Source organism: Cupressus sempervirens, chromosome 10 (assembly GCF_028749045.1).
Source record: "Cupressus sempervirens isolate cs-2001-9-10 chromosome 10, ASM2874904v1, whole genome shotgun sequence".
Taxonomy (NCBI): domain Eukaryota; kingdom Viridiplantae; phylum Streptophyta; class Pinopsida; order Cupressales; family Cupressaceae; genus Cupressus; species Cupressus sempervirens.
In genome coordinates, this window is record NC_143127.1 from 147,260,830 (window position 1) to 147,332,918 (window position 72,089).

Sequence of the window (72,089 nt, forward strand, 5' to 3'; positions counted from 1 at the left end):
GGTTCTTGTTTTATTGCAAGTTTAAGTCCTCTACAAAGGCACACTTTTAGTAGGGTGTTGAAATCCTTTAACAAGTTAAGATTTATTAGTCTTTATAACCTTAATTGGATACACTTTAATACTATAGTAGTGAAGATTTGGGGGTGTCATCCCCACCCCAATTTTACCTTCTCATTGGAGGGTTTCTGGGTAACAAACTTATTGTGTTATGTGTTATTTATTTCATGCTATGGATGAACATGTTTAGCTAGCTATTTTAGTTTACATACTAAATTATGAGATGGATGTGTGGTGAATATTTTGGGGTTAAATTTTTGAAGTACTGATTCACTCCCCACCCTTAGATTTTACTTTCCCATTGTTAATTCTAACACTTTGTTCCTTGGCATACTTAACATAGGACAAAATTAACTCTTTCCCTCTTAGGGTTAACATCTAGAATTTCATTCCTAATTAGTCAAGTAATTATTTTGTGAACAAAATAATTCCTTAACTCAAAATTAGCCATTTTCATGTCATGCTATACTGTTTGTATATTGCTATAGCTAGTAAAACTATTATATCTTCTTCTATACTAACTCACACACTTGACTACATCATCCTAACACTATTTTCTATTTGTACCTGAGTGAGCATGTACCAATAAATCCTTTGGAAACTGTGTATACCAAAACTATATCTGCTCTATTGAATAAACTAACTAATACTTAAACAATTTTCTAAGTATCTAGTCGATGTAAAAGAATGTATGTGTTGGAAATATAGGATAGGTTTGGTTACTAACAGGGGAAGGGTGAATCAAGAACCAATAAAACTTATTTTTATTTCACCAATTAATCCTTCATATATATTTTGATCTAATTACATACATGAAAAACTAAAAGTATCAAAACATTCATAACACTTTGACACAAGATATGGTGACCTAGAAACCTTCCAAATAGAAAGTAAAATTGGGGTGGGGATGATACCCACAAGCTTTAGTACTATAGTATAAATTTGACTGGTTAAGGCTTACAATTGATCACTTTTGATGATCTGCCCTGTTAGGAGCAATAAGGACTACTAGGTCCATCTTGCTAAAGGTTTACAAAATATACAATGAAGTATGCCCTCGGTAAAGAGATTTACAAAAGACTATTAAGTCTACCTTGTGAAAGGATTTAACTATTCCACTTGTTGGGATGAAGTAGTGGCTGATCTCTGATCTGAAACTCTAATTTTCTAGTTGAGATTTGTTTGGAGTGTAATTATCACCTTGCTATAATAGATAAATCTTTGGTGCTCCTTATACTTCTTGTAGCCTTCTTAATTTGCACTATGTGTTCTTCTATTTCTTACACATTTCATTCATCATATTTTGTATGTGATACAATACATTACATATATACCAATCCTAATTAAAATTCATCAAAGTCAGCTGCAAGACAAGTTTCACCAAAATACACAAAGCTGGCTCAATTGCTGGTACTCAGGTTTCAAAGACAAACTTGGTGAGGTTTTGATTCTCAGCAACCATTGTCAACACTTGACATTTCCATGCTCTCGATAGACATAGAATCTTGGTTCATAATAATCACTTCCAAGTAGTCTAAACTCAGTCAACACTGGTGACTTGATGAACACTGCAAAACTTGACATACAAATCGAATCACTTGGTTGACGCTACAAGACTCGGTCAACACTAGCACTGTGAGCTTGGTATAAACTGAATCACTTGGTTGACACTTCCTAGCTTAATCAACACTTGATTCACATCGCTGATGCTGCAAACTTGACAAACACTAGAGACCACGGTTTGCACTGTTCAACTTGGTAAATGCTATGAATCTAAATTTGCAATGATACATATCAACTTGGTAGATACTACTCGATCTGAACTGAATATTAATTCTAGAACTTAGTGGCAACTGTAGAACTTGGTGGAACTTGAATTACTTGATTAACACTATAAACTACAAGATACACTTAGTAGTTGCTAACCATTTGACTAAGTGTGAGTCACTAATAAATAAAATTGACCATAATGTCAATAATATGTTAACATAAATAATAACAACTCAACTACTTAGCCAAATTTCCATCAATATTTCCTTATATTTAGAAGATTTAAATACTCCTAAAATAACAACTAAAAATACATTGAGATTTAAAATTTTCATATGTCATGTTTTAATTTCTTTCAAAACATGCAACGAGTTCAAAGTTTCCACCTTGAGGATGAGTTATTTTAACCAAATAGATCTCTAATTAACTTTAATTTTAACATATATGCAATCATTCTAAAAATTACCACCTTGTAGACTTAGAAGATGAAAAAGATATCCAAGTTTTGAACTCAAGATATGCAATTAATGAAAAAATCACTACCATTAAACATTTATGGTTTCTCTCATGTACATTACAAGTAACCATTTAAAAGATAACACATGTCAAAATATAAAAATTCACTATTACATGAAAAAATCATTTAAAGCTTCATATATTTAATGTAAATAGACAAATATGGGGTTCTATTTTTATTTTACATATAAATATTCCCAAAGTGTTATGCAATTGTCAACAAAAAGTCTACTTCATGGAGATTTTTAATTAAAGAAAAATGATATGTAGTCTAGCTGAAAAATCCCATTGTTTAATTCTTAATTCTTTGATAAATTTTTATAGAAAACTTCAATTAAGGTGTAATATAAATCAAAACAAGTGTATTTTAAAATACTATAATCTTGGGATGACAATAAAACTAAAATTGAAGCACATGACTAAGGGAAAAGTAAACATAATCCAAAGGTTACTAAAACTCAAGTTCATGTAATACCTAGACTTAGAGAAAAACACTTACAAATTCATGAAAAAATTGTGTAGGGTTCCCTAAATTTTGTGAAGTTGAAATTGAAGATAAAAAATGACTCTAATTGGGGAATGTACCTAATTTTTTCTTATAAAAAATGAGGAATGTAAAATATATACCTCTAAGTTGCTTCATCTACTCCATTGGGATATAGAGTTAGGTGACCAAAACAAAAAAAAGACTTAAAACCTAAAAATCTAAAAGAGACTTAGATTTTATGTATAGGGGTACTTAACTATAGCTTATTTGGAATAATGCTTCAAATGTTGCACATTATATGGAAGTATGAAAGGAGCTCCATCATATTATTCCAATAGGAAACTATCTCCTCCTCCTACTCGATGGATTGTGAAAGGACCTCACCAGAGAGAATCAAAATTTCCATGCATTCCTTTTGGTTGTCACCGTGTATCCCATAATAGGACATGATAGTCAAATTGAAACTCTTTCTTCTTAGATTTATTGTCAAAGAGAATCTTGACTTATTGTTAATGTATTATATATGTATCCACTACTTGTGTTCTCTGTTCCTTAAATTGGTGAAGGAGTGTAGTGCTTTTATCCAAGTAAATTTGAAATTTTCCTTCTTCAACAATCTTTGCTAACTTAAGAGCAAGAAGCTCTAGAGCTATTATACTTTTCACATTAAAACATAACTAAATAAAATGGTGAAAGTCAATATCCTTTTTGATGTGATTATTTCTTCCCATAAGCTTCAAATAGTGATTTATGCCAAGATGTTGGATTATCATATATCATCTTTCAAATGATAGTAACTAGATCCTTATTACTTTATTTAGCCTAAATGTTACCTTGAGAATAATAATTAGATTAATGAGAAAGGGTAATACCAAGCTCAAAATAAAACTACATAATCTCAAATGATAAGAACAATATAGTGCCAGTAAAAATATTGTTTGATACATTAAAGAAAGAAACTATGTTCTCCTTTAAAAATGAAGACACCACTAATGATGTCACACTTGTTGTACATGAATTTCTTCCATCCACTTGGTGAAATAATTTGTTGCAGTCATAACATATGTATGCCCTGCATTAGATGGATTGATAGTACTAATAATTTAAGACCCAATGGTTTCATGATCACCACTAGCTTTAATGGCAATACTACAACATTTTGGTTTGCAATAAATAGTTGGCAATGGTCATACCTTCATACCCAATTGTAAACATCTTGAAAAAATTTGGTCAATAATGGTGTGCTCGAAAGTTTTTATGAGTAGTAAATGGTGCCAAGAAGTGACCACCACATTCTAAATAATGGAATGACCCCAAAAACCTAGTTTATTTTTCTTTATCAACACCAAATAGAAATGTCACATCAATGTCATATTTGTGCAAATTTCCATCCCAAAGTATGAAGTGTACATCTTTAAGCTTAAGATTTTTCCTTTGTTAGTATTTTGAGTGTGTCATGCATTTTCCATACATGAGAAAGTATACAATGTCAAAGTACCATTCAATAATTATAATGTTAAATAAGAATTTGGGTAAATCTTCAGGAATTTATTCCTTAGGTTCATTTTCAACCATGAACTAACATGATCATTTACCATGAACCAATTTAGTAGGTTTTATCTTAATTACAACCAATTTAGTAGGTTTTATCTTAATTTTGGCAACCTAGTTACCTCTTCTTCTTTTTTTCCCAAACTCCTAGTACATCAAGACATACTTACTAGTTGTATATGGGACAAGAGTTTTCACATATGAATTTAGGATGTAAAATCCAAAGTATTTGACCACCTTTACAATTGCATAGGCATTTTTCTCCATTTACAAGTACTTTATCTCATATCATTTGAGTGGAAAACTCATGAATATAATATGATATTATATTTCTTTGACATTCTTCTGCATAAGGATAGATGATGTAGTCTATTGAAAAGAATAAATATACATAATAAATTCTTTCATGTAATTTGGGAAGACTAACATAGGTAATTGGACTATTAATTCTATGATATCATTAAAATTCACCTTCCCCTCAATAGTTCATAAAAAAATGTTGCTCCTTTCATCATCTTTGAGATATGAAGAGTCTTTTATGTGAAGTTTAGAACAAATATTTGTAGAAAATTAAACCTTTCAAAGAAAAGAGTGAACATAAATCTTAGTTTTTTTCAATGAAAGACTTTGGGTTAACTTGATCCATTCAGGTTCAATCTTTATCCATTTTTTTGACACAATATACCTGAGAAGTTTACCCTTTGTAACTCCAAAAATTGATGTTTTAGGATTGATGGAAATTTCATGTTAGGGACATCTTTCCAATTCTTGACATAGATGATACACACAATCTTGTCTTTATTTGGAGAAAAAAGTGAGATCATCAAAGATAAATTATAATGAATTCATCATTGATGTCATAAAATGCCATGTCCATTTCTTGCTAAAAAGTGGCACTTATTTTTATCAATCCAAAGGATATTCTATTGTAAGAAAATGTACTCACAAAGTTGTAAATGTCATCTTGTATTGGTCATTATCTTTGAACTCAATCTAATTGTAGCTAGAAAATTCATCAACAATGGACAAAATTTGGGAACCAGTCACTGTCTATAGAACATGACCATAATTGGTAGAGAATAGTTATCCTTTAGGAACACTTGATTTAAACTAAAAAAATACACACAAATTAAAAAAATTCATTCTTTTTTCACAATGAAACAATGCTATCGACCTACATATAATATTAAATTAGGAATATTATCCTAACATCTAACATCTTATGGATTTTAGACAAAATGGTTCTAGGAATCTTTGGGTTGTATTATCTCTTATTTTTATTACATGGAGACATGTATTTATTGAGAAGAATGTTTTATTGTAACACCTTATAAAAAAATACTTTAGGCATCATAGGAATATGCTAAAATATCCATGTATTCATGGAAAATATCATTGAATAGATCTATTTCTTCTGGTGTACAAAACTTGCCAATATTGATGAAATTTGGATCAATATCTGAACCCTCTGTTGGAAATGTAAGAGAAGTAACTAAGAGGGGAGGGGTGAATTAGTTACCACAAAAAAAAATCCTTGCCCCTTGGATTTTAATACAAAAAATTTTTGATCATGGAAAACTGAATAGCTCAGTTAACACTAGAATATAACTGATACTCGATTAACAAAGCAATCTTAAGATTTGTTAAACTATGTTATCCTTTAATAACTTAGTTGTAGAAAGCACAAGTTAATATCATAAGCACATATGATGCCAAGATTTAATGTGGAAATCCAATTTGGGAAAAACCACCTTGTAACTAGTCACAATAGTTTTCACTCTTTTGAAGTGGGTCATGTCAGGAGCCAACCATGTTAAAGGTTACAAAACATACTGTTACGTATGATCCTGTTAGAGGATATAGTTGACCCTATCAGGAGTAGCCTTGTTAGAGATCTTCAAATACTTCACTCTTGAAATTTCACCTTGTTAGAGGATTTACAAAATAAATGTTAAGACAACTTTATTAAGATATTTCTTTACTACTACAATGGTAAAAAGAAACATCAATTTGACTTGATTTATGTAGCAACTTTTCTTTGCATATTCAAATCTCTATTGTGGCTTAACCTCTAGACCTTTCTTGATTAGATGTTTCTTTGTAGCTTATCTTCCACACTTTCTTACTCTACTTTTCACCTTCACTCACATTTCCATCATTTTCATGTTCTCCTTTTTCCACACTTTATCCTCACAACTTGACTTTATATATATATATATATATATATATATATATATATATATATATATATATATATATATATATATATATATCATAAGCTAGGAAAATTTGGCTTGAATACCCTTTCAAAACATTAATAAACATTCAAATAGTTGGCCTCAATAAATAAAATATTTTTTAATTTCATTATGCTGTCATTCTGTCAATACTAGGACTGAATGCTTGGTTAACACTGTGAATTCTTCATTGCCTAATCACTTGGTCAATACTGAACTTCTTTGATGCCTGACCACTTTGTCAATACTACAAGTAGGAATCCTTTCATTAATAAACTCCTTGACTAATGTTGGAAAGTCTTCATTACTTGACTGCTTGTTTAATACTGAGATATACAAGGTTAATATTGCAAAATCTATATTTCTCAGTTAATACTAACATTTGTGTAGACATAAATTACAATATACAATTAGATTTTTTTTTCCAACAATCTCTTGTTAATTCTTGACATAGTGGTCATTCTTGTCAAAAAAATTCTCCAAAAAGACCAAACCACATAAAAATTTATTGACCTTGAGCTAAATGAACTATTTTCATGTCTTTGAGCTCTTTTAAAAAATGATCTCTTAAGGAGGTGAGATACTTCCTTCAAATTATAATTCATCAAAATTATCCCATGTCTCTATAAAATCTATAATTTGATTGTAATCATTGAAACATTTCTAGTGGTTAGAGTTATCGAGGAGACTTGGATGATATACCATTAGAATGGTATACTTATATTTCTCAAAACTCTTATGAGGAATTAAGAGCATAGCTAAGCTAGAAATAGAGTCCATTTTATCACTGAATTGTCTTGAGACCATAGAAATACTAAATGCATCAAAATCTTCAACATAGTTCCATACCAATTTTTTGTAATGCTTAAGCCTCTCATTATTTATTTGATACTCATTCAAGACATGATACACCAATACCCCAACATTTCCTTAAGCATGAGGATTCCTCTATTTTGTGAAGCATTAGTACCTAGTGCCATAGCTATGAGCCCTTACTGATAATGTTGATAATGTATGTAAAATAGTCACATAAATGGTTATGTCATTATTAATGTCAAGTTCTATTTGGCTAGACATTGTGCTAGTTTAGTAGAGTTCCATATCATTTGATTGATGATGAGGATTTGAAGAAAGTATTTTGATGAGTCAAAGTATTGATAAGTATGGTATTCAATGTGGACTTGAATGAGTTTTACTATGATAATTTAATTTTGGTTTGATTTTTTTACAATCATGTAATATAATGATGAAGTGTATGTACTCACCAATGATACATCAACTTCCAGGGATCATTACATTTTCTCTCAAATTTTTATAGAGGTTTCATTAGGAGGAGTTTGTTGATGTTGTGCCTAATGAATTACCTGATGGTCTTACACCAAAAGGGATATTCAACATCATATTGATCTTATTCTTGGAGGAACTCTACCTAATCAAGTAGCCTACCAGTTGAATCCAACACAACATGCAAAGATGAATAAAAAAGTAACATAACTGATGCAAAAAGGTTTGGTTAGAGAAAAAATGAGTCCATGTTCAATACTTACATTGTTTACTCCAAAGAAGGATGACACGTGGAGGATGTGTTGGAAACATGGCTAAGTACTAAGCCTAAGGGTTGTCATTTATGGAAACATATATCTTTGAAGAGATGATAGATTGTACAATGAAACATTCCATGATCAGAGACAAAATTATAAGTGTTAGAGAATTTTTTTATTGCAAAATCTATAATAACAACTAGCATGTGCACACTTAAGGGCATGTAGAATAGAGTGTCATAATGATGTACCTAAGTGCACAAATTAGTATGGTCAGTATGAGTGAAGTCACATGTTAAACACTAGTAAAGGTAGCAAACATAGCACGATAAAAACATAGGAATAAATGGTTAAGGACTTATTTTTTTTATGAAATAATTACTTAAATAATTAGAGATGACATCTTGGATGTTAACTTTAAGTGGGCAAGTGTTAATATTGGATTTTTTCAAATGTGTGGAAACATCAAGGGCCAATAATTTTGTCAAAGTTAAGATATAAGTAAGGATTCATAACTTGCAAAGTTATGTGGTGATTGAGATGACATGAAATCGATATGCAAGATTGTGCAAGGATTATATGTATAATATGTGAGCCTTATATGATGCAAAGTTTGATATATGATCAAAAGGAATGTGAAGCACACAATAAGAGGTTTTTGTATCTAACTCTATTTTGACATATAAAGGAACTACATTGTATAATTGCACATTAGGGCAGTGAGCTCTTCTTGCATATAGTTGTAATTTTACAACCAATTCCTAATAGGGTTGAGGCTTTTAATAGGCTTAGTCCCCTAACAAAGACTGAGACACTATATGTAATTCATAGACTCCTAACAAGGTCAATATCCTTAACTAAATTCTTTTGTTTAGTAGATCATTTTGTGGGTACCATCCCTACCGAGGTTTTCCCTTGGCCAAGGTTTCCCTAGTTAACAAAATATGGTGTTATGAGTTGTCTTTGTATTTGAATTTATTTACTATTCAACATTGTTGGTTTACTTTCATATGCATATTACAAAGTAATTGATAATATCCAGTTGTGGGAAAATGTTTGTAGAATACTAATTCAGCCCGCTCTCAGTATTATCTATTTCTAACAATTAGTATTAGAGCTTGGTTACTCAAAAGAGGCTTAACTTAAGTAAGATCCCTATGGAAATGAAATAGTTGAAGAGGAATCTCAAAGAAGCTCTTGAGAAAATTGATCTTCTTACAAAAGAAAGAGATAACTTGAAAGAAAGGTATGAAGATGAAAAATATTACATTGGTAAATTAAAAGATAAGATTGATTATCTAAAATCTAGAAAGGATCCTAAAGAGAAGACTGGTGATAATGATGAGGTAGAAACCTTAAGAAATAAAATGAGATTTTGAAACATGAGTTGAAAATTGCTGAGCTAAAGTTGAATTTGAAGAAAGATGATAGCAAGTTTGATTTAGATATGAAATCTGAAAATGTATATTTGAGAGCTCTTCTAAAAAAAGTGACATTTGAACTAGATTTTATCAAAATAGAGCATGCAAAACTAGAAAAGTACAATATCATTGTGAAAGAAGAATTAACCTAGACTAAGCAACAATAAGAGAAGCTTTAATCTAGTTGTGAGAAAATCGATGAACAACTATTCTATCAAAGTTCATCTTATGATAAGACATGTCTTGGATATCTTATTGGAGAAAAATTAGCCAAGAAAACTAAAGTTCAAAAGGAACTAGATCTAGTTGTTGAAACTCCTAAACCTAAAGAAAATGACCAAACTAGGATTGAATCAAGAAAGTCTACAGAAGTATCTAAAGAAGTTGAGCAAGTAAATCAACCTAAGAAATGTGATGAACCAAAAAAAATTGAGTAAGTTGAACCACCTAAAGAGGCTAGACATGAATTCAGAGCTAGATGTTTTATACACAATGAAGTTGGTCATATGAAGAGAGCTTGCATAGGTAAGTCTTTCAAATCTATTACTGATTTCTATTGTTATAATTTTCATGGTTTTGGACACAAAGCAATAGATTATAAGAAGCATAAGTTTGATAGTAATAGTGGAAATAGTAGGATATTTAGGGATACTAACCCTATAGGTAATGAAAGAAGGAGATCACAAAGTGGATCCAATGATGGAGAAAGACCTAATGGAGCAAAGAACTAGATTGTATGTTACAAGTGTAACAATGTTGGATACATTGCAAGGAACTATAAAGTACTAGATAATTAGAATAGGCCTAATTAGAGAAGGAATACACCTATACATTAGTTATGCAATAACTTTGAATACATAGCAAGATTTTGGAAGAATGGACAAAAAAAAAAATATCAAGAGGAATCCAAACCATAGAAGGAATAATAACATAATTAAAAGAAGAAATTATAACAATATCAATACCAACCATAAGGAAACACTTAAAGAGAATGTTGAAAAATTTAAGGAAGTATTTGTGAAGGGAAATGAACCATCAAGTTCACATGTGGTTCTAGAATTTTTTTTTTTGATGCACTTGAAGAAAGAATGAAATTAGCCATAGTGTGTGATTCATCTTATTTGAACTAAGAATTTTTTTTATAAAAAATAGAGCATCAAAAATATGGAACAAAAGTTAGAGGTCAAGTTAAGAGTTGTGAAGTTAATACGAGTTAATAAAGATTATAAGGAATCTCTAGTTAAGAGCACATGTCAATTGATGATCACATGAAGGAGATCAAAATCAATCAAGTTTACTAGATAACAAGAACAACTTTTATGAATTTTGGTAGATGCATAGTTAATGCAAAGTTCATTTCAAAAGATTTAAGGGATGTAGACAAGATTTTGAGTACCATTCAGCCATGTGAAGAATTAAGGAGCAATTAAGGAGCAATTCAGAGTGATTTGAAAACAAAGTAAAGGATATTTCAAGCATTTGCAAGTGCAAAGTTTAGAAAACCCTAATTACACATTCTAATGGGGTATTTTGTTTTTAAAACTCAAAATTATAAACAAGAAATCAATTATAAGAATGGATAGATCATTAATTCATAATGTGGAAGATACTAAAAGACCTAAGAGGAAGATTAATCTTGTTAGAGACTACAATGATAACCCTAGTTACATGTTATCAAGAACATCTAGACATTTTCTACATCTGGAAGATGTTAACAATTATCTAAGAAGGAAGTTTGAAAATGTGGGAGAAGAACTTATTTCTAAAGAGTTTGACAATATTTATAACCATGACAGGAGCTAAAAACTAGAGTTTGAATATTTAAAGGATAATGACCTAATTAAGTTTATGTTTGATTATGAATTTGATAATGAAGAATGGGCAAGCATTATTCTAAGTAGAGTTCATGGTGGAAAGTTCTGGCTAGGAGACAATGAAGTAGAAATATCTACTAATTTGAGCCATTAATTGACATGATTATGCAACAAGGGAAACATCCCTAATAGTGAAAAGAATGTCAACAAACTGGTTATTGAAAACACCAAGTTAGCATATAATGGAAGATGTATTTGCATTAGAAAGATTAGATAGTATGATGTTAGATTCTTGAGTAGAACCATTGCTATGAGAATTTGTCATAGTTCTAGAGAGGATGAAATGGTGGCTAGCTTTGTACAAGTAGCTCACAAAATTTGCACGAATATAGAAAAGGTCAATTTGTGTGAGATTCTGAGAACAAAGTTGATTGAGAATCTAGAAAAGACTAGAAAAGTGAAGAATTGTCAGTTCAAATTTCAATCCTTAATTACCTACATGTTTTTCCACCTCATTAAGAGATTTTATTTTGCAATAGTCATCAACCTTGATGTGCAGTGATACTTGTACTATGAAGAAGTTATTTGGAATCTACAACAAACATTCCCTTGATAAGGAAAATGACAATGTAGACCTAATAGTAAAAACTTATTAGTCAGAGATAACACAAAGATTTAGAGTGCCACCCTTAATGGTAGAGAAGTTTAAGGAAAAAATACTTTATGGTTGATATTGACTTGACTTACATTGAAGTAGTAGAACCTAGAATCCTCTATATGGATCCCTTAGGGTATGAATTATCAGAGGTAGAGATAGAAGGATATGTTCAAATTATCTTGAAGGTAGAAAAGGATGAGGAATTTCATAGATTTTGAACTTATGAGGAGCTAATGCAATTAGATATTCAAATATGGATAAAGAAAGCTCCTAAAAATAAAGTTAAGGAAGTAATGAAAAAGTCACTTGAACATGTTGGGATGACCGCAAAAGAGGCAAGCACAGTGAGACAGAGTCTCACTGGGATGCAAGAGATTGGTCAACAAGGAATGATGTATGTTCTACCCTTGGCTTCAGCTAGACCATCTAAGACTGTGATAATGGCCAAACCTTCTATAATGACCCCTATTACTCCCTATGAAACATTGTCACATCAGCAAGCCATCACTCCTATTATTCCACTCTCCAATGAGTTTGAGGAAAAAGAAGTTGAGGTTTTATAAGTCAAGAGAAAGTCAATTAGACTTGTAGAGGTGAAACAAGAATCACCTAACTCCCCTAGGAAGAAGAGAGTGAAGGCTATGGTCTCAAGTTAGGGAAAGAGAAAGAAGGAAATAAGCCCTGCCATTCCAACCAAGGAAATGTGAAGTAAAATAGAGGCTTGAGAGTCCTCAAAAAAGGAGAAATTAAGTGTGTAACAAAAAAGGAAGGCTTGGAAGCCCAAAATTGACAAGATAAAGAACACAATCATCAATGAAGGAAGTTTTTTTCAATTGATTAAGTGTTACTGTTTGTACTACTATAGACAAATTATAGTAAGAAAGTATTGTTATTAGACATATCATATTATCTAATAAGAAATTTGAAGAGGTTAAGCATGATATTCCCAAGGATCTCCATGAGATATTAACTAATAGAAGGAAGAGTCACAGAAGAAGACACGAACATCATATATAATCTTGTTAACAAAGTATGTTAGATAGATAATGATGAGAACTTGGAAAGACTAATGAAAGGTTTAGAACCTTATCTTATGAATAATTAGTGACCCATATTGATAATGGGAGGAAATTATCAAGAGGTCAATGAAGAAATATAAAGAGTCATTGTACAAATGATGAAGGATCAAAACACAACAACAACAATAGCACCATAGATAACTATTGGAAAAGACACGTTGCAAGTTGGAGGTAAAAAGGTGATAGTAAATGTCATAGAAGATCCTTTTAAGGATCTTGGGCCAAGGATTGTTGGAAATATCACTAATTACTTTGGCACTAATGAAGAAGAGAAGGAAATAAAAAATTAAGCAGAAGAGAAGAGGAAATAAGAAGAAAGAAGGGAGAGAAAAAGAAGAATAAAAGAAGCATGAGGAGGAGAAAAAGAGGTATAAAAGAAAAAGTTAGAAGATGAAGAGAAAAAGAGGAAAGAAGAGATAGAGAGAAAAAGGAAGGAAGATGAGGAGAAGGAAAAGAAAGAAGAGGAAGAAAATAAGAGGAGAGAAGAGGAAGAGAAAAAGAAGAAATAAGAGGAAGAAGAGAAGTTAGAAGACGAGAAGAAGGTAAAAGAAGAGGAACAAAAAAATAAGATAGAAGCAAGTTCACCTAACACTTCTCTTACCCTTGCAACATTCACAGGCTCAGATGATTATGATCAATCAGAATTCATATCATCACTTAGCAAAATTATCAACAAGAACAAACAGGTAAGGAGTTTGAAAACAAATCTCATGGAAGTAAGTGTGAAGATACATAGATCTTTGACTATGAAGTCACTTGATCCTAACCCTAATGATAGAGCCAAAGCTATGATTCAATCTTTTGATGTTAAATTCACAAGTTTGTCAAAAATTGTAGTAGCACAAGCTTAGGCCAAGCATGATGCGTAGATGTTGATACAGTCTGTCAGAACATCAAAAATTATTTATTGACTGCTAATACTTGTATCAAGTCATTAAGGAAATGAAAGCTTGAAGGAAAAAGCTTTTATGCAAAGTGTGCAATGTCTTTCACTTTCACAAAAGACATTGACAATGAACTCAATTAGAAGAAGAATGTAGAAGTAAAAGGATTGCCAGATTGGGTATATCAACCTAGTGTAATGATTGAAATAATTGAAGCACAAGTTAGCAAGGCATATTATGAAATAAGTCTATTTGAAGATAGGAAGACAAGGATCACAAAGAGGTTCTGACTTCTAAGAGAACACCTATTTGTGAATTTGAGCATAATTGATCATTAGTTGGAGGAATATTTGTCAACAAAGATATCCTTTGACAATTTTATTTACTTAGACTTGAATGTGGTGGAGATTGCATCTTATGGATTGTGCACTCTCCTCACCATATCAAAAGGAGTAAAAATTCATGGGAGAAGAACAAGAAGAGTCTAACAATCATCTTTGGAGACTATATTTCTCACCTATTAGCCTAATAGGGAGGTAATGAACTAAATTTTGACATTTAAATAAGTTTTGACACCTTTGTCATTGATGTCAAAGGGAAAGAAGTATATAGAATAATTGTATAAAGTATAATAAAATGGGAGTAGTAGTATTAGGAGGTATAAGGTAAAGATGGTAAGATGTAATGATCCACAATTTTGAAATTTTGAAATTTTGTAATGCTAGTTTTGAGAAAAAATTAGTAACATTTTGGGAGCTTAACCATTTTCCCCATGTGTTTCCATCAATGCAAAATAGGGATATTGTTGGAAATATCAACAAGTTAGTAAGGTTAAGAGTTTTTATTTATAGAAACATATATCTCTAAAGAGATGATAGATTATACAGCTAAAGATTCCATGATCAGAGACAAAAAATTGTCTAAGTGTCAAATAATTTTTATATTAGCATAGAAATGATTTTGTTACTACAAAGTCTATATTGACAAGTAGGATGTGCATTGTTAAGGAAAGGCATAACAAAGCTTCATGATGATGCATCTAAGTGCATAAATTAATACACTCAGTACATATGAAGTTACAAGTTAAACACTAGTAAAGGTAGCGAATAGAGCAGAACAAAGTACAACAAAAATAAAGGAATAAATGGTTAAGGAATTATTTTGTTTATGAAATAATTACTTAACTAATTAGGGATGACACCCTAGATGTTAACCCTAATTGGGAAAGTGTTAATATTTCATTTTTTCAAACGTGTGGAAGCATCAAGGCTAACTGGTCAGTAATTTTGTAAAAGTTAAGATATAAGGAAGGAATCATAACTTGTGAAGTTATGTGGTGATTGAAATGACATGAAAGTGATATGCGAGCTTATGCAAGGATTATATCTATAGTATGTGAGCCTTATATGATGTGAAGTCTAATATATGATTAGAAGGAATATGAAATACAATAGTAAGAGGTCTTTGTATCTATCTTTATTTAGTATAAACAAACTACATTGTATAATTGCATGTTAGGGCAGTGAGCTCTTCTTGCATATAGTTGTAATTTTACTACCAATTCCTAACATAGCTAAGGTTTTAATAGGGCCTAGTCCTCTAACAAGAATTGAGACACTATATGTAATTCATAGACTCCTAACAAGGTCAATATCCTTAACCAAATTCTTTTGTTTAGTGGATCATTTTGTGATTACCAACCCCACTAGGGTTTTCCCTAGGATAGGGTTTCCCTAGTTAACAAAATATGGTGTTATTAGTTCTCTTTGTGTTTGGATTTATTTACTGTTCAACATTGTTGGTTTACTTTCATATGCATATTGCAAAGTAATTAATAATATCTCATTTTGGGAAAAAGTTTGTAGAATACTAATTCATTCCCTCTCAATATTATATATTTCTAATAGGATGTGCACTAATAGTAGATCAATCAATATGATTATGATTGAGTATCAATTTCCTATTCCTTGTATAGAGAAGGTTATCCTATTTGGGATTTCTAATGCACCTAGTACATTTATGCAATTGATGAATATTGTATTACAACCTTACATTTATAAATTTTTTGTAGTTTATTTTCATGATATCCTGATCTACAAAAAAAAAAAAAAAAACACTTAAAACACTTGAGGATCATCTTGAGTGTACTAAGGAAAGAGAAGCTCTATGAAAATATGAAGAAGTACAAGTTCATGCAAACTAGTTTGACCTATATAGGTTTTGTCATTTCCAAAGATGGTGTTTAGATGGACCCAGAAAAGGTTAAGGAAATCCTAGAATGACCTAGTCCTTCTAGCATAATAGGGATAAAAAAATTTCATGGATTACAAAATTTCTACTAAAAAATTATTCAAAATCTTAGAAATATTGTAGCATCCATCACAAATTGTACCAAAGGAAGGGAATTCACATGGACAAAAAATGTTAAGGAGAGTTTCAAATTCTTGAATAAAAAGGTAATTGAAGATCCTATATTGGCACTCCAAAATTTTGATAAAGTATTTGAGGTAGAGCGTGATGCTTCTCATGTTGGAATTTGTGTTGTTCTTAGCCATGTAGGTTATACTCTAGCTTTCTTTACTAAAAAATTGAATGAATGAGGAAGAATAATTCTATTAATGATCTATAGTTTTGCGTAATCATCCAAGCATTAAAGAACTCGAGGCACTATCTAGTCCAACAAGATTTTGTGTTATTTACTAATCATATTACTCTAAAATACCTCAAAAAACAAAAGAAGTTGAATAGCTAACATGCCAAGTAGGTTTCTTTCTTACAAGGATACACCTTTTTTCTAAAATGTTTGGAAAACAAAATTGGGTTGTTGATGCCTTAAGAAGGCATGCTACACTATTAACCACCATGGAACTTGAAGTTACTAGTTTTGATGCTACTAAGGCTTTATATGTGACTAATGATGATTTTTGAGAAATCATAGAATAGTTAAAGGCTTCAATTTTTGGTAAGTTAGATCGTGTGAAAGGTAACAATTTTATGCAAGATGCTTATCTCTTTACAGGTAAATAACTATATATTCGAAGTGAATCTATGCGACAAATTATTATGAGGAAATCTCATAGTGATGGATTGGCTAGTCACTTTGGGAAAGAAAAAATAATACACTTGGTTGAATATAAGTATTATTGGCCAAAGATAAAGAAGGACATCACTAAATATGTGGCAAGGTGTAGAACCTATCAAGTAGCTAAAGGACATTAACAAAAAACATGATTATATATGCCTTTACCAATACCCACCAAACCATAGATTAATTTAAATATAGATTTTTATTGGGTCTTCTACACACTCAATGAGGTAATGATTCTGTTTTTGTAGTTGTTCATCAATTTTTTAAAATGGCTCATTTTATTTCTTGTAAAAAGACCAATGATGCAACTAGGATAAAAGAACTATTCTTCTCACAAGCTATCTATTTACATGTCTTCCAAATACCATTACATTTGATAGAGATACTAAGTTATTGAGTCATTTTTGGAGGACTCTTTAGAGGAAATTGGGGACAAAGTTAAAATTTAGCAGTGTTTGTCATCCTCAAATAGATGGGAAAACATAGGTAGTGAATTAGAGCTTGGGAAATTTGTTACAATGCATCATTGGTGATATGGGAAAATAGTGGGACTTGGCATTACCCCATGAAAAGTTTTCCTATAATAGTTTTTCAATAGATCAACAGAAAAACCTCCTTTTTAGGTTGTACATGGTAGGAAACCTCAAGATGTTCTTGGATCTTGTGTCACTACCATTTAGAGACAAAATTAGTGATGATGGAGTAGCTTTTGTTGAGCACCTTCACCAACTCCAACAAGATGTCAAACAAAAGTTATTGGACAATAATGTAAGCTAAAGGATTGTTGCAAATGCTACTCAAAGACAAAAAATGTTTTTTCAAGGTGACTTGGTGATGGTTTACTTGAGGCATGAGAGGTTCCCTATGGTCACATATCATAAATTTAAGTATAAAAAGATTGGGCCTTGTAAAATTATCAAAAAGATCAATGATATTGCTTATGAAGTTAACATACTAGATAATGTTGACATCTCTCTTATATTTAATGTTATTTATTTATGTTCATTTCATGGAGATTTCCTAGAGATAGATTATGTACATGAAATGGAATGGAAACATTAGCTTCCCAATAAGAAGATGGAAAAGATTGTCAAAATTCTTGACAAGTAGACTACCTCTACAAGGTATGGTCAGCATAACAGATACTTGACATAGTCAGATGGGTTACTAGAAATAGAGAGTGAACATTTATCTAAGTGGGAAGTGATGTAGTTGGATTTTCCAAAGTTGTAAAAATTCATAGACTATCACTTGCAGGAGTTGTGTTTCTTTCAAGAAGGGGAGAATGATGCATCAACTTCAAGGGGTCATAACTTCGACCTGGACCTGGGTTTTCTCAAAAAGGTTTATTGCAAATTCATTAGGAGGATTTTAGTGGTCTTCCAATTCATCTCTCCTCTATTGTGTCCAGAATAATTTACTTTTTAGGTCCCAAAATATCCATTTAGACCCATAAAACTCTCCTTTTGTATTCTTTATATTTTTTTAAAGTTTGTTTCTTGTAATAACTTTGCTAGTAGGTCTAGTTTTCATAGTTTAAGGAAAGTATAGTTTTATTTTCAATTTTCTAGGAGTTAATTTCAAAGGCTACCTAAAATAGAAATTCCAAGATTTGTAAAAATCTTCCAAAAAAGGCAGTTCCCATTTTTTTTTCAAATTTAGAGTCTTTATTAATTTAAATATCTATAGAAAAATGTAGAAGGATGGTTGGAAAATAGAAAATATGTGAATTTTGAAATATGTGTATTACATCTATATTTTTTTATGTGTTTTCCTTCTACAAGATTTATTATTGTGTATAGATACTTGTGTGCTACATCAACCGAACTATACAAGCTATACCAAGTAACAAGGTGAAAGAAGGAATATAGTATTCATTGAGTGACTACACTATTTGTCACCAATAAATTAGAAAATCAAAGCTAATATTCAATGTTAACCAAGTAATTATAGTGTTAAGTGAGTGATGTATTACCTAAGTGAAATGTAATGTTTACCGAGTGTAAGGTGGAAGAATAAGTTAAGAAAGATGAGATATGAGGCTAACTTATGATGAAAATAAAGAATGTTCAAGAAAGTTCAAAGGCTAAAGTCAAAGTTAGTTACAAGGTATTGTTGTGGTCTCATAATACGTGCCCCATTTTGAGTCACAAAATAGGGAACCCCTAGTTTCAAAATTCCCTATGAGGCATCTAGTATGGAACCTCGATCATTTTGGACCCTCCCTGAGGTCTAGGTCAAAACTTGGTCTCTAACCAAAAAGGGTTGGGCAGTCGAAGAAAGGTAAAAACTCAAGACTTTGACTTCATAGTGCTTAAAATGTGCACATGTGCATATGCCCCAAGTGCACACATGCACACTTCACCTTGCTCCTAGGATGCACACATGTATACACCCTTGAAGATGTGCACTAGTCCATGCCCCTAAGCCTATATAAACCCCTGACCTCCTCCACCTTCCTTCACTTCTCTCTCACTCCAATTTGATGCCATACCTCTGCACCTTCCAACCCTCTGCAAGTGTACAACTGTGACACTTTGAAACACCTCACACATACTCCTAAGGTATAAGAGACCCCAATGAGGTGCACAACTATGCACCCCTAAGAGATGCACATGTGTGCATCTCTGAAAGACGTAAAACTTAAAAAACAAATAAAATAAGACTAAGACCCCCCGATTACACAAATGTCATGATGTACATGTGCAAAGTTATGCAAAAGAATACCATGGGCACCTTGTCAAGGTGTGCATGTGTGCTAGTGCACATTTGTGCACTAAGAAAAACCTAAGGCAAAATGAGCACACTAACACTGACGTAGTGCAAGGAAGGAGAATCCCCAAAGGAGATGTCTTAGCCCCTTGCTATAAAACCATGTAGTGAAAACACAACAACAAGAAGCAAAAATGCAAGATCTGATACCAAATCATAATAATATATTCATAAAATATAACTGATTGCATGCAATGTGCTGGGTTGTAAGGCCTTCCCGATTACAGCCAAATACAAAGCAAGTAATAGTTTTTCAAGATCCCTCAAGATCCAATCCCACACCCTAGCTAGTCTAGATCCACATTCTGGTAGAAACCTCCAAGGAAGATCTCAACTTGTGCTCGCAAGCCCACCAAGAAATCTCCTTGTTTTCCAAGCTGTAGCTACTAGCCCTTCTCAAAATTTTCTCTTCCAAGCTCCTCTACCTCTCCTTCATATGCCTAAAGACCTTCCCAAAATTCCTAATTATACCAATCTAAGCCATAGGTCAGCCCAAAACACAAATTAAATACAAATATATAAATTAAATGCCAAATTCGGCCTCCTACAACAATTAAATTTCCAAAATTGATGTCTTGGTAAAATAGTGATATCTCCTAGCTCCAAATGAATTAGAACACAAGCTTCGAACCATAGTTATAAATATAGGCCCTCTTTCATTCCTAAAATTTTCATCCTCTATCTCGTTGTAGAAAATTAGATACATAAGCTACAATAGGAACCAAATTCCTAAGCAAAGTCAAGCTCCTCTTAGACCATGTCGAGTAACCAAAGACCATGTCGAGTGACAAAATACCATGCCAAGTCCCAAGACCATGCCGAGAAACCATAGACCATGTCAAGTAACCAAAATTCTCCTGCATTAGACTCCCTAGATAAATAGAAAAGTGTGTCCCACACTTTGATGCCCAAAGAAAGAGCAAAAACCAACTTCATCTTCATCAAAGGCTTCCATTCCAACAGGGATAAGAAAACCAATCTGCACATCATTTTATCAAACCCTAGAATCTCAACCATCCAATCAGCATGCTCACTCCCAGGAACAAACTAAACATAATGCTTCAACATCAAATCCTCATCCACAAGAACAACTAGTGAATCCACACCAGCATCAACAAACTCCATATCAGCCACAAAATCCACATCAGTAGCAACATGAAGATCTCCATCAACACATGCCAAACTATCAACACCAACCATCTCATTGCTTACAACAAGATGCTCTGCAACAAACAACTCACCACCAACAACAACTAGATCATCCATGACCAAGTGCTTTAGAATTTCCATGTCAGACTCATCCAACTGATCATGAAAACCAATGTCCATCCCAACATCAACAAGGTTAGGAATATCTTCAGCAACAACTTCCAACTATTATGTAGGTTCTGTATCAGACTCCACAAACTGATCAACAAAACCAAACTCTGCCACCTTGACCTTCTGAGCTTGATCAACTAATCTAGCATCCAACTGAGAAAAAATCTTAGAAAAATTCCTCTCCACTATATCATGGAGTTTTGCAATCATCTCAGGGTCCAATCCTCTTAGAGCCATCTCCCAAGATCTTCAAAAACCCTCTACAACAAATCCTTCCCATGCTCCTTGTGACAACCTTGAATTGTTTGCAAGTTAGATCGCAACCTTCCACCTTGCATGAACAATCAAGAACCACATCACAAGTCTAGGACCACGAATTTGCAATCCAAAATTCTCTACGATCATGCCTCAACAAGATTATTCATCCATCTTTGCATCCATCGACCCATCTGTAAGCCCTCTACAATTGCAAGCCAAAACCACAATCTGCCACCTCACAACCAAGAGATCTAGGAATCTAGAAAGAAAATCCACAACCAAATAAAGATCAACTTAGATCTACTTCTCCAACCCAAGTCCTGGTGCAAACTACCTCAACTTTGGTGATCTATCCACACACTCAAGAACAACCTTCACTCTGATACCACCTGACGTAGTGCAAGGTAGGAGAATCTCCAAAGGAGATTTCCTAACGCAGTACAAGGTAGGAGAATCCCCAAAGGAGATGTCCTAGCCCCTTGCTATAAAACCATGCAGCGAAAACATAATAACAAGAAGCAAAAATGCAAGATCTGCTACCAAATCATAATAATATATTCATAAAATATAACTGATTACATGCAATGTGTCAGGTTGTAAGGCCTTCCCGATTATGGCCAAATACAAAGCAAGTAATAGTTTTGAAAGATCCCTCAATATCAAATCCCACACCCTAGCTAGTCTAGATCCACACTCTGGTAGAGACCTCCAAGGAAGATCTCAACTTGTGCTCGCAAGCCCACCAAGCAATCTCCTTGTTTTCCAAGCCGCAGCTACTAGCCCTTCTCAAAATTTTCTCTTCCAAGCTCCTCTACCTCTCCTTCATAGATGAATAATAATGCCTAAAGAGTTTCCCAAAATTCCTACTTATACCAATCTAAGCAACAGGTCAGCCCAGAACACAAATTAAATACAAATATATAAATTAAATGCCAAAGTTGACCTCCTACAACAATTAAATTCCCAAAATCGATGTCTTGGTAAAATAGTGATATCTCCTAGCTCCGAATGAGTTAGAACTCAAGCTTCAAACTCTAGTTATAAATATAGACCTTCTTTCATCCCTAAAATTTTTATCCTCTAACTCATTTTAGAAAATTAGATACATGGCCTACAAAAGGAACCAAATTCCTAAGCAAAGCCGAGCTCCTCTCAGACCATGCCAAGTAACCAAAGACCATGTTGAGTGACCAAAGACCATGCTGAGTCCCAAGACCATGCCGAGCAACCATAGACCATGCTAAGAAACCAAGATGCTCCTACATCAAACACACTTTCCAAGGTATGTTAATGCATACAACTAACCATTGGGGGATTTTTTCATAGTTTTCATCAGTTTGACTAGTATTGACCCAATGTTTTATTAGTTTGGGTCTTGATTTGTCTTATTTTTGTCTTCCAATATAATTTTATAGATATAATGGCATCATCATCATCTTCTAGGGCTAAGAAAATGGTACCCAAGGCTATTATTTTGATGCATAATATATGCTATTGGCGGTCTCATTCTAAATGTAGTTATCCTTGCTAGAGTGTGTTATTTTTGTGAATGAATGTTCATGAATAATAATGGAGCCAATGGTTTTAATGTGTTGTTATGATTGTGTGATCTTTTAGTTTTGGTGTTTGCTTTGTGTTAGCAAATTTTGTTGCTGTGATGAGTTGGAGAAAGGATCATCTTTGTTCTTGCATAACATCTTGTCTCACATGAGCACACTTTCCATGGCCTAGTGATTTGATGAGATGTGAAATATCTTTTGATTATTATTAAATTTCCCACCAAAAATTGCATCATTGGAGTTGAGGAAGCCTTGCTCCTAATTGCATAGGTTTCCTATTGATCCTTTTGATAATTTAATTCGTAGATGTGTTGTTACTTTGGCTTATGTACATTAAGAATTTCCCTTTTAGTTATTTTCTTTAATAACTTGTTTAATAAACTACATTCATCATAAAAACAAAAAATACAAAAATATCTCTTTTGTGGTTATATTTCAAACGACAATAGATTGTGCAGATTCATAAGAACCAACAAAGGCCTCCTCATGAACATACACATTTATCTTCAATTGAGTTACCGAGTAGGTTGAAAATCCCACCTAGAACCTTGGAGTTGGTTCTTGATTATATTTTCAATAGAAAGATTCAAAAGGGTCTATGTCATTCAACATCGTGTAAAATGACAAATCAAAAGGTATATGACTAGAAAAATGTAATAAAGATATGATGATGGAGATTTAAGAAATATAAGGATAAGATGAAATTTCAATAAAAGTTCTATTTTCTAAGTGACAAAATACATCAAATATAAGATCTAAAATTGTGGTTAAGTGGAAAAATTAAGAGGATTCTAGAAGGTGGAAGTGAAATATTTGATCAATACAAATCCACAAAGCCCAAAGAATACTATGAACTACACTTGTCAATACTCGATGTGATGTATGGTTTATTTTACTAGGGTTGGGTTTGACTTAGTATGTTGACAAGTTTTGGATGTTTACTAAAAGCTTGTGAGTTATTTTTCTATGATGTTGTATGATATTTCAAGGTTATGTGATTCGATCTTTGAGGTATGGATCAATTATTTGCTATGATTTTCAATTTCTTGTATAGGACTGAGATGAATAGTATGATTTTCTTGATGTAACCTATGAGACATGTAAAACCCTATCATAGAGAAGAAAAGGACAAGAGGAGAAAAGGGTTTTTCATTGAAAATATGCAAATTGTATTCTTAGAAATGAAAAAGATGTGAGATATTTACAAAATATCAATCCTTATAGAAGGAGATCAAAACCCAAAAAGGGTATCCTAAAAGGTAAATGCTATTTAATAATTACTAATTAGTTATTAAATGAGAATGAAAAAGGTGCATAAAGTGAAATCTTAAGAAGGGAATAAAGGGAATTTAATAAATTAAATTAAATTAAAACTTTACTAACACCCCCCTTAAGATGAGAAACAATGCAAAAAGAGCAAGGAAATTACAATGCAATGCTGAAAGAAAACTTGGGTCCCAACAACAAGGCCTAACGAGGTACCCAATCACAACCAAATCTCTATGAAATGGAGAAATAGAGAAAACCTAGTGGAAAAAAATCTACTCCAAAAGAGATAGCATGAAAAGAAGGAAGGAAGGACTTATCACTGAGACCCCCTAAGGACAACTTCCTTCACCCCAAGCATAGAATGCAACTGAAGATACCGCGGGGATGCAAAAGTTTTAGTAAAGATGTCTATAACCTGCTCAGTAGTAGGAATGTACTCCAGGCTCAAGGCACCATCTTGAATGAGCTTCTTGATGAAGTACATGTGAAGCTCAATGTGTTTGGTATGTTGATGCTCAATTGGGTTGTGTGAAATATGTATAGCACTCTGATTCTCACATTAAAGAAAGTTTGGACTATCAAGAGAAAATCTAAACTCTATCATCAATTTTTGAAGCCACAAAACCTCCTAACTAGCCAATACAATTGCCATGTATTATGCCTCTATAGGTGATAATGCATGAGCATGCTACTTCTTGCAAGACCATGTGATAGGACCAGAACCAAGACAAAATACAAAACTAGAAGTAGACTTGCGATCATCAATATCACCAGCCCAATCTAAATCTATGAAACCACAATGTGAGGATCCCCTGATGTGTAGTGAATGTTATAACATGTTGTACCTCTAATGTACTTTAATATACATTTGGAAACTTTCCAATGACTCTCATGCAGATCATGGGAGAATCAAGAGACATGACAAACTATAAAGGAAATATCAAGATGTGTGTGTGTCAAGTACAATAATTAAACTAACCACAAGCTATCTATATAGAGTTGAATCCACTATAGGAGTAGAGAAAGTGGTAGATAAAATAACACCTAACTAAAAAGGTGTAGGAGTAGGCTCGCAATTAAGCACACCAAATATTTGAAGCATATCAAGAGCATACTTCTATTGGAGTATGGCTATCACATCCAAAGACTAAACAACTTGTAGGCCCAAAAAATAGTGTAGAAGTCCAAGGTCTATCATCTCAAACTGCTTTCTCAATGCTTGTTGAACACTCTATATCATGGAGACTGAACTTCTTATGATGATGAGGTCATCAACATAAAATACAATTATCAATAAGTCAGCCCCATGATGCTAAATGTAAATTGTGGGATTAGAATGATACTAAGTAAACTATGAAGAAAGAAAGAAGGAATCCATCTTCTCATACCAAGCCCTAGGAGCTTTTTTGAGACCATATAATGACCTTTGAAGATGGGATACCAATAAAGAGTCCTACAAAAAACCATGAGGCTTCTCCATATAGATCTCTTCATGAAGGTCTCCATGCAAAAAAGCACTCTTTACATACATCTGAAAAATTGTCCATCCCTATGAAGTTGTAAGAGAGAGTCTAATAGAATTCATCTTGGAAATAGGGGTAAATGTCTTGAGGTAATCAATACCCTCACCTATGAAAAACCCTTTGTAACAAGATGTGACTTGTACCTATCAATAGAACCATCTACAACATACTTGGTATGGTACATCCATCGAGACTGAACCAACTTTGTTCCTTTCAAAAGAGGACAAAGATCCCATGTGTGGTTATTTATCAAAGAAGACTGCTCCTTATCCATAGCCCTATCCCACTCTAAGTGTCTTATTGCTTGTGAAAAAATCCGAGGATCATTTGCAATGACATGACTCAAAAGGCCACTACTTTCACTCTGAGCATGAGTACAATGAGAATCTATAGGATCACATGCCAAAGGTCTAGTTGCATCAATAGTATCATGAGCCCACTTAGGCACTCATGGAACATCTAGTGGAGGTTGTGAATGAGGATTAATATCAAGATCTTCCTCAAAGGATGAATTTTATGGTGGAGGAGAAGAGGAAGTATTGAGTAGTGAGGAAGAAGCTAGAGATGGAGGATAATGCTCATCAAACTGAACATCTCGCCAAAACAATACCTCTAGAATTAGGATCAAACAACTTGTACACATTCACATCCTCATAGTAGCCAAAAAAAATGAGTGGTTGGCTCTTCTTCTCCATGGATTTCCATAGAGCTTTTGGAATAAATGCCCAAGCCTCACTACCAAAAATATGGAAAGTAGAAACATCAGGCTTGACATGAGTCCAAACCTCCTTAGGAGTCAAGTGTCACAACACCTTATGAGGCATCTAATTCTAAATATAGTTGGCACAATTGATAGCCTCAGCCCAAAATTAAGAACTCATAGCTTGAGACTATATCATACAATTCACCATCTCTTGTAATGTCCTATTCATTCTCTTTGCAACCCCATTCTACTATGGGGTGTGGGGAACTATGAACTGATATTGTAAACCATGCTCAATACAAAAATATTTGAAAAACCCATTCACATATTCCCCCTATTGTCAATATGTATACACCTAATAGAAAGATTAGGCTACTTCTCCACAAATGTCTTAAAGATTCAAAATAAATCAAAGGCATCAAACTTGTACTTCAAAAAGTACACCCATGTGCATCTAGAGAAGTTATCTATGAAGGTGAGCACATATCGAGAACCTAAAAAAGATAGAATGGGAAATGACATAAGATCACTATGTATCAACTCCAATGGTTCCTTAGCATGTGTGGATCTACCTACCAGAAAATGATCTCTATAATGTTTTCCAACTGCACAACCTTGACACACATGATTAGTACAAGAGATCTAAGGTAACCCAATCACTAGCTCATGTATACTCATATGTTGTAGATATCTATAGTTGACATGGCCAAAATGTTCATGCCAAAGCTTGTTCACAATTTATTCATGAGAAATGAGAGAAACATTCTAGAATCAAAGCTCTCAAAGCCATCAAACTGATATAAGTGAGACTTAAGATCAACACTCCCTATAGCAATAACCAAGTTAGGATTATGGAGGTCTCAAATAACCACATCATGTGGTGAGAACTCAATAGTATTTCTAGAGCTAGAATAAAAAATCTAAAATATAGACAAGAGGTTTGTAGAAATGGCTAGAACCAAGAAAACTTTCTGTATTGAACTGCCTTCTAAAGAGATAGTTCCTAAACCTTTGAGCAAGTGAGGTAACCAAATAAGGAGAGTGTGTCATATGATGTGAAGCTTCAAAATCAAGAATCCAAGTAGCTATAGAGGAAAATCCTCGTAGAGAAAGAGAATTTTCTTTCCCTAAGGGAGGAGATGGTTAATATGGAGAAGCAATATTGTGCTGCTATATGGCCTCCTATAAAGCCTCAAGATGTTTCCAACACCTAGAAACTAGATTTCCTTCCTTGCCACAAAAACTAAAAGGATCACCTATGAAATTTTTAGTCTTGGAGGAAGACTCACCAAACTTAGAAGATTTACGCTTTTGAGAGGTTTTTTGGGCATTTGATTTAGGATTAGGCTTGGAGGAACTCTCACTACCCACTGAATCTATCTTGGGCTTCATTTTCTTCTTCTATTTCCCTATAGATGTCTATGAAACTAATGTCCAAGTCTTTGAACTAGTGATGGTATCCAACTGAGTAAGCTTGGACTTCTCTCTAGTCAATTCATCACAAAAGACCTCAAAAGTGGGCATGGTAAATTTGGGACCCAAGGTATCCATAGTGAAATGGAAGGTAGAAGAGAAAAACTAAAAGTTTCCTTGAATGTTGGAGAGAATCGGGTAGATGCTCCTTATTTGTCTTCTCTTTCCCACATCCTTGTAACAAATTCCTCTATTATTTGAACCTAATAAGAAAGTCCTCAATAGAGGGGAAAGCATCAGGTACAAGAGAAGTAAGCTATACCTCAATCTGAAGTGCTCTAAATTGGTTGATGGTTCCAAACAAGTATTTAAACTTGTCCTAAATTTCTTAAGGAGTGGAACACTCTTCAAGATGAAACTATATGTTGTCTAGAACACTCAAAGAAATCGAACCCATGGATTCATCCATCTTATTCTTGTGTTGCAAAGTTTGGTATTAACTTTGAAAAACTAGCTACATTGTATCTAGACAAGACCACAAACCTTATGAACAAAGAAGCCACTGCATATGGAATTTCCATGTATGATAGTTGTGTGGGCTTAGAAGTACTAGACAAGAAAAGGTCTCGGTCATTGTTTTACAAGGGGTTTTTGAAGTTTTCTAATATGCTTATATAATAATAGAAAGTAATATAAAAACACCCTCCACAATGCAAATAACTGAACCCCAACTTACAAAAAGAAAGCGTAAATGAGAAAAGAGAAAAATAGATTTAGATATAAATAAAAAATACTTGGTAAAAAATATTGGTGAAATGATAGAGAATCTAGAAAGTTCTCAAGAAGAGCTTTCTAATGTTTTTTTTTGAAACAGAAAATGGATTTATAAAGAAGAAGTTATGCCCCCCAGAAGATAGAAGTCATCAAAAAACTTCAAGCACAAAAAATGTACCAAACTAGAAAAAAATTCCCAAAAATACCTATATCATTATCTCCATCTTGGAACCAAATTTTTGGCACTTCTTTTGGATCGAAAAAGGACCCCTGTATGCTCAAGATATCGCAAAAAAATTACAAGGCCCCTAGAATTGCCATAAAAATAAATTATTATTTTTTTCTAAAAAATAAATTTAAAAAAACATCATTTGCACCATCACTGGTGGTGTGGTGGTGGTAGTGAGGAGGCATCATCGAAGGAGTGGTTGTAAGGAGGAATTGCTTGCAGGAGGTGGTGTCTAGAAAAAAAGAAAAAGAAAGAAGTAGTTAGGAAGTGCAGGTGACACTAGGATCACAATTGGAGGCTAGAGAAATTTTGTGTGCCAGAAAAAGAGCCGTCAGTGCCAAATTTCCAAAATAACATCCAAGTCAGAAAATGGCTCTACGGGCTGGAAAATAGCCTATGGGCTGATTTTCCTTTTAATTTTCTTTTTATAAAAAGTTGCCTTGAGATTTGTGTAGGAAGTTATATGACCTTACTACTAAATTTTTTTGGCCTCTCAAATCATTGTTGTCCAAAATAGATGAACTGTATGTGAAAATGGGGGTTTTGACACCTTCTTAATCCAACCGTGAGGTTTGTTTGGCCTCAAAGTGTTTTGAAAATTAGAGACCCCTATTTTCATAAGAAATACCCAAAAAACTCCAGATTTATTCTATCAAACCCTCATTCTCCTTTTTCTCTAAATATCAAACAAGTTACAGCATATTTGGATGTGATACCATGAAGGATTTGATCAGTAAAAATCTACAAAGCCTAAAGAATACCTGCATGTGAAAACCTATCATAGAAAAGAAAAAGATGTGAGATAATTACAACAGATCAATCCTTATAGAAGGAGATCGAAAAGGTAAAAGGGTAACCTAAAATGTAAATTCTATTTAATAATTACTAATTAATTATTAAATGAGAATGAAAAAGGTGCATAAAGTGAAATCTTAAGAAGAGAATAAAGTAAATTTAATAAATGAAATTAAATTAACGATTTAATCCAATAAGAAGATTACTATTTAAAGATTTGATCAAGAAGGTTTTTGGTTGCTCATTGTTCACTGACTATTGTTGTTTAATACCAAATTATTGTTGAGGTTGAAAGAGAAGTAAAGAGAAAGGTGGGTCAAGCTGAGTTAGTATTAAGTGAAAGTGTATAGAAGTAAATCAGCTATAAGGAGATCAAAAAGAATAAGATAGAGAAGAGTTAAGATATGAACAAGCAAGGTAGTGCTAAACCTAACACATCACTTGATTCTTACTTCCTTACTATTGTAACAAAAAAATATCTTAACTGAATTGACCTAACAAGTTTGTGAAATCCTATATGGTAACATTGATTAGTGATGTTTGTAAGTCCTTTAGAGCACACCACTCTTTAGAAAAGATCAAGGATTTATAAGGTCTAGATGATCTTTATGTTAAAACACTCTAACCAAGTCACACTAAAAATGCACATGTAGCCTTTAGTAAGGTTGGCTCCTAGCCAATCTTAGTTCAAAAGAATAAAATTATTTGGGTTGATGCTCTCAGGTGGGTTTTAACCATTGAAGGGTTTTCACATTAAATGATGTTGTCAAATGTGTGATTTCTTTTGTATTACAAGTTGAGTTTTCATGTTATTTACTTAATATTGCAAATTAGTAAAATCTAGGTAAAGGATCAGTTATACCTCTAACACTTGGTAAAGCTATGAACAATGAAATAATAGTTTGAAGTAAATTGATTATAATTTTTACTTGGGAAGTTTAACGAGATCATCAAGTTATTGTTATTGAAGTTTATGAAGATTGAATTGGTATTAAAGTGTTCAAAAGGCCTATAGGATAACTAGACATAATTGATTCACCCCCCATCTCAGCTATATAACAATTGATATTAGAGAAAATTGCTCAGAGGAAGAAGTTTAAAGGAACTTGAGCTAAAGATTTAAATATGTACAAGAGAGAGGTACCAAAGATGAACAATGAGAATTTATCCTCGTGGAAAAATAGAATGAGGTTGTATATGTTAGGAATTGGTGATAATGCTACATATTGGCTTAATCATGAATAATGTAATTTCCCCTCTTCTAGATTAGGTTGGAATGTTGTAACATGCAATCGTTTATTAGTTTAATGTATGTAAAAAACATTAGAGATATTCTATTAAACAAATACTAATCTAAATATTACCCAAGACAGCTATTGAGATGTATTTTGCATGATGTTGAATGACAAGAATCCTTTCAAATTCCTCTCTTGAAAATATAATTGAGGATAAACTCCAAGGTTTTAGGTGATCTTACAACCTACTGAAATGTGCTCAATTAAAGACACATTTTTATGCTCACAAGGAGGCCTTTTCTAGATCTAAACAATTTTGGATAATCTATTTGATCTTTGCTATTTAAAACAAGCAACCACAAAAAGAGAGATATTTTTGACATTTTTTTGTTATGATAAATGCAATTTATCAATGTAACAATATAAATTCCTATTTTAACCAAGTGTTATAAAAGTAAATAACAAATATAGGGTCATGAAAGATTAAAGAAAATAACATGAAAGGGAAATTCCTAATGGACACAAACTATGGTAACAACATGTTTATGAGTTAAACCGTTGAAAAGATCAAGTAGGAAACCAATGAAAATAGGAGAAATTCTTCATCAATTCCACTAATGCAATCATTGATGGGAATTTAATATGAACCAAAAGATGTTTCATGTCTCATCAAATCACAAGGCCATGAAAAATGTGCTCAAATGAGACAAGACACTATGCAAGAATAGAAATGATCCTTTCTCCAATTTGTTACATTAGAAAAATTCATCAACATGTAGAAAACACCAGAGCTAAAAGGTCACACAATCATAACAAAACAATAAAACTATTGGCTCCATTATTATTCATGAACATGCATTCACAAAAATAACACACTCTAACAAGAATAACTACACTCAGAATGAGAGAACCAATAACATATATTATTGCATCAAAATAATAGCCCATAGTACATATTACAACAATGTATTTATAATAAATCATCTCCTTCCTTTATGTTACAAGAGAGAGTTCTTAAAATGTAGGTCATGTTAAAAAACTAATAAAACAAATCTAATTATATACAAACTAACTCTCTAAATGGTGTTAAGTAGGTATCTACCCCTGTTTATATTCATTAATGGGTGCATGAACCTTTACATGACATAAAAGAATAAAAGAATGAGAATATAAGAAGAATGCAACTACAAGATGATCTAGGAGTCTCTAGAAGCTCTAAAATTGGAAGCTCGGCCTTCTCTAGGTGTTTTTGGGAGTTGAACTATGGCCAAAATGGGTTTCCAGTGCATGGAAAGCTCTAAATTAGGATTTGTTAGTTAATTGTCTATGCATTGCTTCTTCAAAACTATTAGTGCATCTATGTAAAAAGTGCACCTGTGCACCTTGGTGATAGGTTCCAAAAATCCAAAATTTTCCTAAGCGTTAAAGCTAAATTTCTAGCATCTGGGTTTTCTTCCCCTTTAGACCAAAATGATGTTTGGATATTTGATTTTTAATTCCTCTATAATCTCCACTACGTGGCTTCTAGAAAATCCAAAGATCCATATTTATCCTTTACTAACTACTATTAGTTACTTACTTTGATCCAAGTATCTACAAAATCTTCAAGCTTTGTATCTAGCTCCAAAAATACCTCTTCAGTTTTGAATGCTTGTCTTATGTCTTCATCTAACAAAGCATTCTTGAGTGTTCCTTGGAATTTTTGGACTACTAGTTACATTGGTATGAGCTTGGTCTTAGGCTCATCTTTAAAAATCTCAAGGCAATTGGTGTTGTAGTACCTTTCTACTTCCAAAAATTAAATCGCTCTTGAGTTTGGTCTTTGATCCTCTAAATCTTTGCATGTAGCCCTTCCATAACTTTATTTTCGACTGATATATTTTAAATCTAATCATCAATTTTATCCAACTCCTTAGTTATATACTTCCATCAACATATGATACCTTTGACCTTTTATTGATGTTAAGGCCTATAGGTATTTTTCCCAGGTATGTACCTCATCCATTAACCCAAAATCCTTGTTCACTATAGATACTAGCTTATCCACACTCAACTTAATATGGTGCAAGAGATTCAAGTTCCCTCATATTATCTATACACCTTTCTCTTCATAATTGTCACACCATTGCTAAAATGCCTCCAAAAATGGGTCCAACTGTGTTGTTCCTATCCCTTTCCTCTCTAATACCATAACAAGAGTAGTCCATGGATTATCTAGGTCAATACAACCCACAATTTCATGTAGATAGCCTCTTAAAAGCTCATTTTGTTTCCACGGTGCTATCAATTTAGACTCATCCCAGTTTATGTGCCTGAACACCTCCTTCATGCCCATAGTGATCATTACTTTTGTAGTGTCTACCATGGGCCTTCTTAACATGATCTCCTTGATTTGTTAATCTTTAGGAGTCAATTCCTCAATGCCAGTGTGTGGAAGAGGAATGACTATATGTACAAGTAAGTCCCAAGCTTGGTTCTTCATTATGAAGGCCAATGTTTTTGCATGACCCGTAGGTGGCTTAGGCTTCGAGTGCTTTCACTAATTCCTTCATTCCCTCCTCAACTATAAGGTCCAACTACCTTTTCCAATGAAACATAACTTCTCTCTTCAACCATGTTGGTGTGGTACACATGGGAGACATGTTTTTTTCCTAAAGAAGTTGTTTCTATTGTAGGCCCCTTCCCCTTATCAACCCTCTCTAGAGTCTTTTCTCATTGAGAAAGATCTAAAGTTGTAGTCTTTTTATTTTTTTGGGCTAAGGTCCAAACCTTTTTATCATGAGGGGTTTTTTGACACTCTTCAGGTATTTTCCCTTCCTTAGATACTTCATCAACATGTAATTATTAGGGCTCCATTTCCTTTGTCACATGTTCTTCTATTTTTGTGACCTGAAGAAGTGGAGTTATTGATATTTTATCCAAAAATGTTAAGTCCTAAGATTGTGGTGGTAGAATTCCCAGAGGTCCTTGAATTAAAGGCAAGATTTGATTCCAATCCTCTCTTAAGGGTTCACTCGTGGGAGTATTTCTTATTTTCTATCATACCATCTCAGTGACCACTAACATGAAGTCAAAGTCAGAAAGATCAAAGACATCAATTTATTGACCCTTCATATCATCTATTCATTTCTATTTTTCATCCTCTAATGTTGATACTTGGATGGGCTCTTTTGGAGAAGATGGAGGCATCACTATTGAAATTTTTCACCCCCCTTCCTCTATTGGCTTTTCCGAATGGGTCCTTTGGCTTAGGGGGACATATTCAATTTGCTCCTCTTGTTCTTCTTCTACCTCCTCTTCAGGGATCATTTCAAGCACTTATGGGGGTGGAGTATTCTTCTTCTTTAATCTTCTCCTTCGTGTTCTTGCCACACTTGACTCAATCCTTTCCCTTTTGGGAGTAGAGGGAGACGCTTCTTCCTCTTGTGTATCCATTGGTGGTACCCTCTACTCATCTAGAATTTCTTCCTCTACATGTTCATCCTATACCTATTCTCTTGGTGGAGGTTCTTGTGGCTCTTGTATGGATTCTTAAGTAGGCTTAGCTTATTTAGGTTGAGGTGCTTGATCCTAAGTCCTCTACTTCTTTTCCTTTGTAGACACTCTTTTCCTTTTGTTTTTTCCTTTATGATCCCTGAAGTACTCAACCTGCCTCTCATGTTGGTGTACCATTTTTGGCCTTACTATGGATTATGCAAGGAAGGTTGGAATTATTACTAATGCACCCTTTCTTTTAATTGGCTAAGCAATAGCTTGTAGGGTAATAGTCTGAGGAACTACATCTAACCTAAAAGGTTTCTTGATCTATTCCCTGATTAATTGGACTATATGCCTAGCCTAATGATTAATATCTGCATTCTCATCTCTCCCAATTTTTGCATTCATTATCGACTTGTCATAAATCTTTTCTATATTATATAAAGGATCCAAGATATCTTTTGAATCTTTTTTCATCACCTTAAGAGGGATCCTTAGTTTAAGTACCTTTTTTTCCAAGTATAGAGTCATCCTACAATAATCCCTTATCTTGATATCATAGTGATCATCTACTACATTCATCTAATGGTCTTCTAATGCATCCTCATGTAGAAAATTCTTCCTTGCTAGATGTTCTACCATACTAATGTTGTCAAATTAAGGGTGAGGGAAGTTGTACTCTTCCAAGGGATATTGATCCTATTACAAATCAAAAGTGACAATGTCTTGCTTTTTCTTAACCTTGAAAGCATTGATTGTAATGGGCCATTCCCTTTTTTTTTATGTTTTCTCCTCACACTTTCTTATGTAGATGTGAGATGGCATCCAATTTCTAGAAGAATTAGCCTATCCAAGGGATATCTTGGGGTATTCTTCAAGTTTTCTAAAGTATTGACTACCCTAAGATAGATGAATGTCTTAAATTTAATGTAATAAGTATTGACCTTTGTGATCCTGGCCACTACTTCTACTAATATATTTTTTTGCATAATCACCTTCTATGAATTTGATGATTTCAAATATAAATCCATCATTCCCACCCTATATTCACACTGTTATGATAGTTTATTTTTCACCAGTTGTAGATACACCACATTGGCCAAGCATTAGCATCTTGCATGCTCCCTTTTATGTAAAGTCCTGGGTAATTTTTGTGGTTCTTTCTACTAGTAAGTATATCATGTATGATGCCATATAGAATCTTGTATCAACTCTCATGACTAATAGTTACTCATGCATATTATCACTAAAGATAGTACCCTAATCAATCAACATCTTTTCCATCTTGATGTTTTCAATAAAGTGGACCATCCAGATGTGAAGGTGTCCTACTATAAGAAGTCCCATGAATTTTCTCAAAAGCACAATTGCATATATCTGATGTCATCTTTCATATAGCTCCTTTTCATGTCCACCTTTTTTACTCTACCACCTATTGTGTTTTTTCTATTAAGAAGGAGGATTGAATTATTTATTTATCCTCTTTTTCATTCTCTCGATACCATCTTTCTACTTTATTATAAGATATCATCAAATATTGGTCAGCCCTCGAAAGAAGGAATAGTTTCTCAATGTTTTTGGGTCATAAGTCTAGGACTATTTCTCCTATAACACTCTTGATGATCTTCTCTTTGGACACATAATTTTCTACAAGAGTCATTATAAGTTCTAAAGACTAGATAGATGTTGGATGTGAATTTTTGTTCACTAGGCCTCACCGGATAAGTGTTGATACCATTGTAGATTGTTCCTTTAGTTTGTTATAGATCATGAGGAAGGTGTTCTAATCTATATGCCCAAGTCACGTGTCTTTGATCTCAACACGCTCATCTTAAAACTGAGATTTCCTCGATGCACCTTGATAATTGAATATAATGAGTTTTAGAGCTATCTTTTCAACCATTGAAGAGGATGATGAGGCCATTTTATATGAATAAGAAAAACAACATTAGTTCAAAAAGCTAAAATTTAACCTAAAACCAACCCTAATTTACTCTAACAATGATTAAAATCAAGAAAAATGCAATCAAAAGAATTAAATTTCCCCCAAATGCCCTAAAATGCACTTTAGCGCATCTAGTGCACCCTTGAAGGTGCATTGGTGTGCCAATTGGGTCACTATTTGGCCTTTTGTGGGTAGTTGCACACTTGCACACCTAGGCAAGGTGCACACATGCACAATGCATGTGCAACTGGGGGGGATCACTTAGTTTTTTTTCATCATTTAAGCACAAAAATGTTTGCACATGTGCAACTTCAAGAGGTTTTCATGTGCACACTTCCTTAGTGCTTTCTTTGTTGCCTAGGTTTTTAGCATTGATTTTTTAAGTGCGCATAAAGGTGTGCACATGTCCATACCTTCATAGTGTAAACTTAGGCTAGTTGTCTTAGGTCCATTATGTTCTCTTAAGTTAGAAAATTTTTTGGGAAGGTGCACACATGTGCACCTTGCAGAGGTGTACTTGTGTGCACCTTCATGTAGGTGCTAACCTTGACTATAGTTTTGCAAGAAGCAGGGAGCAGGAGTGCATGTTGAAAGGGTACACAGAGGTGCAAACTAGAGGAGGAGTCAAAAGAAAGTGAGGGGAGAAAGGGGGTCTAAGGTTTTATATAGACCCCAAGCCTCCTATGTGCATCTTTACAGGTACACACCTTCGTAGGTGCACACCCTCTAGAGGTGCGCACATGCTCATGTGTGCATCTTTGGAAGGAAATGGAGTGCGTACTTGCACACTTTGTGCCAAGATATTTTTTAGTGGCTAGTACTCATCAATTGGCTAATTTTAGAATTTTTTGGCTAATAATTTAAGATTTAATGCAACCTAAATCACCATATTTTTATAAATTTTAGCTCTAAAATATTAAAAATTACTAAATAATTTATGTTATTAAAAAAATCATATTCAAAGATTCACCATAATATTCGATATATGATTAGATTTTATTCACCTAAATATTATATATTATTAGAGAAATTAAAATGAATTCACCAATAATTATCATAATTATTAGTTACTTTAGGGATTTATCACTAATATTTAGTTTTCACTATTGACTTAAAATATAATGTAATGATCCTCATAATATTCTGAGTTAAAAAATATTCAATTTTTATTTGTAATATTCTATGGTGATTAATGAAATTTCTATTATGATTGAGATTCAAAAATATTTTATATACAAAAATTATGGTTCCAAAATAATCGCCAATATAAATTATATTTAAAATAAAAAAATTTAAATATTTATGAATATAAATTATTTTTATTTTTCAAAACAATGAAATATTTGCCAATATTTTATATCAATTTTTGGATGGGGGTTTCATGTGCACTGGTGTGCTAGTGCACACTCAAGAACATGAAATCTTGAAAAAAAATCTTCCTCTCAAAATTATGACTCTTCGAACTTCCCTAGTCAAATATTGGGGCTTGACCTAGACTCTTGGGGGAGTCCTAAAGTGACTTAGACCCTGAACTAGGAGTCTAGTAGAAACAACTTACTAGGGGGTCCCCATTTCTAGGAGAAATGGGGTGTGCATTGTGAGACCACAACACTACCCTTCCTAATCCTTCAGGACAGACCTTTCTTAAACCACCTAACCCTTTGGTGAGAATTATATCCCTATTAGGTAATGATCATATGAAGAGCCTCTTCCTTAAGCCTCTTTGGGATCTCTGATAACACTACTTGATTAGAGATCCCACCTCTAACCAAGTCTCTTATCTCTGACATATGCATATGTTTTACCAATACTATATATATATATATATATATATATATTGTCTCTTAGATATTTTTGAGTAATCTCTCTCTAGGATTCCCCTCTTGAAATTTTCTTCTGAATGCCCTCAAGACTTTACATTCTCTCAATATTCATTATAGGAATATCCTCTACTCTTGAGAGATCTCTTATAGTTCTCATTTCTATTGATCAACTAATCATGAATCTTACCTCTACAGTCTGGTTGTGTGCTTTGAAGTTCATATATTAATGAATTCACTAATTCCCTATTCAATATTCTCTCACTTGTTTCTCTATGGTATGATTGACTATAAATTCAATGATTCATTTGGTAAACATTGCCTTGTTTGTAGTCTCTTTGTTTGGCCACAATGACCATGGGTTATTATATTATGGTTTGACTCTTATTTTGTGTATATAGATTATGTCTTCCTATTTGTCTTTGATTTCCTTCCTTTCTTACATGTATGAGGATTGTGTCAACTGTGGTTATTCACACTATTTTTTTTCTCCATTCTAACCCACAATATTAGATATATTTTCAATCTTATATATTGCTTATGCCTCTAATCCATGCTACCATTGATGGTTTTTTTTATATCTATCCTTCTTGTTTCTTTTTTTGATCCCTATAGTTTGTTGTCAATTAGTTTCAAACACATATTTATACATTTGGAAACATTAATGGTCATCACTGCTACCAAGCCATCCTATTAAGATTGAGCAATTGGTATTGTCAAGAAATTCCATGGTCATCGAGTGCTCATGTACATGCCAAGTAATAAAGAAAGAAGTTTGTGTTGATAAAAATAAAGTTCATTCATGCCAAGTTATACAATGAATGTCGAATATTTAGAAGTTGAGGGACAACATGAGGAATTGATCATGACCATGCATCAAAATCTTCAAGTGTCGAGTGAACCAATTTTGATATGTTAGTTTGGAATTGCACAAACAATGAGGTAAATAATTTTTGGCCAAATTATTGCATGATTTAATTATCAAGGAGTAATTTGAGGAGTTTATTACACATTATGAGTTGGATCATTAATCCCTATGAAAAGTGTATAATCAATCATAAAAATTGAAGGATTAAGCGGCAAAAGGGAGAAATTTGGATCATTAATCTTGATCTAGAACCTTCTCTGGTTGGTTATATAAGGAGGATTCAAACCCTATGTTGAGAGAGTAGAATGGAGTGTGAAAATTGTTTGTGTGAGATGTGAAGTTTCGATGCCTAAGCATAGTTTGAAGGTGAAGCAAGATAGAGTGATCGAGTGGAGTAGTAAAGTACATAACAAAGTAATATTAGATCAGAGAGAGGATCAAAGTTTGGAAAGAGAAGATCCAAAATCTAGCATTAATGAGATAATCAAAGGATTAGGTGTTGTACATTTTAGAAAAGTGAATCAAGGTAAATCTCTTAATAGAGTGGTCCTAATGGGCCTATGTAAATCTCATAACATAGTGATTACTTAATTGTACATTTAAATCCTTTAATCAAGGTAGTCTAAATAAGTCATGTAAGCTCTTACTAGGAAATACCCCCATAGGGTAGATCATTAGAAGTGATCAAAATTTTAGTCTTAACATGCAAACTTTGTCACTATAGTAGTGAAGATTTGTGGGTCTCGTCTCCACCCCAATCTTACCTTCATTTTGGAGGATTCATAGGTAACTAAATCTTTGTGTTATGTATTGATCATTTATTTTATTGTTTATGGTTTTGATTAGTATATTAGATTTATTATGTCATTGCAATATATGTTTATGTGATTTGTGATATTGATAAAAAAAGGGTTCATGGTGAAAGTTCAAATAATTGGTATCAGAGCCTAGTTCTCTTAGAAGAAGTCTAACCACTTGAGAGACAAGATCTAGGAGATGGAGCTGGCCTACAAGCTAGGAAAGATCTTAGAAAACTAGAAGCTTGAGATACAACATATACTATAACAACTTGATTCAACAAGAGAACTAAGGGAATCCCTAAAGAAAAGAAAAGATTTGGCAATCATGCAAAATGATACACAATATCAAGAAGACACTAAAAGTTTACTTGATGATGGAAATTCTAGTGAGAGTGATGCAACAATAGCAGATCTATTATAAAAGAACAACACACTAAATAAAGGATTAAAAACACCAAAGAGAGAACATGAAATTAAGTCAACAAGATTATGTGAGTAGTTGAACAAAAAAAGAATTTTGAAGAGGACAAAAGTCAACTATCTACAAGACTTGATGAAAAGAACAATGAAGTGCAAAGGCTTAATCAAAATCAGCTTGATATGGCAACAAGATTCTCCTTACAACTCAAGAGTGCAATAGAAATGATGTGAAGATTTCTAATCTAAAATATATAAATGAGCATATGAAGAATGAACTAAAACTTGAAAATGAATTCATTGAAAGGTTGAACAAACCTAAAGATAATGTGAGATATTATGAAGAGTCAATGAGATCACAAAGGATACCCCATGACACATATGGTCTAGGCTACACTAATCACCTATCATCTTCTAAGGAAGGAGAATCATCAATGAATGGAGAAATGATGAATGCAAACCCAAAGAACAAACTTCCATGCTACCATTGTGGAAATCTAGGTCACATAGAAAACATTTCTAGAAGCAAGACTAGTAAGAAAAACCCTAAGCCTAAATTTATTGGTAATTGTTTTAATTACATGAAGCAAGGACACCAAGTACATGAGTGTAGATCCACAACTATAAATATACTAGTTGCACCAAGATTTAGAGCTCATTACTACAATAGTCAAAAGTATGGACATAGAGATCAAGAATATGGATCAAAGGCCAAACCTAACTAGACACCTAAGAAGAAAGAAAACACACCTAAGCAAGGAAATAAAATCAATTGGGATTATAACACATGGTATGATTTTCAACTATGTGGCGAGTATGGTCATGTTGTAGTAAATTGCATCGAGACTCATGTTAGAGGAAAATCCAAGAGCTAGATGAATGGAAGTTAAGTTTATTTTAGTTGTCACAAGATTGGATATGTGAGAATGAACTACAAGACCTGAGCACCTGTTAGAAACAATAGTCCACCAAGATAACTAAGGGAGGGCAGGGATGGGGGGGGGGGGGGGTGGGGGGGGGGTGGGGGGGGGTGGCGATGAATCAATTATCCAAAAATTGAAACATTTATCTTCCTTAAACAAAATTAACCATTCAGCCAAAGTAAACAACCATACAAAGATGTACATAGAAAATTACATTAGTTATGTTGACTAGGGAAAACCCTAGTGGGATCAATGCTCACAAGATGATGTACTAATATAAATATTCCTTGTTAGAGGATGGACCCTGTTGGCAATCTATTACAACATTTAGTACAATGAGTCCCTATTAGGAGATTCCAACCCTGTTAGGAGTTGTGATATAATGTATGCAAGAAGAGCCCACTGCTAAAACATGCAATTTCAAATACAAGAAGAGCTCACTACTCAAACAAATAGTTTATTGGTATCTTCTTCTTTCCTCTATCCTATCAACTAGACCAATCACTATCAGACCTTGTAGACCAGGTCACAAACCTCAAATCCAAATACCAAACCTCAAATCACTCAACGAAACCTTGACAGTGAAGTTTCCTTCACTTTCATACTGCTCTACTCAACTTCACATTTTTCATTCTCTGCTACTTATCATTGATCATTCAATCATATCAACATGCTTCATGATAAAGGAAAATGTCCTTCCTTTATACTAAGTCCATAAAACAATTCCTAAAGTTGTGTGTTAGTCCTTCTCAATTAATTATTATAGGACCACATTAAGAACACTTTACACTTAGCAATAACCTTAATCTTCCACCTTGTAACTTCAATAAATTTTTGTACACACAATATTATGACAAGAGAGCTTAGCAATGTCATCCTTGGCATGTCTTCAACCTGAATCCTCAAGATATCAACTCTACTAAGAGATATAACAAGATTACCAGAACATGCCTCTGTAAACTCTATCTTAAAACAAACATCACCAAAACTTTCATAACTTATTCTAGACTTATCCTTTCTTCTTCCAATGTTAACTGCATATACTAGATACTTAGAAGCATCTCCCATAAACTCAAGTGGTTATCATGCTCAACTAGCCATCCATACCAACTTAATCTTTTTGCTATTCTTCTATCAAATACCATAGAAGACACAAAACATGCTATGTTGACATCAATGAAAAACTCAGTCATGAATTTAACATACCATCAAATGAATCTTCCAAAAAAATCCCCAATCTTTCAACAATCTCCCCCTTTGGCATTGATGGCAACATAGATGAAAAACATCTAGTTCCAAGAATACCAACAAAAGGTTTTCCATCTTCAAATCCTCTTCATCAATCATACTCCCCCATTAATATACCTTAGTGTGCTCTATACCAAATTGTTATTACAAATTAATTCTAAAATTCTCCCCTTTAGCATAATGCTATTCATGCAATACTTCTCCCCCATAATATGATGTTTTTCATGCAGTACTTCTCCCCCATTAACATCAATGTCAAATATTTGTACAACCAACATCTCTGCATCAAACTTTGCAACAACTTACTAGCTCAAGTGTCAAAAGACACTTTTTAGAACAATATAAACAAGAGTCCTAGATGACTCTGTCCATCTTAGATACTCCCCCATATAGGAAGCATAAGAATCCAGTCCAAACAAACAATGGTGCTTTATTACCCTAGACTGATGCACTCTTGCATCTACTTACTCTAATGAAGGAAGGGGCATAACCCCAACCATACCTTGCAAATACTCAAAAGTCTCTTTGGGAAGAGGTTTAGTGAATATATCTACAATCTGCTCTTTAGTGCTCACATACTCCAATCTAATTTCCTTTTCTACAACTTTTTCTCTCAATATATGATACTTAATAGAAATGTGCTTCGTCCTTGAATGCAATACTAGATTCTTAGACATATTTACCATGTTTGTGTTGTCACAGTGTATAACAATAGGTTCATTGATTTCTATCCTTATGTCCTTCAACATCTACTTCATCCAAATTACTTGATTGCAATTATTTGTTGTTGCAACATACTCTGCTTCTATTGTACTTTGAGATGTACAATCTTGCTTCTTGTTTAACCAAGAAACCAATCTTCCTCCAAGAAAGAAAGCTCCTCCACTGGTGCTCTTTCTTTCATGCACTTAGAGTAAAATCATTAGATCTATCATACCATAATCCAAACTCAGATGCTCCTTTTAGTTATCTAAATATCGTTTTCATTGCTACATAATTTTCTTCTCTAGGATTAGCCTAAAATCTTGCAACAATTCCAGCTACATTTTCTATATCTAGCCTTGAGTGAGTTAGACATTGTGATCCTCTGATCATAGATCTATAATTCTTATGTTCAATAGAAGGTGTCTCATCCTTTGTAGATAACTTGTGTCCAGTTACCATAGGTGTTCCAATAGGTTTACATGTTTCCAAACCAAACCTTTTTAGTAAATCCTTCAAGTACTTAGTCTGAGAAGTAAAGATTCCTTCTTTATTCTGCACTCTGTACAAATCCTACGAAATATTTCATCTCTCCTATCATAATCATTTCAAATTATTTCTTCATTTCTTCTGCAAACTTCTTACTTTCTTCATCATTTCCTTCAAATATAATGTCATCAAAATATACTACTAAAATCATCAAACCATCATCAATTTTTTTCCAATATAGATTACTATCTGCCATAGCTTTTCTATATTTGAGCTTTGTCAAATTCTTGTCTAGCCTTGCATACCAAGTTTTGGGTGCTTGATTCAATCCATACAATGCTTTCCTTAGTCTACATATTATGTCTTTTTCATCTATCAAAGGACATCCTTCAGGCTGCTCAACATATACCTCTTCTTCAAGCTTTCCATTCAAAAATGTTGATTTGACATCCATTTGATATACCTTGAATTTCTTCTATGCTCCATAGGCTAAGAATAATCTTACAACTTCTATTCTATCCACTAGAGCATAAGTCTCCTCATAGTCTATTCCTTCTAGTTGTGAGTAACCTTTACATACTAGTCTTGCTTTGTTTCTTACAACTTCTCCTTGCTCATTCATCTTGTTCCTAAATACCCATTTAGTTCCTATCACATTATTGTTTTCTAGTCTAGGGACCAATTCCCATATTCCATTCTTTTCTATTTGATCCAATTCCTCTTTCATATCTTGTTTCCAGTAATCATCTTTGCATGCTTCATCTACAGTCTTAGGTTCAACTTGAGATATCAAGCATAGTTCTCCATTCACTTTGATTTTTTTCATCACACCTTTTTCTTTACTTGCAATGATCTATTTGGATGGCTGATTCTTTATCATGTTCTTTCCTAAAGTAGGAGTTGCTATCTCAACCCTTGGCTCTACTAAAGGTTCTAAGCTTAATTCTTGTCTTTACTCTCCTTCATTCTGAAAATCATTGTTAGTCTCTCAAGAAATACCTCAACATTTCTTGGCTTAATAATAACATCATCATCTAAATTGTAATCAACTATTCTCTCTTATATTCTAAACTTCTCATCAATTTTCACATTTGCACTTTCCATAATAGGCTTAGTTCTCTAATTATAACATCTATAAGCCTTGCTTTTCAATGAATATCCAAGAAACATACCTTCATCACTTCTAGTATCAAAATTACCAATGTCATCATCTCTCTTTATGTAACACTTACTTCCAAATTTTATGAAATATTTAACTATAGGTGAGTGATTAGACCATAGTTCATAAGGTGTCTTGTTTGTGTCCTTCCTAACTTGTACTTTGTTCATAGTGTAGACTGTTGTATTCATAGCTTCTCTCCAAAATGTCTTGGATATATTATTCTCTGCTAACATAGCTCTTGTAGCTTCTATAATAGACTTGTTCCTTCTTTCTACAATTTCATTCTATTTAGGGGTTCTCGGAGCTGATAGTTTTCTTTTAATTCCATTTTCATACAAACCATGTTAAACTCATTCGAAGTGAATTCTACTCCTCTATCTAATCTTAAACATTTAATCTTCATATTGGATTCACTCTCAACTCTATTCTTGAAGATCTTAAACTTTTCAAATGCCTCAAATTTCTCTTTAAGAAATGCCACCCACTCATCAACTAGAATCATAAAATACCTTTCACTATAGAATCCTCTAGTCCTTATAGTACCACTAAGATCTATGTGTACAATCTCCAACTTTTCTATAGTGGTAAACTTTTTTTTGGGAAAAGAAGTTATGTTATGCTTTGCCAAAACTGACTCCTTGCAAATTGTGTTAGCAGGCTTTAAAATCTTTGGCAAATATCTAATAGCAAAAATTCTACTTGTCCTCACAATACTATCAAAGTTTATATGAAAAAATCTATTATGCCATAACCAACTTTCATCTACCTTTACAACCAAACATGTCATTTTAGTAGGATTCAACTAAAATACATTACATCTACATTCAATTCCTATTCCAATTACCTTTCCATCTTTATCTCTGATCATGCATGTCTTTTCTATGAATTGCAACTGATAATCTTTGTCTACTAGTTGTCCAACACTCAAAATATTGTGATTTAAACCATCAATAAAATATACATCCTTAGTATTAGTTTTACCATCAAGAGTTATAGATCCAATACCTTTTACTTGGTATGTTGCATTGTTTCCAACTCTAACAATTCCTCCATCCTAACTTTTGAAGTCAACAAACTTGTTCATGGCACCAGTCATATGATGTGAACAACCAATATCAGTTATCCAATTAGATTTCTTCTCAACCTATGATACCAAAGCCACCTTCTCTGGAATTTCTTCTTTAATTGCCACAAATCCAATTTCATCATCACTAGCACTTAATGCTTGATTATAAAAATCATTATCTTCATTTGCATACAAAAAATCTCTATCTTTTCTAGGCTTATGATTTCCCTTATAATTTTTCTCCCTTTTAGGACACTTAGAGGCATAATGACCATATTCATCACAAGTCCAACATTTAAAGATTTTTTTACCTCCTTTTTCTCTTCTTACCAGAAGGGCTACTGCTTCATCAATGTTTATATCTTCTTTAGATCTACTGCTGCTAGAAAAATCTCCTATAGCACTTGTGCCTCTTGATAATTTAGGTTGAATATTCAAGGCAGAAAAATTATCTCTATTCTAGTCAATTCTCTGGACTATCTAAGCTCATTTTCAACTACTTCAAGTCTTCCAAGCAATGTATTCTTTGTAAAATCTTTGGTACATGATATCAACAACTCTATCATTTGGACTACTGACTTGAATGGTGAAGTTAGAGTCTTCAATATCTTCCATATAACCTCATCATCTTCTTTGGTTCCTACTTGATCTTTAATACTTGTAGTAATTTCTAATATGCTACCTATATATAGCAAGTTTACCAGAACATGCCTCTATAAACTCTATCTCAAAATAGACATCACCAAAAATTTCATAACTTCTTCTAGACTTATCCTTTATTCTTCCAATGTTAACTACATATACCAGATACTTAGAAGTATCTCCCATAGCCTTGGGTGGTTATCATGCTCAACTAGTTGTCCATATCAACTTAAGCTTTATGTTGTTCTTCTATTAGATACCACAGAAGAAATCAAAAATGCTATGTTGACATCAATGAAAAACTCAATCATGAATGTAATATATCATCAAACCAATCTTCCAACAATACCAACACCTAGCAATGAACAAAACAAAGGAAAAGGAAAAGCTGATATAGAAAAAACAAGAAATGAGATGAATCAAACATAGAGAAAGCAGGATGAAGGAAACCACAATAAAAATTGTGATATTGAGATCACCCATTCCAATGGAATAGACAATCACACTACCTCAAACTAAGAAAATAATGTATGTGAGAGACTATATTTCAAATAATTATTTATACATCAGCTCCTAATATGTGATGAAGTGAATTCCATATCATCATGAGATAAGATGTATTAGGACATGTATAAACTATAACCGGACAAGTGCACATATACCAAGTTAAAAGCATAGATGATGTCGAGGATCAATATTGATATTTGTAGTGACTAAGTCATAATGTTGTTTGAGCTATGTTGAGACTAAGTTGGTATATTAACCGAGCTAGTGAATGAAGGATTAATATTTAGTTATCTTTGAGTGTTGAGAAGTTGTCATACATTGTGTGTATACCTGCTAAATGTACAAAATAATAAATGCAAGGATATTTAGAATATTTGAGGGTATATAGTAAATTTTATGGCAATTTCTTCACACACCCAACATTTTTGAGTTTGCAAAGAGATTCCAAGGTGATTCAAAGAAATTTGTGAGAATTTTGCAAAGATCTTGTGTGTGTCATCATCAAGAGTGAACATAAGTAAAATTTACAAAAATTATTTAAATTGAGTTTGGTTTTTTTTGTGAAATTATTTTTAAGTTTCAAAACCTTAGATCAAAATGACATCTACTTCATCTATGAGTGGAAAGGAGGCATTGAAGGGGAGTAATGCCCAAATTGTAAAAAAAACACATGACCCCACCAAAATTCAAGGCTTATCCTGAGATTAAAATGATAGGAGACACATCTAGCACATTTTCATCCATTACTTCATGTGTTATCATGGTGCACAATGTGCATTTTTTTACATGTGCAAGATAGAAGAAACTGTATATTTCAAATTAAGGAATGCCTATGACCAATTTTGTAAAAATAGAGTTCTAAAGGAAGAGAACAAAATTAATTTCCCACCTTTTGTGAAGTTCTATGGGATAAATCTAAGCCTGTAATTGAGAAGATTAATGGTTATATTGAGCAATTAGGCGATAATTTTGAAACAATAATGGATGGTTATTTTGATGAGTTTAAGAGAAAGATTAAGAACATGATGAGAATCCAAAAGTCAATTGTGGATCAGTACTATGATCACATTTTTTTATGGTCGACACAGATTGCACCTATGCTCAAGTAGTAATATTGAGGATTGCATGGCCAAGGCCTATGCAATATGATGTCAATGTTGATGAGGTGTCTAGAATAGTCACAAATTTATTGTCATGAGAAATAGATAAAATGTTGAGTCATTTGACACATATGAAACTGCTAAAATAAAAATAATGATGCAGACCAAGGTTCCTAAGATGAAAATGAAGAGAAAGAAAATGATTGAAGATTTAGAGGGAAAATTTGGTGAGGCACCCCTATAGATCACAAAAGGTAAAGGGAAAGATGAAGAGAGTGAAGAATAATATGAAGACAATGAATCCAAGGGAAAGTAATTGGTGGTTGTCAAGCTTTAGGCACCTAAAGGCAAGAAAATAGTAATTGTTGATCCAAAGGTCAAGAGAAGTTTAAAGAAAGTGGTTACTCCAGCTACATCTCAGACAAGAGTTACAAGAAAAGGATAAAAGGAAACATATCCTACAACTTTCAAGCCCAAGAAAGGGACTTTTAATATCACCAAACCAACAAAGGGAAAGACTCCTAAGAAAAATAAATCAAAGACTAAAGAGACTGAGTAGGGTCAAAAAAAGAGACCAAGGAGAAAGTTGGTTGTAAAACCTAATGATGAATATGAGGACAATGAAGTAGAAGGAATTGAATCTTTTCATTTGAGAAAATTTTAGATTATACCAAGGAAAGATCCTAAAGATATAGAAAAGGTATGTGAAAATATTTGCAATTCAGCAGGCCTTTTAGGATTCAAACATGTAAAATATGATTCTTTAAATAAAGAAGATAAAGAAAAAGTAGAACAAGTAATTTTGGTTATCATGGTGAAATTCAAATATTTTCCTATAGAGCTAGGTAAATAATTTCTAGAGGATTTTTATATAAGATGGATTAAAAATGGAAATGGACATTTCCTACTAAGAGACAAATAAGAGAAATGAATTTAGCCCAAACTATGCCATATTTAGGGAAGACACATGTTTATAAATCTAAGAGATTATGCCAAGAGGTTTGTGCCCAAGATAAGGACTTAAAAAATTTTGAGAAATAAGATTGAGGATGTAGTCCAAGAAAGTTAGTTGGTATAGAAGAATGTATTTGGATTGATAGCACAAATTATAGAGGAAGAGGAGAAAAATGATAAGGAAACTGAGATGAAAAATACCAAAGATAATTTGTATAATGATATTGAACAGTATGCAGAAACTATAGAAAAGATGGCTTAGGAAAAGGAAAACAAATAAAATTAAAGATGTAACATTTAAAGTGATTCTGACATCAACCGAGCCAATGGATATAGTATCTATCAAGATAGAACATGGAGACCTAGCTTCAAAATCTATCAAAGATATGTTAATTGGCTCATCCAATTTAGTGTTGGTACAAATTAAAGACTTTACTAATATTAGAGAGAAAGGAATGGATCAACCAATAACTGTAACTATTACAAAAATAACTATTATTACCATTAACTTCAATGACTAATTGATATAATGGAACAAAAGACTCTAGTCATAGATGTCGAGGAACAAAGTGGACCAACAATTGAAGAAAATAAAGGTGAAGATGCAAGCACCAATCTCAAGACCTCTTACTATAAGAATCAAGAAGATAGAGAAATATAGTGCTGAAATGGCCAAGGAACATGTTCACAAGAAGAGGGAAACAAATAAAAGAATGAGTATTTATGATTTATTACACTCACTTTAGTTAGCATTTTTTGGAAACAACACCACATCAAGAAATAAATTTTTGAAAGAGAGAGAAATGTCACCTAGAAATCCTATAACATTAGATGAGATTATAGTGCTTCCAAAATATGACACAGATAACTTAACATATGAGAAGGTAAAAATAATGAAAGACCTTTTAGCCAAGAAGACAAGGCAAGAATATTTAAGAGAAGAACATCAACATAAATAGGTACTCTAAAAAATAAAAGATATTTTTGTTGAAGCATGATGTAGGGAGGCCCAATGGAAACTAGGGCCATAGGAACACCTAGCTACCAAAGTCACCTGCAAGAGTAAACATAATGGAAACACAACACAAAAAACAACAGCAAAGTAGATTAAAAGGAAAAAATACTTATTGATTCATCAAATCATCAACATACATGCCCAGTTGTAAGGCCTTTTGGGTTATGGTCAACATTGCAATTCAAAATTTTATCTTCAATGATGATCTTTTCATTCTAACTCCTACTAACTCTTCCTCATTCAACCATACTACCTAAGACTCTACCCAAGACCCCTTTAAATACATGCACGACCACAAGTCAACTTGTTACAAATTACCAACTAAATAAACCCTTGCATTAAATGCATATCCAAGCCACAAGTTGACTCACAAAAAATATTAAATACAAACACAAAATTAAATATATGTAAGATCAAATAAAAATAGAACTAGACATAGACAACTCAATAAAATAAGGACCAAATAAAATACTAACACTCTAAAATGCTTGACATACACTGGAACTCAACACCAATAGAGAACTTGACACTTACTAAGAACTCAACAACCACTATCAACTCAACATCAACTAGGAACTCAACATCAACAATGAACTCAGTATCAACCAAGAACTTGACAACAACTAATAGCTCAAAAAAAAGGAAACAAGAAAAAATGTAGGATAGCCATGCAATCTAGGATGCTCCTACATCAGACAACTGAGGTTGAAAGAAATGGTTCTCCTGAATCATGCAAGTGTCACAACTTGAGCTAAATCCAACTCAGATTAAGAAATCCATGTAGCATCTTCCAATGGTCTATTCTTCCATTTCACCAAATACTCATAGTAAAATTTTCCTCTCGTGCTTTTACCAAATTTCTACTCCAATATCTATTTAACCTCTTTCATCTACTTCTTAGGATAATCTTCTAATACAAAAACTTCATTATCTAACTCATGGTACTTATACAAATAAGAAACATTGAATACAAGAGATATATCCATGTCGTTAGGTAACTCAACTTCATAAGCATTACCACTATCAAACTTCCTCAATATCTTACAAGATTCAAGCTTCTTCATCTTCAACTTATTGTATGTTCCACTAGGAAATCTATCTTTCTTCAAATGAACCATCACCTCTTCACCAACTTAAAAAAATGATGTCTTCTAGACTTGTCAACATTCTCCTTACACTTATGATTACTTTGTTCCAACCTCAACTTCACTTTCTTATGAAAATAATCAATAAAATCAGCAAATTATTCCCCTACAACACTTTTCTTTTCTTTGCCAGTAACATCCCTCAAATCTGATATTCCTCTAGATTGCATTCCAATAAGAATCTCAAAAGGTATTTTCACTATACTCCTATTAACAAAATTATTATATAAAAACTCAACTTGTGTCAACACCAACTCCCAATTATATGGTTTATCTCTAACTAAAGATCTCAGAAAATTACCCAATCTTCTATTCACAACTTCTATCTATCCATATGTTTGTGGATGGAATGTAGAACTAAACTTCAACTCAGCACCCATCTTCTTCCATAAAGTCCTTCAAAAGTAACTAACAATTCTCTATCAGAAATAATACTTCTTGGTAATCCATGTAATATAACAATCTCTTTGGAAAGAAATTCTGCAACATGATCAACATATGATGTCTTCTTACATGGTATGAAATGAGTCATCTTAGAAAATCTATCCATAACAATAGATATAGAATCATCCCCCTTTTTTGTCTTAGGTAATTCAAGAACAAAATCCATATTAATGTCAGTCCAAGGTTTCTTAGGAATAGAAATAGGTGTATACAAACCAGTATACTAACTTACTCCTTTTGCAACTTGACAAACTCCACAACTCCTTACAAACTTCCCAACATCCTTATACATTTGTGAACAATAATACTTATCCTTTAGCAAACACAATGCAGTCTTATCAATTTCAAAATGTCTAGCTAAACCACCACTATTTTTTTCCTTAATAAATTTCAACCTCATAGAACTTCTAGGGATACATAACTAAATTCCTTTAAACAACATACCTTCTTCAATAAAAAAACTTAGCAAACTTACTTGGTTGTTCTGTCAAACTAGGTGCTCTGCACTCTCTCCACATCTCAGGATAATCAGGGTCAATATCATACAATTCCTCCATCTCATCAAATCCAAGAATTTCAACCTTCATCTCATTCAACAAAGAACATCTTTTGCTCAATGCATCAGCAAATTCATTAGTAACTCCACTCTTATGCTTAATCACAAATGTAAAAATTTGTAAGTACTCAACCCACTTCATATGTCTCTGGCTCAATTTCTATTGACATTCCAAGTACTATAAAGCTTTATGATTAGTATAAAACACAAATTCCTTAGGAATCAAATAATGTCTCCACTTCTTCAAGGTTTGAAAAATAGCACAAAACTCTTGATCATACACATAATACTTCCTTTTAGCATCATTCAACTTCTCACTAAAGGAAGCAATAGGTTTACCTTCTTGACTCAATACAACTCCTATTGCACTACCACTTGCATCACATTCAATTTAAAATACCTTATTGAAATTAGGCAAAGCCAATACATATAACTTAGTAACCTTTTGTTTCAAAGTCTCAAAACTATTGTCAACTCCATGTGTCCACATGAACTACTTTTTATCTCCTCTGATTATCTCAGTCATAACATTACAAACAAAACTAATTTTTTATTGTAAACTTCCTATAAACACTAGCCAAACCATGAAATTATCTTACCTCACCCACATTATTAGGTGTAGGCCACTCCAAAATTGATTTACCCTTCTTAGGATCCATTCTCAAACCATCAGTTAAAATCGCAAATCCCAAATACACAATCTCCTCTTACATAAAAGAACACTTTTTCAAGTTAATCATTGACTTTTTCTCTTTCAATCTTTATAATACTTGTCTAACATGCTCAATATGTTCTTCCTTAGTCTTACTAAATATTAGAATATCATCCAAAAATAAACAATCGTAAACTTTCTCAAAAATATATTGAGAACTTCATTCATCAACCTCATGAAAGTACTAGGTGCATTAGTCAAACCACAAGGCATTACCAACCATTCATACAAACCATATTTTTTCTTGAATGTAGTCTTCCATTCATCACTTTCTCTAATTCTGATATGATGATAACCACTCTTTAAATCAATCTTGGTAAAATATTTTCCCCACTCAAACAATCCATATGTCATCCATCCTCAACATAGGAAACCTATATATCACTATGATCTTGTTAATAGCTCAGGAATCCATACACATTCTCCATTCTTCTTAGGTGTTATACAATAGGTACAACAAAAGGACTCAAAATTTCTTTGATCAAACCTTTCGACAACAATTCGTGTACTTTTCTATTAAGCTCTTCATTCTCTATATGTGTTAATATATAAGGTGCTTTATTCAAAAAACTATCTTCATGAATTAGATCCATATAATGACTTATACTTCTTACTGGTGGTAAACCATTAGGTATATCTTTTGCAACAAATATCTTTATACTCATTCAAAAAAATTTCAATTTCTTCTAGTACTTAGCTAACACTACTAGTTTCCATTATCACTCGATCTCTACTAGTTTCTACTGCTCAGCCATTACTAGTTATCACTCGATCACCACTATTTTTTGTCACTCGGCTACTACTAGTACAACTCAACCTCCTAGAAATTATAGAAAAACAAACTTGATTCCCTTTGAATTTTTTTTCAAATTTCTTTCCATTAACCATGCAAATTCTCACAGTAGTAAAATTTACCTCATTTAGACTTTCAATCAAAGGAAACACTATTTTTTTTCTCCCATTTACCCAAAGAGTATATTGATTAAATCTTCCATCATGTATAACATATCTATCATATTTCCAAGATCTACCCAAAAAAATATAACAATAATCTATAGGCATAATATCACAAAAATAATGTCTAATCTTGAACTTCACAATACATTTTTCACTTACCAATATCTTATGCCCATCCTTGATCCATGAAACATGATAGGGTTTAGGATGCTCCAACCTCTACAATTGAAACTTTGTGTTGTGATATGGAGCCTAATCAGACTTAGAGGTTTATTCAATGCGGTTTTCTCTCCATATTATTTCTACAAGGGTTTGAGGGCAGTGCCCCCAAGATGGGGTCAAGGGGTAGCACCCCAGGTGTACTCCCTGTCATAGTACAGGGTGAGGTCGAGGGGCAACATCCCCATGGGGATTTTGGGGGGTAGTGCCCTTGAAGCCAAAAATGGCCTTATATTATAAAAAGTTTTGGCTACTATTTTTTCCATTGGACAATTTATTCTAGCCCTAATTTTGTGAGTAAAAAAAGCTTGTATAAAAAGGCTTAGAGTTAGGGATTCCATAATGTAACAGTGATATTGTAGGTTCTTGCAGTGGTATTGACCTGTAAGGGATTATGGATTGTAATCACTAGATAATAATAATATTGGACTTGTTGTTGGTGGACATAGCCCAGGTATTGATGAACCACGTTAAATCCTAGTGTCTTGTGTTCTCTTCTATGCAATCTGTTATTTTTTTATATTAGTTATATTTCCATGTCACTTTTCTTTTGTCTAAGGTTTAGTCCTAACTAGTGGTATTAGAGCTAGTTTATTCTCATTTTTTAGCTCAAACTATCATCATTTTTTTTTAGCCAGACCATCACCATTTTTTTTTTGCAATCCTCTATAAGATGGTCTCATGGTTGAGTGGGAGTCTTGCAATTGAGTGGGAGAAATGGAAGATGACAGTAAGCTAAAGGTGGAAAAGTTTAATGGGTAGAACTTTTAGTTATGGAAGATGCAAATGGAGGACTATCTTTATCAGAAGGATTTATGGAAGCCTTTGAAAGGAAAGTCCAAGAAAAAAGGAGCTATGTTAGATGAGGACTGAGAGATTTTATATAGAAAGACACTTGAAAGCATTCAATTATGATTGGAACCAACAATGACATTTAATATTACAAAAGCAAATATGATGGAAGAGTTGATGCAAACCCTAGCAAAATTGTATGAAAAGCCTTCTGCTTCAAATAAGGTATTTCTCATGAAGCATTTATTTAATATGAAAATGACATAAGGTGGATTTTTTTTAGATCATTTAAATTAGTTTAATATTGTTATAGTTAGTTAGTTATCTTCTATGGGTATTAATTTTGATGAAGAAATTAGGGCTCTCTCTCGATTTTGTGTTCTTTGCTTGAAAGTTGGAATGACTTGGTAATGGTTGTAAGTAATTCTATTTCTAGATCTGATACCCTATAATTTGATGATGTGATTGGTGTTATTTTAAGTGAGGAAACTCATAGGAAAACCTTAGTGGATCTACATCAGGAAGTGTTTTGAATGCACAAAGTAGAGGCAAAATGACTAAGAGAGGAAATAATTTTGGAAATTGTGGGAAATCAAGAGGAAAGTCAAAGGGGAAGAGGTCTCAATCCAGAGGACCAAGAGATTGCTGGTACTATGGTAAGCCAAAGCATAATAAGAAATATTTTTGGACTCAAAAGAACAATGAAGAAGATAAACTAGAAGGGAACAAGGAGGCAAATGTGGCTAGTAAGAAATCCAAAGAGGATGCTTTGCTTCTATCTTTAGAAAGTGTTGATGATTCATGGGTTTTAGATTCTAGTGCTTCATTTCATGCTACACCTCATAGATGTTATTTCATGCTTCGTTCCTTCTACTTTGATTGTTTTATAGAAAAATGAATGTCTAGGAATAGTTGTTGCTATTAAGCGAGGAGAACAAATAGCTATTGTAGATTCTAATACATCATTGTGGCACACTAGACTTGGGTACATGAGTGAGAAAGGTAAGAAAAGTAATTCATTTAGAGAAAGTTTTACTAGGTCTAAAATATGTTAATATGGATTTCTATGAAAGTTGTGTATGAAAAAAAAAGAGAGTGAGTTTTGTTTAGACTAGGAAGGAAAAGAAAAGTGAGAGATTAGAGCTTGTGCATACAGATGTATGGGGACCAGCTCAAGTATCTTCCCTTTGTGGCTCTCATTATTATGTTACATTTATTGATGATGCAAATAGAAAAGTATGCATTTATTTTCTTAGATATAAATCTGATGTATTTCAAACTTTTAAGGAATAGAAATGCTTGGTTGAAAATGAAACTACTAAGAAATTAAAAATGGCTCAGATCTAATAATGGTGGTGAGTATTGTAGTCATTAATTTGAAAATTATTTCTCTACTAATGGTATTCATAGATAGAAATCTATTCCAAAGACTCCATAGGAAAATAGAGTGGTTGAATGAATGAACAAGACTATAGTGGCACGTGCAAGAAGCATGAGGTTACATGCAGGGTTGCCCTTAAACATGTGGGTGGAGGCTATCAATATTGTTGTATATTTGATTAATAGAGGTCCCTCTACTACTTTGGGAAATGGCATTCAAGAGGAAGCATGGATTGGTAAGAAGGTGAGTTATTCTTTTCTCAAAACCTTTGATTATGAAGCATTTTCTCATATAAATTCTAAAAATAAAACGAAGCTAAAAGATAAGTCAAAGAAATGTGTATTTTTTAATGCTTTGGGATTTTGAAAATCTTAAAATTTTGAGAAGCAAGGATGTCATATTCAATGAGAAAGTGTTGTACAAATATTTGTTGCAGCAACATGAGAATAAAGAAGATTATGTAGTGCTAGATGATACTTCAAAAGATGATATTCCAGCAATTCCTCATGATGTACAACAACTACACCAAAAAATACCACATAGCCCAATGAATGTTAGATGGTCAACAAGGCTAAGTAGACCTCCAGAAATATTTTATCCTTCTTTGTATTCTATTTTACATACTGATGCTGGTGAACCTTAATGTTATGATGAAGCTATGCAGGTGGATACAAAGATTTAGTGGGAGTCTGTAATGAAAGACAAAATGGACTCTTTGCTGAAAAAAAAGACATAGAATTCATACAAGTTGCCTACAAGTAAAAGACCTTTACAAATTAAATCAATTTATAGGTTAAAAGAAGAGGATGGAGGTAAGAAAAGATTTAATGCTAGGTTAGTTGTAAAAGGATTTGTAAAGAAAAAGGGCATTGATTTTGATGAGATATTTTCTCCTGTTGTTAAAATGATTTCTATTCATACTATTTTAAGTATTGTGACTACTAAAGATTTTAATTTGGAGCATCTTGATGTTAAAATAACATTTCTTCATGGTGATTTGGATGAAAAGATATATATGGCACAACCATAGGGAATTTAGGTCAAAGGTAAGGAGAACTTAGTGTACAAATTGAAGAAAAGTTTATATGGCTTGAAGCAAGCACCTCGACAATGGTATCTAAAAGTTGATAGGTTTATGCATGAGCATGGATATAGTAGGTATCATTCAAATCATTTTGTTTAGTTTAAGAGGCTAGATGATGATAGCTACATTATTTTATGTTTATATGTTGATGATATGCTTGTAGTTGGGTCTAACATGGATCACATTAAGGTTTTAGCTAGTTAGCACATGCATTTGTTGTGAAGAATTTTGGGGCAGCAAAAAAAATACTTGGTGTGAAGATTTGTAGAGATGGGAAGAATAGGAAATTAGATTTATTACAAGTTGATTATATTGAGAAGGTGTTGTAACATTTCTCTATAGAGAATGCTAAAGTTTTCATCAGACCTTTACCTTGTCATTTGAAGTTGACTAAGGAGATGTGTCCAAAGACACAAGAAGAGAAGGATAAGATGTCCAAGGTATCCTATGCTTTAGATGTAAGAAGCTTGATTTATGCTATGGTATGTACAAGACCAAATATTTCATATGCAGTGGGAGTTGTGAGCAGGTATATGAGTCATCCAAGAATTGAGCATTGGAATGCAATCAAATGGATTCTCAAATATTTAAGAGGAACATCCAATAAGTGTTTACACTTTGTGGCATCTACTACTAACTTATAGGGCTATGTTGACTTAGATTTGATAGGGGATATTAATGCTAGGTGGAGTACTTCAGGTCATGTCATCACTATTGGTGAGGTAGTAGTGAGCCGAGTTTCTAGGTTACAGAAGGTTAATATTTTATCCACTATAGAGGTAGAGTATGTTGTTGCTACAAAGGTAGCCAAGGAGATGATTTGGCTTCAATTCTTCATGGAAGAATTGGAACACCCTTAGAAGGATAATTATTTGTTTATAGATAATCAAAGTGTCATTCATCTTGCAAAGAATTATGCTCTGCATTCAAAGACAAAACACTATATACAATTACGGTACCATTTCATTTAGTCAATTTTGGATGATGGATAGTTAAAGCTAAACAAGATACATATAGATGATAATCCAACAAATATGTTTACCATGGTAGTAACAAGGGAGAAGCTAAATTCTTTTTTAGCTTTAGTTGATCTTTTAGACTGAACAAAATACAAGAACAACAGAGTCCAGGGTGGTTTGATATTCTAGTGGGAGCTATAGGTTTAGCAATGCTATGATCAATCTTTAAGTGGTAGGTTATTATTGTGGAGTCCGATTAGTCTCTAAGTGGTACATTTTTGTGATGTAGAGCCTAATCAAACTTAGAGGTTTATTTAGTGTGGGTTTCTCCTCATAATATTTTGATAGGGGTTTGGAGGTAGCACCCCCAAGATGGGGTCAAGAAGCAGTGCCCCTATGGGGTCCTACAAAAATGCCCTAGGTGCACTCCCTATTTCTATATAGGGTGGGGTTGAGGGGAAATTCCCCCATGGGGGTTTTGAGGGGCAGCACCCTCGAAGCCAAAAATGACCTTATATTATAAAAGGCATCGACTGCTATTTTTCCCATTGGATGACTTATTCTAGCCCTAATTGTGTAAGTGTAAAAGCTTGTATAAAAAGGCTTAAGGTTAGGGATTTCATAATGTAATGGTGATATTGTAGCTTCTTGTGGTGGGATTGAGCTATAAGGGATTGTGGATTGTAATCACTGGATGGACATAGCCCAGAGATTGTTTGAACCATGTTAAATCTTGGTGTCTTGTGTTCTCTTCTATGTGATCTTTTATTTTTTGATATTGGTTATATTTGCATGAAACTATTATTTCTATCATGTTTAATCCTAACACTTTGTAACCAACACTTGTGAAGCCAAATTTATATAACTTCCACTTTCAATGATCACCTTGCAACATTTTTCAACCATCTTACATTTGGTCTTGAAAATACTTCTCCTTAGGATAGGTTCCTCATCGCTTCCCTTATTACATTAGGTTCTTCTCACCATCAAATTTTCTCTAGCCTTAGGTTTAGTTGGTGAACCCTCAACATCCCCTTGAACCACAACATTTATGTTACCTTGTCCATTTTCAGAGGATATACATTAAAAGGATCTATGCCCTTCTTTACCACATCTGAAACAATTACCATGAAAAGCACCTCTAGAATAAGAATTACCTCTTCCTTAGTAAGAACTAGTACCTCCTTGGTAAGAATCACCATCTTTCCACTCAATATTTCTCTTGTCATCACTCTTCCATTCAAATTTCCCTTTTTCTTGCATAGAACTATCAGATCTACCACCTTCTCCATATGATCTACTTCTACCTCTCTAGAATCTACAACCTCTACCTCTTTGTCTTTGTTCACGATTCTTTGTCAATATTTCCTCATATTTCAAGGCATATTGGTATGCTTCCTCCACACTTTCTAATTTCACAAAACTTATCTCATCTTAAATCCCATAAACCCATTTATGTATCTTGCAATTTTGATGCAGGAGCATCCAGAGGTATAAGGGCAATCCTGTGTCACCCAAAAAAAAAAAGTACTTAGATTTAGTTTCTATTTCATGTGTTTTCATTTTTGGAAACCCATTTAGGTCAAATAAAAGTTCCAACTCTCACAGTTCCACTATTAGTATTCTGGGTTAGAGTTTTTAATCACCTTGCGATACATGTAAATGCCAAAAAAATAGGAGTATGTAATTGAGCCATCATTTTGGTGAAATAGAAGGTGTAAATTGGTCAGATGATTTTCATTGTAATTTAGAGAATTCCAAAAAAAGAATCAGGTGAAAAGGCCCCATGGTTTGAAAGTTATCGCAGTTTTTCAATTTTTGGAGACATCCTAAGAATTCTTCAAAGTCAAGTTAGGGGCATTAAATGACCTTGAATAGGGCCAAAAAATGGGGTACGAGCAAAGCTCCTCCATAGGGCTATAGAATGCTTCGAGAGCTTCCTAGAAATGTAAACAGTTTGTCAATCGGAGCTACAGTTCAAAAGTTATGCCTCCCGAAAGTTCGGTTACCGTTTTTGGATTCTTCTAATTTTGTGCCGACTTCTAATGCAACTTATAGAGCCTTCTATTTGGTTAGTGGATGCCAACTAGCACTTTCTAGAATTTATTCCTAATCCTTAACCCTCTAGGGTCTATTTAAGAACATTTCTGGCATTGTAAAAGGCAATTCGGAGTGGAGTTTGAGAGAAGGTACTGGGAGAAGAATTTATCTCTAGATTTTTGCTATTGTAAGCCCATAGGGCATATTTTGGAGTTTTTTCCTCTGCACTAAGTGTACTAGCATATTTTCATAGTTAATAAAAATTTCCCTTTCCTGTTGTGTCCATTCTATGCTTGGGTTGTGTCCCCATCAAGTGGTATCAGAGTTGGTTTTCCTGAGTGTAGACAGAGCACCGATTGTGAGGCAGTTTGCACCAGGACTGTGTGGTTGTGGGTTTGAATTAAGAAGATGCCTCCATGAAGAGAGCATGGTGGAAGGGCTAGAGCTATTAATCCTAAGGAGGTTAGAGCCCTCCAAAGGTAGGTACAAGCGTTGCAAGAGGAGCTCCGTAGAGGAAAAAATGTTGCCACAGGCGATGAAAGTGAGGATGACAATGAAGAAGAAGAAATTAGACCAGAAGGGGAATTTGACGAGGAAGTTCTGAATCAGGCAGAGGAAAGGCTTTTTAGGGTCATTACTAAGTTTGGGAAACAACCTACAATTGATGTGGGTGTATTTTCAAGAAATTTGAAACTAGATGAGTTGATCGATTGGATCAATAAACTGGAAGAGTACTTTGAGTATGAGGATATCAGGGATCCAGATAGGGTTAAGTTTGCAAAGGCAAAACTAAAAGGCCATGCCAAAATCTGGTGGCAAGAGCTTCAATTGGAAAGAAATAGAAGAGGAAAGGAGAAGATCACAAGGTGGGATCATATGGTGGACAAATTGAAGAAGCAATTCATTCCTGTTGATTATGAGCTTGATTTGTTTAAGAAGATGCATGGGTTAAAACAAGCAGGAAAATTGGTCCAAGAATATACAAAGGATTTTTACCAACTTCTGATTAGAGTAGGGCATGTAGAAGCAAATAAGGATAAGGTTGCTCATTATATCAGTGGGTTGCGACCTAGCATCCAGGAGGAATTAAGTATGGTAAGAATGACCAGCGTTGAAGAGGCATACCAGTTTTCCCTACAAGTTGAAGAGAAGCCGAATAAGAGGGTTGAAGGGAGACAAAGAGGGCGTGGTCAAGGAGGAAGAGGTAGTGGTAGGTCATTTGGAGGCCGAAATGAAACCCAAAAGAAAAATGAAGATGTGGGTACTAGTAGGAACCAGAGGAATGAGGGTTTTAACTGCTCCCATGATCAAGACTTTGGAAATCAGAGAGGAAGAGGTAGAGGACGTGGACAAGGAAGAAGAGGCTTTTGTGGTACCTATTTCCATTGCAATGAAGAAGGTCATCATTCCTTTGAATGCCCTCAATGACAAGGAAGGATAGATAGGAGAGCTGAGGATCAAGCGAGGGTTGCTCATGTGGATGAGGATGCACAATCATCACATTCAGAGGATGCAAAAAGAGGAGAGACTTTAGTAAATGAAAGGGTCCTACTAAGTGGTGATATTGAACCTGAACAAAGGAGGAGTTTATTCCGTACTAGGTGCAAGTGTGAGGATAAATGTTGTGATGTGATCATTGATGGTGGTAGCACTAATAACATGGTATCAAAGGAGATGGTCTCTAAGCTGAAGCTCAAGAGGGAGAAACACCCCTAGCCCTATTGGATTGCTTGGGTGAAAGATGATCATAAGGTCTTGGTAAGTGAAAAAATTTTAGTGAAATTCAAAATTGGGAGTTACCATGATGAAGTTCTCTGTGATGTTATTCCAATGGATGTTTTCCATCTATTGTTGGGAAGATTGTGGCAGTTTGATAGGCATACAGTACATGATGGTCATGCAAACACATACTCTCTAACAAAGGATGGAGTTCACCACGAACTAAAGCCCATGAAAAAGGAAGGAGAAAAGGTATGTAGCAGTGCTAGGATTTTTCTTGTTGATGGAAGGAACTTTTTAGATGGCATGAAACATCAACGTATGTGCTATGCTTTGATCCCTAGGAAAGATAAAGAAGGTAGTAGTGAAATACCACTTGAAGTTTCAAATTTACTAGGTGAGTTTGGAGATATAATCTTTGATAATGTTCCAAAAGGATTGCCACCGGTAAGGCAAATTAGTCATCAGATAGATTTAATCCCAAGAGCTAGTTTTCCTAACAAGGCTGCTCACAGTATGATGCCTATTGAAACTGAGGAGCTAAACAGACAGGTGCAGGAGCTATTGAGGAAGGGCTTGATTCGGGAGAGCCTAAGTCCATGTGTAGTACCTACAATACTAGCACCAAAGAAGGATGGAGAGTGGATGATGTGTACAGACTCTCGAGCTATAAATAGGATAACCATCAAGAATCAATTTCCTTTGCCAAGAATGGATGATCTTATGGACTGCTTGAGTGGAGCTCAGTACTTCACAAAGATAGATCTCAAGAGTGGCTATCATTAGATATGGATTCGAGAAGGAGATGAGTGGAAAACAGCCTTCAAGACCAAGGAGGGTCTTTATGAGTGGTTAGTCATGCCCTTTGGATTGATGAATGCCCCAAGCACCTTCATGCAGCTTATGAATGAGGTACTTAAGAAGTTCTTGGGAAAATTTGTTATTGTCTATTTGGATGATATTTTAATTTTCAGCAAGACTTTGGAAGAACATTTATTGCATATTCATAGTGTCCTTGAAAGGTTAAGGGAAGAGAAACTGTTTATTAATCTGAAGAAGTGTACCTTTGCTAAAAAGGAATCAGTCTAGTTGGGGTTTGTTATATCACCTGAAGGTCTCAAAATGGATCCGGAGAAGGTAAAAGCCATCTTGGAATGGCCTACTCCAAGGTCTGCTACTAAGGTAAGATCATTCTATGGTCTAGTTAGTTTTTATAGAAAGTTCATTAAGACTTTCAGTGGCATATGTGCACCCCTAAATGACACAATAAGAGGGGATAGAAAAGAGTTCAAATGGACTGTGAGAAGTTTTGAATTGCTGAAGAAGAAGGTGACAGAACAACCTGTGTTGGCACTTCCATATTTTAGAAAGGTGTTCCAGGTGGATTGTGATGCTAGTGGCAGTGCTATTGGGGCTGTATTAAGCCAAGAAGGTAAGCCTATTGCATATTTTAGTGAAAAATTGAATGATGCGAAAAAGAAGTATTATGTCTATGATCAAGAGTTCTATGCAATAGTTCAGGCCTTAAAGAAATGGAGGCATTATTTATTGCCAAAGGAATTTGTTTTGTATACTAATCATCAGGAATTACAATACGTAAATAGCCAAGGTAAATTGAATTAGAGGCATATGAAGTGGGTAGAGTTCTTGTAGAGCTATACATTTGTGTTGAAGCATAGAAGTGGAAAATCTAACAAGGTTGCAGATGCACTAAGTAGGAGACAATTGTTGCTTATAGTAAAGCAGGTTAAAGTAGTTGGGTTTGATGAAATCAAGAATCTATACCTTAAGGATCTTGATTTTGTTGAAGCGTGGAAAGCTTGTAAAGAGCCTATTGCTATAGACAGAACTAAGTGGTTAGACTATCTGATTTAGGATGGTATGTTATTCAAGGGCAGTCAATTATCCATTCCAAGGAGTTCCATGAGGGGAATTTTGATTAAGGAGAAACATAGTGGAGGGATGGCAGGACATTTTGGTCGAGATAAGACCATTGCCATTCTCAAAGAACATTATTTTTGGCCTCAGATTTCATAGGATGTGAAGAAGTTTGTGCAGAATTGCTAGATTTGTCAAGTTGCCAAGGGATTTAGTCACAATACTGGACTATATCAGCCATTTCCTATTCCATCAAAGCCATGGGAGGAAATAAGTATGGATTTTGTTCTTGGATTGCCGAGGACACAAAGGGGTAATGACTCAGTATTTGTGGTGGTTGATAGGTTCTCCAAAATGGCACATTTCATTCTATGCCACAAAACTCATGATGTTGTCCATATTGCAGACTTGTTTTTCAGAGAGGTGGTAAGACTACATGGTCTCCCAAGGAGTATAGTTTTTGATAGAGATACTAAATTTGTGGGGTATTTCTGGAGAACATTGTGGAAGAAGTTGAGAACAGACTTGAAATTCAGTTCCACACATCACCCGCAGACTGACGGCCAAATAGAAGTGGTAAACAGAAGTCTGGGCAATTTGCTGAGATTTTTAGTTGGGGATAAGCCCAAGGGATGGGATTTGATTCTACCAAAAGCAGAGTTTACTTACAATAAATCTGTAAATAGGAGTACTGGTAGATCACCATTCCAAATTGTATATGGAAATAGCCCAAGGACTGCACTAGAATTGAGGAAGATAGAGCAAGGGGAGAGGACAAGTGCTGAAGGTGAAGAATTTTTTGAACATATCAAGCATCTACATGGGGAAGTTTAGGCACACATTACCAAGATTAATCAAGAGTATAAAGCTAGGGCTGATCAAAGGAGAAGACATAAGGAGTTCCAAGTAGGGGATCTAGTCATGGTACACTTACGAAAAGAAAGATTTCCATCCGGTACTTACAACAAGCTAAAGATGAAGAAATTTGGCCCCTACAAAATTCTGAAGAACATGACTCAGGAAATGCATATGAGGTGGAGTTTCCAAATGGAATTCACATTTCTCCTATTTTCAACATTGCAAATTTAATAGAGTATCATGATGATGGTGCAGATGAGGAGCTAATGTTAGAGCCATGTCCAATTTCTACTTCTAAGAAAGAGGAGATAGAAGACATTCTAGATCATCATGTGGGAAGGAGTACTAGGAATAGGTAGTATGAAGAGTATTTGGTCAAGTGGAAAGGATAGCCGATCGAGGACTCAACTTGGATTTCAGCAGGTGAGGTTTCCCATTTGGGATTTCCTCTACCATTCATAAAGTGATAGGGTCACTTTTCAATCTACCCTGGGTGTCTAATGCAGGAGCATCCAGAGGTATAAGGGCAATCTTGTGTCACCCAAAAAAAATGTACTTAGACTTAGTTTTTGTTTCATGTGTTTTCATTTCTAGATACCCATTTGGGTCAAATAAAGGTCCCAACTCTCACAGTTCCACTATTAGTGTTCTGGGTTAGAGTTTTTAATCACCTTGGGATATGTGTAAATGATAGAAAAATAGGATTATGTAATTGAGCCATCATTTTGGTGAACTAGAAGGTGTAAATTGGTCAGATGATTTTCATTTTAATTTAGAGCATTCTAGAAAAAGAATCAGGTCAAAAGGCCCCACGGTTTGAAAGATATTGCAGTTTTTCAATTTTTGGAGACATCCTAAGAATGCTTCAAAGTTAGGTTAGGGGTATTAAATGACCTTTAATAGGGCCAAAAAATGGGGGATGAGAAAAGATCCTCCATGGGGCTATAGAGTGCTTCGATATCATTCTAGAAATGTAAATGGTTCGTCAATCGGAGCTACGGTTCAAAAGTTATGCCTCCCGAAAGTTCAGTTACCATTTCTGAATTTTTCTAATTTTGTGCCAACTTCTAATGCAAATTCTAGAGCCTTCTATTTGGTCAGTGGATGCCAACTAACACTTTCTATAATGTATTCCTAATCATTAACCCTTCAGGGTCTATTTAAGAACATTTTTTGCATTGTAAAAGGCAGTTCAGAGTGGAGTTTGAGAGAAGGTACTGGTAGAAGAATTTATCTCTAGATTTTTGCTATTGTAAGCCCATAGGGCATATTTTGGAGTTTTTTTCTCTGCACTAAGTGTACTAGCATATTTTCATAGTTAATAAAATTTTCCCTTTCCTGTTGTGTCCATTCTATGCTTGGGTTGTGTCCCCATCAAATTTTTTCCACATCATCATCTACATGTCTAGATCTAATGTCTAATCTATAGAATTTTCTAGTATACTCCTTCACAATCATATCCCTTTGACTCAAATTTTGCATCTTTCTCAACAAGTTAACTTGGTAATCAATAGAAAGGAACTTTTTCTTCACCTTGTTCACTATTTTCAGCCAAGTCTTGATCTTCTCCTTTCCTCTCCTTTGTCTATTAGTTTGCAAATGCTCCCACCATAGTGAGGCATAACCCTTCAACCTAGTAACTATAATTTTCACCTTCTTATTATTAGCAATGTTTTCTCACTCAAAGAACTTCTCCATATTAGAGATCCAATCCATCACAACATTGGTGTCCAACTTTCCATTGCAAGGAACAACTTCTATAGAAGGCTTTGAATTTGCCCTAGATAATACTCTCAAAAATCTTGCCTCATCTTGATCTTCTTCATGTTCTAGATTGGGGTTTGATGATACTACTTCATTATCACTCACATCATCATGGTGTGCTCCTCTCCTTTTGGTTGTCTCTAAAACATCTAATATGGCTGCAATCTATCTCAATGTATCCACTATGACATTATCAACATTTCCTCTACCTTGAACCATCTTTACAATCAAGTTCCTACAATATCATAACCCTCTACAAGTTATAGGTCAAATCCTTAGATCTACCACCCTACAACCAAATCCACTTAGGGTTCTACATGATCCAATCTCTGTAGGATGAACCTCAAGTTCTAATACCACTTGACACTGGGAGGCTTGATGGAAACTAGGGCCAAAGGCACACTCAACTACTAGAGCCATGTACAAGAGTAAACAAAATAGAAACACAACACAAAGAGCAATAACCTAAGGAGATAGAGGAGCCAAAAATACTTATTGATTCATCAAATCATCAACATACATGCCAATTGTAAAGTCTTCTAGGTTACAACCAATAATACAATTCAAAATTTTATCTTCAATGATGATCTTCACATTCTAACTCCCACTAACTCTTCCTCATTGAACTATAATGCCTAAGAATCTACCCAATAACCATTTAAATACATGCACAACCACAATTCAACCTATTATAAATTACCAACTAAATAAACCCTTACATTAAATACATACCCAAGACACAAGTCATCTCACAATAAATATTAAATACAAACACAAAATTAAATACATACAAGGTCAGCTCAAATTGGAACCAGACATAGACAACTCAGTCAAAGAAGGACTAAGGAAAATACTAGCACTCAACAATGCTCAGCATACATTGGAACTTGCCACTAATAGAGAACTTGACACTTACTAAGAACTCAAAAACCACTATGAACTTGACATCAACCAACAACTCAACATCAACCAAGAACTCAACAACAACAAGGAAACAAGAAAATATGCAAGATAGTCATGCAACCCAAGATGCTCCTACATCAAAGAATCTAATATTTAGGATGTTAATGATAAATCTCCTATCATAGATCAATTCATGCATGTTGAGAATATCAATAGTGAGGACATAGACACAAATGATAAATTATTGCATTGGTCTAAGAAGAAATTTGAGAAGGAAGTTTTGGAAAAGTGCCAACCAGAATTGCTACAAGTTGAAATTTCTAACCTTTTAAATAATTTAGAAGAAGTTGTGAAGAATATTCAATTTTTGTATAAAACATTGTGTGATGTAATGATATTCACACAAGATATTTAGGATCAAATTAAGAAATTATAATTATATCTAAAGTATATAGGAAATTCTTTGAGCATGAACACAAGTTAAAGCTTTTTTCATTTTAAAAGATTAATTTTCACTCAAGGGTGGTTGATAGAATTACAAGCCACGGATGGCACAATTAGAGCTAAATTGATTTCTATTCAATCAAAGTTAATTCCTCATTTTGAGCTAATGCATAGAGAGATAACATTATCAAAGGAGATAATAATCCAAGATCCCCATCTCTTTATTGTAGAAAGTCCAGTTGATTTAGCTACTTAACTAGAGATTTGAAATTTCAGTTTTAGAATCTATGAGAACAAGTTGGGATAATACACTTGTCATGATTCTATAGATTCACAAACCATTTTTGGACAAATAAGGCTTGAGCCCTTCACCCTAGTAGCCATAAGTGACAAAAACAAGAGGGAATGAGTATATGTAAGGTATGATTCTTTTGAAAATTTTGTTATGAAGACTCATTTTTGGGGTCATGCATATATGTTGTACATATTGAAGTCTTTATGAGACTAAGTTATAGTCTAAGTAGGAGTACTATTTTCAGTTTGGATGTAATGTGTAATTATGACAAACTATGTTTTTCACTAATTTCAAAGGGGGAGATAACTTATCCCTATAGTTTGTTATTGATTAGTGTCAAATACTTAGTCATTTATTTGGTAGCATTGGTCAGTCATCACTGTGACTGATCCATCCTATTAAGGCTAAGCAATTGTTATTGTCAAGAAAGTCTATGGTCACTAAGTTCTCCTATACATGCCAAATAAGACATAAATTAGTTTGTGCCAAGAAAAATAGAGTTAGTTCATGTTGAGTTATATAGTGAATATTGAGCATTCAAAAGCTGAGGGACAACATGAAGAACTAGTCATGACCCAACATTAGAATATTCAAGTGCCGAGTGAACCCATTTTGAAATGTTTTTTTTGGAATTGCACAAACAATGAGATAAATAGTTTTTTGTTGACTTATTGCATGATTTAATGATTAATGAGTAATTTAAGGAGTTGATTATGCGTTATGAGTTGGATCATTACTCCCTATGAAAATTGTATAAGAAATTAGAAAAATGGAAAGATTAAGTGAAAAAAGGGAGAAATTTGGATCATTAATCTTGATCTAGAATCTATAGTTGGTTATATAAGGAGGACTCAAACCCTATTTTGAGAGAGTATAATGGAGTGTGAAAAATGTATACACAAGAAGAAGATATTGGATTCCTAATTAGAGTTTGAAGGTAAAGAAAGTTGGAGTGATCGAGCAGAGCAATGAAGTCCAAAAAAAATTAATATTAGATCAAAGAGAGAATTAGAGTTTGGAAAGAGGAGATCCAAAATATAGCATTACAGTGCTAACTGAAGGATCAAGTATTGATACATTTTATAAAATCAAATCAGGGTAAATTTCTTAATGGGGTGCTCCTAACATACCTATGCAAATCTCCTAATAAAGTGCTTACTTAGTTGTAAGTTTAAATACTTTAATCAATGTAGATTGAATAAGTCTTGTAAGCTCTTAACAATGAAGACCCCTTATAGGGTAGAGCCCTTGCAAGGTAGATCATTAGAAGTGATACAAATTGTAGCCCTAATAAGAGAAATATTTTACTATAGTAGTGAAGATTTGTGGGTCTCATGATGTAGCACAAGGTAGGAAAATCCCCAAATGAGATGTCCCAGCCCCTAGAAAATAACCACACAGTAGAAACACAATACAAGATCTGATACCAAACACAAATCTTTATTCAAAAAAAATTGATAACATGCAATGTGCCAAGTTGTAAGGCCTTCCCAATTATGACCAAATACAAAGCAATCAATAGTTCTATAAGATCCCTAAAGATCCAATTGAGACCCTAGCTAGTCCAGATCCACACTCTAGTAGAAACCTCAAATGAAGATCTAAATTTGTGCTTGCAAGCCCACCAAACAATCTCCTTGTTTCCCAAGCTTCAAATACTAGCTCTTCAAAGTTCTCTCCTCCTCCACATCCTCTTCTCCAAGATGGATGAATAATCACAATCCTACTATAAACTGTCTCACATTTGGTACTCTATCCACAAACTTAGGAAAAACTTGCCCATCAACTACTCTCTAGACTCACTCCTCTGAATGAATAATGACTAAAGACTTCACAATACCCCTACTTATACCCAACTAAGCTACAAATTGACCCAATAAGCTACAAATTAAATAACCCTTACATTAATTACATGTAGAGGTACACATCGGCTTCCAACAGAAATTTAATACGAAATGTCTTAAAAGGCTTACAACACTTATTAAATACATAAAAATCAATTAACCAAGACCCAAATATGTCCACACAACTCCACCAAAATCCCTCCAACATGTAGGATGGCCAACTACCCTAGGATGCTCCTACATTAGACTTCCCAAGTGTGAAAAAAAAATCCAGAACTATCTTCATCTTCACCAAAGGCTTCCACTCCAACAAGGACAAAAAAACCAACATGCAAATCATCCACATCTGCATCATTCTGTCAAACACCATAATCTCAACCATCTAATCAACATGCTCACTCCTAGGAAAAAATTGAACATAATGCTTCATCAACAAACCCTCATTCACATCAGCAACTAGTGAATCCATACCAACAAAAACAAACTCCATATTAGCAGTGATATGTAACTCCTCAACAACATATGCCAAAATCTCAACACCAACCATCTCATTGCTCACAAGAAGATGCTCTGGAGTCTCCATGTCAAACTCAACCAATTTATCATGAAAACCAATCTCCATCCCAAAATCAACAATGTTAGGAATATCCTAACAACAGCCTCTAGCTTCTCTATAGGTTATGTATTAGGATCCATAAACTAATCAACAAAACCAAAATCTTCCACCTTGACCTTGTGATGTCATCTTCTCTCTCAAACAAGTCTTTTAATTGGCCAAACAACTCTCTTTTAGATTGATAGACTCCAACTCCAATAGAATACAACATCTTTCTTCTATTTCTCAACTCTTTTAGAAAAAGAAACATCCATAACAATGTCCACCCAAGCAATTGTCTCGTTAATCCTCCTCTCCACTATATCACAAAGATTCACAATCATCTTATGGTCTAATCCTCTCAAAGCCATCTTCCAAGATCTTTGTAAACCCTCTACAATAAATCACCAACATATCCATCTTCCTAAACAAGATCAACCTTCCATCTTTGCAACCATAGATCCATCTACATATCTTCCCAAGATCTTGGTGCAAACTATCTCAACTTCGGCGATCTTTCTACATGCTCAGGAACAATCTTCACTTTGATACCACTTGATACAACACAAGGTAGGAAATTTTTGAAAGGAGATGTCCTAGCCCTAAGAAAATGACCACACAATAGAAACAAAATACAAGATACAAGATTTGATACCAAACACATCTCTTTATTCATAAAATAATTGATTACATCCAATTTGTTAAGTTTGAAGGTCTTCCTAGTTACAACCAAATACAAAGCAAGTAATAATTCTAAAATATCCCTCAACATCCAATCCAAACCCTAATAGATCTAAAATCTAATAGAAACCTCCAAGGAAGATCTAAACTTGAGCTTGTAGGCCCACCAAGTGATCTCCTTTTTTCCCAAGTCACAACTACTAGCTCTTCAAAGTTTACTCCTCCACATCCTCTTCTCCAAGATGGATGAATAATCACAGTCATGTTGTAAACTACCTCACATTTGGCACTCTATCCATAGACTCAGGAAAAACTTTCCATTCAGCTACTCTCTAGACTCACTCCTCTAAATGAATGAATTAATAATGACTAAAGACTATACAATACCCCCTACTTATATCCAACTAAGCTGCAAGTCATCCCAGTAAGCTACAAATTAAATAACCCTTACATTAGTTACATGTAGAGCCATAAGTTGGCCTCCAATAGAAATTAAATACCAAATGCCTTAAAAGGATTACAACATTTATTAAATACATCAAAAGCAATTAACCAAGACCCAAATAGGTCCACACAACTCCACCAAATTCCCTCCAACATGCAGGATGGACAACTACCCTAGGATGCTCCTACATCATCTCATCCCCACCCCACTTTTACCTTCACCTTGGAGGGTTTCTAGGTAACCAAATCTTTTTGTTATGTGTTGATCATTTACTTTTATGTTTATG